This window comes from Homo sapiens, chromosome 5 (assembly GCF_000001405.40).
Source record: "Homo sapiens chromosome 5, GRCh38.p14 Primary Assembly".
NCBI classification, from domain to species: Eukaryota; Metazoa; Chordata; class Mammalia; order Primates; family Hominidae; genus Homo; species Homo sapiens.
In genome coordinates, this window is record NC_000005.10 from 32,998,027 (window position 1) to 33,070,115 (window position 72,089).

General features: G+C 37.8%; 1 long non-coding RNA gene across 1 annotated transcript, besides 1 other annotated feature; it reads right to left on the minus strand.

The window, feature by feature from the left end:
* Positions 1–10,230: 10,230 nt before the first annotated feature.
* LOC105374715 (uncharacterized) lies at positions 10,231–51,377 on the minus strand. The gene is made up of 3 exons (NR_188269.1): positions 51,209–51,377; positions 25,049–25,301; positions 10,231–13,534 (listed from the first exon to the last, which is right to left on the minus strand). It is a non-coding gene; the product is annotated as an uncharacterized LOC105374715 (long non-coding RNA).
* Positions 10,631–11,132: an enhancer, noted in NCBI's record as "NANOG hESC enhancer chr5:33008763-33009264 (GRCh37/hg19 assembly coordinates)". NCBI's record gives its function as "activates a minimal SCP1, AML or CMV promoter by ChIP-STARR-seq in naive H9 embryonic stem cells {active_cell/tissue: H9 hESC(naive)}" and the evidence as "EXISTENCE:reporter gene assay evidence [ECO:0000049][PMID:30033119]".
* Positions 51,378–72,089: the final 20,712 nt, after the last annotated feature.

Here is a 72,089-nt window from a genome sequence, read left to right on the forward strand (position 1 = left end):
AATGACATATGATGTTGAACATTTTTTCATATGCTTACCTGGCATCTGTATATCTTCTTTGATAAGGTGTCTGTTCATGCCTTTTGCCCATTTAAAAATCAGGTTCATTTTCTCATTGTTGAGCTTTAACAGTGCTATACTTTGGTTTATTTGACCCTTCCAAATCTCATGCTGAATTGATCCCCAATGTTGAAAGTGGGGCCTAATGAGAGATGTTTGGATCATGAGGACGGATCCCTCATGAATGTCTTGATGCTGTCCTCACAGGAATGAGTGAGTTCTTGCTCTACTAGTTGCCATGAGTGCTGGTTGTTAAAAAGACTCTAGCACCTCCCCTCTTCTCTCTTGCCTCCTCTTTCAGCATGTGATCTCTGCACATGCTGGCTCCCTTTGGTCTTCTGCCATGGGTGAAAGTAGCCTGAGATTCTCACCAGAAGCAGATGCTGGTGCTATGCTTCACAGTATGTACAGCCTGCAGAAATGCAAGCCAAACAAACTTTTTTTATAAAGTTCATAAATCACCCAGTCTTAAGCATTCCTTTATAGCAACACAAATGAACTAGGACAGTTACTTTGGTATATTTTGGATACCAGCTCTTTATCAGACATATCTTTCACAAATATTTTCTTCAGGTCAATGACTTGTTATTCTCTTGACAGTATCTCTTGCAGAGAAGAAGATTTTAATTTTAATAAAGTCTAGCTTTTCAATAATTTATTTGATCAATCATGGATTTGGTGTTATATCTAAAAAGTCATCACTATGCCTTAAGTCATCTAGGTTTTTTCCCACCAAAGCTAAACAGTTGTCCAAATGTATGATCTATTTCTAAACTCTATTCTCTTTCATTGGTCTAGATCAATTTATCTATTAATATCTTGATGCCAACACTACAAGTGTTTCAATTATTGCAGCTTTATTACATTTATTAATATATCCATTATTTATTAATGAAATATCAATTATTATTATTATTTTAATTATATCTTATTTTAGATTCAACAGTATTGTGCATGTGTGTTACATGGGTATATTGCATACTGGTGGGGATTGGGTTTCTAGAGTACCCATTACCCAAATAGTGAACATTGTACCCAATGGGTAATTTTTCAACTCTTGTCTCTCACAAAACCCCTCCCCCATTTTGAAGTTCCCAGTGTCTATTATTCCCATCTTTATGTCCATGTGTACCCATTGCTGAGCTCCCACTTATAAGTGAGAACATGGAGTATTAATTTTCTGTTTCTGAGTTAGTTCACTTACAATAATGGCCTTCAGCTCCATCCATGTTGCTGCAAAGAATATGATTTAATTTTCTTTAACCAATGATATTGGTAATTTGATAGAGATTGCATTGATTCTGTAGATTGCTTTGGGCAGTATGGATATTTTATATGGTACTATGTGGTATTCCATGGTATATATATACCACACATTTTATTTTTCCAGTCAACTGTCGATGGACACTTAGGTAGGTTCCATGATTTTGCTTTTGTGAATCATAATTATATATTTTTTGGATTTGGTCACACTAGTGCAGGTCTCTTTGTATAATGACTTTGTCTTCCTCTGGGTAGATACCTAGCAGGGGGGTTGCTGGGTCAAATGGTAGTTCTGTTTTTAGTTTTTGGAGAAATATTTTTGAGAAATATGCATATTGTTTTCCACAGAGGTTGAACTAATTTACAGCCCCACCAACAGTGTACAAGCATTCCCTTTTCTCCACATCCATGCCAATGTCTGTTGTTTTTTTGACTCTGTAATAATAGCTATTCCGACTGGTGTAAGATGATATCTTGTTTTTGAGTTCCTTGTCGATTCTGGATACTAGTCCTTTGTCAGAGTGATAATTTGCAAATATTTTCTCCCATTCTGTAGGTCATCTTTTACTCTGTTGATTATTTCTTTTGCTGTGCAGAAGCTTTTTAGTTTAAGTAAGTCCCATTTGTCTATTTTTGTTTTTGTTGCATTTGCTTTTGGGGGCTTCATCATAAATTCTTTGTCTAGGCCAATGTCCAGAAGAGTTTTCCTAGATTTTCTTCTCAATTTTTAATAGTTTCACGTCTTACATTTAAGTCTAATTCATGTTAAGTTAATTTTTTTTATGTCATAAGAGATAGGGATCTAGTTTCATTCTTCTGTGTATGGCTAGCCAATTTTCACAGCACCATTTATTGAATAGAGTGTTCTTTCCCCCATTGCTTATTTTTGTTGACTTGGTTGAGGTGCGTAGGTATGTAGCTTTATTTCTGGGGTTCTCTATTCTGATCCATGTCTATTTTTGTTCCAGTACCATGCTGTTTTAGTTACTACAGCCTTTTAGTATAATTTGAAGTCAGGCAATTTGATTTCTCCAGATTGTTCTTTTTGCTTAGAATTGCTTGGGCTATTTGGGCTCTTTTTTGGTTACATATGACATTTAGCATTTTTTCTAATTCTGTGAAAAATGATACTGGCAATTTGATAGAAATTGCATTGATTCTGTAGATTGCTTTGGGCAGTATGGATATTTTAACAATATTGATTCTTCCAGTCCATGAGCATGGGATGTTTTTCCATTTGTTTGTGTCATCTATGATTTCTTTCAGCAGTGTCTTGTAGTTCTCCTTGCAGAGATCTTTCACCTCCTTGGTTAAATGTATTCCTAGGCATTTTATTTTTTGGTGGCTATTATAAATGGCATTGCGTTATTGATTTCATTCTCAGCTCGAATGTTTTTGTTGTAGAGACATGCTACTGATTTTTGTACATGGATTTTGTATCCAGAAACTCGACTGAAGTCATTTATCAAGTTTAGGGTCTTATGGAAGAATCTTTAGGGTTTTCTAGGTATATGATCATGTTATCAGTGAACAGAGATAACTTGACTTTCTCTTTTCTAACTTGGATGTCTTTTATTTCTTTCTCTTGCCTGACTGTTCTGGCTAGGACTTCAGTACTATGTTGAATAGGAGTGGTGGGAATGGACATCCTTGTCTTGGTCCAGTTCTAAGGGGGAATGTTTTCAACTTTTCCCCATTCAGTATGATGTTAGTTACGGGCTTGTCATATATGGCTCTTATTATTTTGAGGTATGTTTCTTTGATGCCTAATTTGTTGAGGGCTTTCATTATGAAGGGATGTTGGATTTTACTGACTGCCTTTTCTGTATATATTGAGATGATCATATGGTTTTTGTTTTTAGTTCTGTTTATACAGTGAATCACATTTATTGATTTGTGTATGTTGAAACATTATTTCATCTCTGGAGCAAAACCTGCTTGATTGTGATATATTCTCTTTTTGATGTGCTGTTGGATTCAGTTTGCTAGTATTTTGTTGAGGATTTTTGCATCTTTATTCATCATGGATAATGGCTTGTAGTTTTCTGTTGTCATTGTTGTGTCCTTGCCTGATTTGGGAATTTAAATATTTATTATTGAAATCAGCTAGTATTGGAACTTCAACTGTTTTCAAAGTAGTTTTTGACTACTCTGGATCCTTCGCATTTCTGTATTAATTTTAGAATCAGTTTATCAATTTATACAAAAAGCCTGCTGGCCTTTTGATTGGGATTGCTTTGAACATATAGATTAATTTGAAAAAACTGATAACAATAACTTAACTGATATTGTAACAACTTTAGACTCATGAACAAAATATATTTAGGTTTTCTATTTAGGTTTTCAATTCTCATGACAATGTTTTATAGTTTCAGCATACAAATCTTGCCTAATATTGGTTAGATTTATACCTAAATATTTTGTATTATTATATTGTTATAAACAGCAACCTTTAAATTTAAACCTCAAATTGTTCATGAATAGTATATAGAAGTACAATTGATATTTATATATTGATTATGTATCCAGCAATCTTGTTAAATTAATTTACTAGTTCTAGTAGGTTTCTGTAGATTACATTGGACTGTCTATATAGATAATAATTTTCAGCAAATAAAGAATTTTACTCTACCTTTCAATGAGGATGATTTTTTTCTCTTATTGCACTCACAATAAATTGTTATCAACTTACAAGAAATTGTTAACAATGTGTGAATCTACATATATGAGGGATATAGCATAAGTTTCATATGTTAAAACATCATTTTCATTTTGTTATAATGAAGTTTCATTTTGTTATAATGTCTTATTTGGTTTTGATATTATGACAATGCTAGCTTCATAGAATGATTTAGGAAATATTCGCTTTTCTGAATGTTTTTAGAAGAGTTAGTGTGGAACTGCTATTATTTCTTCCATAAAAGATTGGTTGAATTCTCTAGTGAAGTCTTTGGGGCTTGGAGGTTTATTTTTTTTTATTTTTTATTTTTTATTTTTTTTTCTGGGAAGGTTTTTAACTACAAATTCAATTTCCTTAATAGATATGAGCTACTCGGGTTGTCTATTTTTTCTTACTTAAGCTTTGCTAGTTTGAGCTTTCAGATAATTTGTCTATTTCATCTATGTGTATAATTCATTGACATAAAGTTGTTCGTATTCCTTTACATTTTTAATGTCAGCCTCTCATTATCCAAGTTGGTAATTTGTGCCATCTTTCTTTTATCCTGGTCAGTCTGGCTAAAGTTTTTTATTTATTTTATTGGTCTTCTTATAGAACCAGCTTTTGGTTTCATTGATATTCTCTATTGTTTTTCTCTTAATTCATTTCTATTCTAATCTTTATTATTCCTTTCTTCTGTTTAGCTTTAGTAGGTTTGTTTTCTAGTTTTCTAAGGTGGAAACTGATATTATTGATTTGGGACCTTTCTTACATTCTACCATGGACATTTAGTTCTATAAATTCCCTCTCTAAATAGATGCTTTAGCTACATGCCATAGTTGTATTTTTTACTGCTATTGAGTTCAAAATACTATCTAATTTCTCTTTTGATTTCTTTTCTGATTGATGGGTCAAATAATGGTGTTACTAGGTTCTAAATATTAGAGGATTTTCTGGATTCCTTTCTTTTATTGATATCTAATTTATTTCACTTGTGGTCAGACAGCATACTTTGTATGACTTGAACCTTTGCCTTTTAATTAATTGTTTTTATTGAATTTTTTATAATTCAATTTTATCCCTCGTTGGGTCATTAGCTATAACTGATTCATCATATTAGTAGTTGCTTTAGGGTTTATAGCACACATCTTTAAACTACTACAATTTACCTTCAAGTGAGATTATAATATTTCGCATATAACATTCAATAGCACACATTCATTTCTCTCCTTCTGGCTTAAATGCTATTTTTTTTACACATCTTATTTGTTGTATGTATATATCCCACAATACAGTGTTATCATTGTGCTTAATAAGATATGAAAATTAAACAAATATTATATATTTACCATGTCATTTCTATTTCTGATTATCTTCATTCCTTTGTGTAATTCCAGATTTCTATCCAGTATCATTTTCTATTATCTGAAGTTCGGTTGTGATAAATATTTATTTTAAAAGATAGTTTTGCTGGGTATAAACTTGTAGCTTGATTTTTTTTTTATTTTTCCTTTCAGTACTTTAAAGATGCAGCTCTACCATCTTTTTACTTGTGCTTTTTTCCACTGAGAAACTTGTCGACATCCTTTTCTGTGTTTCTCCACATATAATGTGTTATTTTTTTTCTCTGATTGCATTTAGGAGTTTTTCTTTATCACAATTTTTCTCAATGGTTTTAAGCAATTTGGTTATTATTTGTCTTGGTATAGTTTTCTTCACGTATCTTGGGCTTGGGGTTTATGGAGTTTTTTGATCCATGGGTTTATAGTTTCATCGTTATTTCTTCAACTATCTTTTGCGCCTTATCCACCTTCCTTTGGGGACTCTAGTTATACATATAACAGGCTGCTTGAATTTGTCGTACATCTCACTGATGCTCTCTTTATTAAAATTTAAAAAAATTTATCTGTGTTTCATTTGGTTAGTTTCCATTATTTTGCCTTCAACTTCATTCATCTTTTTTTCTACTAAAATGTATCTCTCAACATTTGATTTGATTTTTAAAAAAACTTTCATCTCTGATTAATTTATTGAAAATATATAGTTATAACAATAACTATATTAATGCCCCATCTGCTAAGTCTAACATCTGTGTCACTGCTAGTTGGCATCAATTGGTTGATTTTTGTGCTGGTGTGAGATATATTTTCTTGCTTCTTTGTATGCCTTGTAATCTCTTTTTTTTTCCTTTGGAGACAGAGTCTCACTCTATTGCCCAGACTGGAGTGCAGTGGTATGATCTCGGCTCACCGCAACTTCTGCCTCCCGGGTTCAAGCCATTCTCATGTCTCAGCTTCCTGAGTAGCTGGGATTACAGGTGTGTGCCATCATGCCCAACTAATTTTTGTATTTTTAGTAGAGACGGGGTTTCTCCATGTTGGTCAGGCTGGGCTTGAACTCCTGACCTCAGGTGATCCACCCGCCTTGACCTCCCAAAGTGCTCGGATTACAGCCTTGAGCTACCACCTGTATGCCTTGTAATCTTTAATTGAATGCCAAACATTGTGGTTTTACCCTCTTTGTGCTCTGGATATTTTTGTATTTCAATGACTAAAACTATGTCTTGGGATGTAGTTAAGTCACTCATAAACTGTTTAACCCTTTTGGGTTCACTTTTTAAGAGTTGTTAGGTAGAATCAGTGGAGCATTTAGTCTAGGACTAATCTTCCCTTTACTGAAGAAACTTCCTTTTGAGTTATTTCCCATGTCCTATTAATGATCAGGTCTACCTGTCTGGCTAGTGCAAACAGGCATATTCTGACCTTTTTATTCTTTTCCTGGTCAGAAGTGGTTTCCTTGTATGTATGTACCAATCAGTATACAGTTAAGTACTTATCTTTAGAATGATTTTTTCTGTGCAGCTCTCTCAAGTAATCTGTCTGGTAAATTCAACCTTCCTTTGTCTTGTCAGTTAGCACTGTCTCTTCAATGCAGGAAGTGTGCTGGGCTTCACCTGGGATCCCCCACCTTGTACTGCAGACTGTAAACTCTCAAGAGATTAAGCTAGGGCGACAGAAGGGCTCATCTCATTTGTTCCCCACCTTTCAGAGATCACACTGCCCTTTGTTCCCTGAATTCTAGTGTATTGAAAATGGTAATTTAATGCGTTTTTCCTGTTTTTAAAAATTTCAGATGGTAGGGTAAGTCTCTTCTTGTTGTTAATCTACTACAACAGCAGAAGTCATTATATTTTTATTACGCTGTTTTTGCTTTATTATAGATCTATAGATTATCATTTAAAAAATTTTTTGGTGTGCTGTTTAAGCACTCTTTGGCTATTTCAGACCTCCAAAGGTATTTCCTTTATTTTTACTTTAAATGTTTTGGTTTACATTTTACATTTAGGTCTGCAATCAATCTAGATCGAATTTTGTATACGGTGTAAACAAAAAATAAAATTCAAAGGCCTCCCAATCATCTGAATGGACCCCTTCTCTTGGCAAAGGGCATTCCAAAATAACGTGAAAAACAAGTTAAGGCCATGACGGGAATGGAGTACTGAACATCCCTCACTATACTCTTTTCCCTTTTGGAATTACTGATAGAACAGACTCTTTAAGTCTGATAAGAAACATTTACAATCTATTATCTCTGAAGCCTGCTACATGGAGGCTTTATCTGCATGACAAAACCTTGGTCTCCATTCTCCCTTATTGTAACCTAGACATTATTTTCTATTAATAATATCTCTTTCAACAATTTGTCAATCAGAAAATCTTTGAATCTGCCTATGACTTTGAAGCCCCCACTTCCAGTTGTTCTGCTTTTCCAGACCAAACCAATGTACATCTTACATGTATCAATGGACACTTTATGTCTCCATAAAATCTATAAAACCAAGAGGTGGCCTGACCACCTTGGGCACATGTTCTCAGGATCTTCTGAGGGTTGTGTTATGGGCCACTGATCACTCATATTTGGCTCAGAATAAATCCCTTTAAATATTTTAGAGTTTGACTGTTTTGTCGACAATGGAGTGAAGTAGGGGGTCAAAAACATTTTTTCATATGGACATTTAATTGACCTACCATTACTTATTGAAAAGACCATTCTTGGCCAGGCGCGGTGGCTCATGCCTGTAATCCCAGCACTTTGGGAGGCCGAGGTGGGTGGATCACGAGGTCAGGAGATTGAGACCAATCTGGCTAACATGGTGAAACCCGTCTCTACTAAAATACAAAAAAAAAAAAATCGCCGGGCGTGGTGGCTGTAGTCCCAGCTACTCAGGAGGCTGAGGCAGGAGAATGGCGTGAACCCGGGAGGCGGAGTTTGCAGTGAGCCAAGATCACACCACTGCACTCCAGCCTGGGCGACAGAGTGAGAGACCGTCTCAAAAAAAAAAAAAAAAGAAAAGACCATTCTTTCTGCGCTTCACTGCAGTGTCACTTTGTCATAAATCAGGTAAATATACATCTGTTACTTTGTTTATGGACTTTCTATTCTGTCTCAATTCTGAAATTGACTATAATTTCATCATTACTATACATTTCTAATTAGTATGGTTTATAATGGATCTTAATATATGTTAGTAAAGCCTCTAGTTTTAAAATTAATTCTTTTAAAATATTTCCTTGTCTACTCATTGGCCTTTGCATTTCCATATGAATTTTAGAATTAACTTATTAATTTCTTCAAAATGGGATTTTGAGTAGGATTACACTGAATTGATACATTAATTTGGGGGAAATTAACATGTTTACATAGTGTCTTACCATCCATGAACATGGTATATCTTTCCATTTATTTAGCTCCTATTAACTCCTCCCAATAATGTTTGGTAGTTTTCAATGTAAGGTGTTGTACATTTTGGCCTGCTCAATATTTTAAAAGTTGCTTATATAAATAAGGACCATTAATTCATTTTCTCCTCCTAAGATCTCACAATGGTAAGAAAAACCAGACATGGTTTCTGTCTTCATGAAGCTTATAGTCTAGTGATATTGAAAATATTATCATATTCATAGTGCAAGTATTATAGTAATTTCGTATAATTAAAGCAACCATATAAGTCACATTAAATTAATACTGCTAATTTGAATTCTATAAATTTTATGACTTTATTTTTGCTTTATACATTTATTTAGGTTTTATTATATAAGATCAACAGGTTTAACAGCATGATAAAAATATTTTAACATTGGGAGATCAACAAGAACTTTTTCCTTTTTGCAAAACATCTTATATCACTCAAGTTTGAAAACCAGTTTAAGGAAATGGTTTTTGGCTAATTTATGTTATTTTCCAAATTAAATGTCAAACATAGATGCAATCATAGACACATTAACTCAAAAAACTGTTCAAAAGTAGCCTCTAAGTCTTTGGATAAAGATTTTAGTTTCTGATGGAATTTTCTCCTGAAGGTAGAAGAAAACCTTCTACCTAAAAACTCTTTTTTTCAGTGTAACATGTCAGAGGAAAAATGCTGATATATGAAAAGACAGAATGTTAGCTCCAAATCTATTATAGTCTATGAAAAGTTAACTTGTGGTTTTTAGTCATTTGTATTTGGGCCATTATTCATACCTGGTTAAAACACCAACGTTATCTTGGTAGTGTTCATCTGAGAAAGAAAAATTATATAAATATATGAGGTATTTGTTTTGCATTGAGCTCACAACCAGTGTGTTTTAAATAATTTTTTTGAGACAGAGATTTGCTCTGTCACCCAGACTTGAGTGCAGTGGTACAATCAAAGCTCACTGCAGCCTTGACCTCCTGGGCTCAAGCAATCCTCCTGCCTCAGCCTCTAAGTAGCTGAGACAATAGGCATCCACCACCATGCTGGCTATTTTTCTTTTATTTATTGAGACAGAGTCTCACTCTTTGACTCTGGCTAGAGTGTGGCAGCATGATCATGGCTCACTGCAGTCTCAAACTCCTGGGGTCAGGCAATCCTCCTGCCTTAGCCTCCCAAGTAGGTGGTGCTATAGGTGCATGCTACCATGCCCAGCTAATTTTTTTAAACTTATTTTTAGGGACAGGGTCTCACCATGTTGCCCAGGCTGCTCTCAAACTCCGAGGCTCGAGGGATTCTCCTGTCTTGGCCTCCCAGAAAAAAAAAAAAAAAAAAAAAAAGCTCACCTAGCCTTGGTGAGCTTTTTATTTTTTGTAGAGATGGGGGTCTCACTATATTGCCTAGGCTGGTCTTGAACTCATGGGCTCAATAGATATTCCCACCTTGGCCTCCCCAAGTGCTAGGATTAAAGGCATTAGCCACTGAGCCCCGCCTTAAATAATTTTTGTTCGGGTTTTTTGTTTGTTTGTTTGTTTTTGTTTTTATATTTGGTCTAACTCATAGAATCTTTGGAGAAGTATGGTTTGAGCAATTTGGTAGGGGGAATTAAATTGTAAAGTAAGGCAAGATGCAAGCTATATCTATATAAATGCCCAATATTTGGGTAAAAAGTAAAGAATTTAGAATTAATAAGATTTTTCCAAATAGATGTATTCAACATCATGTAATTTAAATATTCAGATCTATGACCACTTTCTCTTCTTTTCCTCCAGATATTTGGCATACATAACAATGGTGATGATTTCAAATACCAGGCACTGTATTTCATAAATATGTGTTTAATTGAAATAAATTTTGCTTATGAATGTGGAGAAAATTTTTTTGGTCCAAACAAAATTAATAGTGTTATTTTTGAGAAAAAAACAAATTAAAAATAATTTCCATAAAGGTAATAGTCATCTTACTGTATCTATAAACTCATTATGAAAATTCTGAAAATGTAATGGCTTTGAAATCAGGGGAAGGAGAGGCCCTGCTCATTTCAAGGTGTTATTCTCCAACGAGTGACTAACAGGGAAGGTATGTGACTCTTGGGGCATCCCTGCAGGTACAGTGAATGAGCAAATTCGTAGCAGCATTATGACATCACCAGGGAGCGTGACTTGGGTCAAGAGCTTGGCAGGAGGCTTTGGGAACAGTAGAATCAACAGCAATCAAGACTGGCAAGCCAACATACTGGCCACCATAAAACTGAAAAGAGAGCTTATTGTACCTCACGCACAGCAGCAGGTTTAACAGAAAAGTAGACATGTTTATAGTCCCAGATTTACAGCACACCTTATAAACACCTTATTACTTAGAATCCAGTCTGCTGTCCCAGAAACTAAGAATGTGACTTTGTTAAGCAGTAGGATTTGTTGACATAAATGTCTTGACTAAGTTTGCCATTGTGGTTAACCAAAACGCATTTACTCCTGGGAAAGTAAACACAAGCAAACAAAATGCCTCTTATACTACAATACGGTAAGTTTCAAATTGACCAAACTTAATGCTATGACATAAATATGCTTAATGTTTATGGAATTTTTTAGAAACCTTTTGCCATGTTAGGCTTACCATCCTGTATAAGTCTTACTGAATGGGAATGTGTTTTCAGAATTACATGTACTTAAAGACTTCATCAGAAATATTCAGACAACCTGCCATGAATACCAGGGCTGACCACGCAGCAGATAAAATGGGTCATGGTCTCCTCAGACATTAACGTGGATAAATCAGTTCTGCACCATGTAATAGCTACACATCGAAATGCTTACCAACAATTAAAATTAGAGAACTAATGGAAAATAATGTTGAATAAATATTATAAAACCACATGAAAATATGTTCAAGAACGGCAAAGTACCTGGATGAAACTCACAAAGTTGAGAAAATTTCTAGGGAATAATGAAAATTCAGACTGATTTTCTGATGCTTAAAACTTCATCCATTTAACAGTGGATACAATCCCTTGTTTTCGGGTAGATTTTTGAAATTACAGACTTACAGGACCATTGGTGTGTAACCAAATAAACTCAGCAGCTTTCCTATCCTTTCAGCCTTCTAGTTAGCCCTCACCAAATCTCAAAAATTCTATAGTAGGAAAGTTCTTTATGGTCAGATATAAATGGACAGCTATGATTACATATTCTGGATCTAAAATGATAAATTCTTTCCCAACAAAATATATATCAATAAAGATCTGTGGGAAATTATTAAGCAGATGGCATGTTTGCGATTGACAGAATAAAAAGTGAACAAATATACAGATATTGATTTGCCAAATCCAACAAACCAGATTCTAGAAATGACAAGAGACCTAGAAATCTTTCTAATAGAACCATGTGACTTTAAAAGCCATGGCAAAGGAAAATGACCACATGAAGTCATTAAAACAATTTTAAAAGTTTGTAATATGGGAGATTTGGTTCTGCAGTAGCATATTCAAGGATGATATTGGGGATTTAGTTGGCTAAGCTCCGACAAGTTTTCCCCAAATCAAATTCAATTATAGGCCAAATTAACAGGGGTAGAATGTTCAAAGTGAAAGAGTTGATGATTACAGTCAACATAGGGATTACTTTTTACAGTTCTAGGCACACAAATTAAAACTGACATTGACAAAGTGAAGCAAGTTCAAAGGAAAGAAATTAGAATAAAGAGATTAGGCCCACATATTCTCACACTGTGATAAAGTTGAAAAAATCAGGGGATATTTAGTTTGTAAAAAAACTATAAGTTTGTGGAGGAATATGATCATTGACCCCAATACTTAGATGGAATAGAGCACAGTCTAGTTCTGTTCTAGTAACAATAAATAGAGGTTACAAGGAGACCATTAAAATATAAGAATGATTTTCCAAATAGACAGTTAAAGCTGTCCCAAATTAAGATGGCCTTTCTTGGGAGGATAGGCACCACTGAAAATATTGAAAGACTGAACAATCCAGTGGTGATTACTATAGAAGGGACTGAAGCACTGGAAAGGGGGAGTATATAGGGTAGTTTTCAAATGGTTCAGTGGATCCTTAATATCTGCAAAAAAACCCAGGAGACTGTGTAATATGTTAGAGTTTCACCTCTCCAGCCATAGTAGTTTTTATTAATTTTATTTTATATACGGTGTTCCACTGATGATTTCATTTTACAAAGGCATGTGCTGTTTAAAAATCTTGCAAATCTTTAGAGAAGATGATTTCTGAAGTCAATTCTGGTGTTATTCTATGATTCAGATCTGGCAGAATTCCATCTTTATGGTGTGAGTAGCTCTGTTTAATAAAATTCTGGTGCTCAGAAGCCTCAGAGAACCACATGTGAAGGAACAGCAGTAAACATGATGGTTACTACCAAGCCTGTGACTTGGGCAGGGGAAAAATTGATATGCAGAAAGATAGGAAAGGCAACATTTAAACCAAAAGAAAAAAAAATCCCCACAGCCTCAAGATGTAAGACATTGGAGTGTTTTCCAGGAGTGAATGTTGTTCACAGCATTGTAAAAGAGAAAATACCCCCGGCCTCCAAAGGTCTTCTAAGTGCTGATACTACTCAAATCAGATTTTATTTTCAGTGGAGCATTAATTTTATGAGTTACTTGCCGAAAACCTGAGCCTCTTAGGACAGGGAAGAAGGCTGATTTCATTTCTGAGCATTTTAAGACCTCTGGCATAATTCCAGACAAGGAGTGCATCCTTCTTTGGTCATCCTCTTCCATAGAAAGGGAGTTGATAATTTAGAAGTATTTTCCCAGACATGATCTCATTTTGTCTCTCAACAATGACCTGAGGGACACAAGGACATATAATACATTTTTATCCTCATTTCCCACATGATAGAATTAAAAATCAGAAACATTAAGTGACCAGCCCAAATCATACTGCTACTAAGTAGAGGGGTCAGGATGAAATCTGCATCTTTTTCCCAAGTCTAAGACTCTTCTGCAGTATCCTCAGCACATGATTTCTTCAACTTAAGAGCTCCGATAAGGCTCAGGGTTTCCTTAAACATTGTGTTCCTTTTTATAATTTGTTTGTGTTTGACATACAACTAACTGCTATTTGACATAGCCTTGGGCTTGAATATATATGTGGACAAAAAAAACCCCACTTGGATTCAAATAGTAACATCTCTATTAAAAATCAACAGTCCTCTAGAAATAAATAGCTCTATTAAAAAAAAACCTTAATTCAGTGACTCAGCAAATTGTACTGTGATAGCTTTTAGTAATTATTTTTTATTTTTGTTTTTGTTTTTTTAAGCATCTATGGTAAGAGAAGTATGCAGGAAAACATCAGGCTTTGCATGCCCTTTAATTTTCATTACCTCTTCTACTTCTTGAGAATGTCTGGCCTCTGCCAGCCTGCTGAATGTCTGGCAGGTGAGCTAGTCTTGGCAAAGCACTTGGGGTTTTATCAGCTGAAAAACAAGTGTAAAGGGTCCAGTTGGAAGCTAGATTCCCCCCAAGTGGTGCCCTTAAAGTGGATCAATTTTTCTTCACTTTTTAGTCAAGAATTTTTTTTGGTTTAAATGTTGACTTTCCTATCTCTCTGCATATCAAACTCTGGTTTGAGTCTTCAAAGTTCAGACTGCCAGGTTCTTGGGTGCAAGAATTCCTTATAAAAAAACAAATTCCAGAATGGCAGTAAATAGGAGAATTTAATCCATTTATATTCAAGGTAATTACTGACAAATAAAGACTTAATACTGGCATTTTGTTAATTGTTTTCTGGCTGTTTTTCAGATCCTTTGCTCCTTCCTATCTTTCTGTCTTCCTTTGTGATATGATGATTTTCTGTCATGGTATCTTTTGAATCCTTTCTGGTTTTTTTTGTGTATCCACTATAGGTTTTTACTTTGTAATTACCGTGAGGCTTACATAAAACATCTTGGCTTATAATAGTCTATTTTAAGTTGATAATAGCTTAACTTCAATAATGTATAAAACTCTACACTTTTACTCTCCTTTATATTTTTGATGTCACAATTTATATCCTCTCATTTCTGTATCTACAAACGAATGATTGTAGCTGTACTTACTTTTAATATTCTTTGTTTTTTAACCTTTATACTAGAGTTATAAATAATTTAGAAATCATCATTACAGCACAAGTTGTGCATTCCGAATCTAAACATCTGAATTCCAAAATGCTCAAACTCCAAAACTTTTGAGCACCAATTTGACCCCAGAAGTGGAAAATTCCACACCTGACCTCATGTAATGTGTCATAATCAAACTGCAGCATAATCAAACTACAGGTGCACAACACAGTTTATTTAGGGTCCCCAAGGCAGTTAACCTTTTAATCAAAACAAGCATTGTAGTGGAGAAAAAAGGCTTCTGTTGTTTGTTATTGCTATGTTGAACAGCTGATGTAGATATTCTGGTGATTATATTCTGTAGATATTCTGTGCTGCTTAGCTACCCAGAACACACTATTATTTTTTTTACTATATTAATGGTATGTCATGTTTTTTACTGTTAGGTACTGATGTGTGAATAAACATAAGAAAATGATTGCTTATAGGTAGCATATAAATTCAGAGTCAGGAATGATGATGATGACAAACAACCACAGATTCTCTACATGGGTGGCTGAGGTAGTGACATCTTTACTTTCTGATTGGTTCAACGTATACAAGCTTTGTTTCATGCACAAAATTATTTAAAACGTTGCATAAAATTATCTATAGGCTACATGTAAAGATATATGTGAAACAAATGAATTTTGTGTTTAGACTTGGGTCCTATCCCTAAGATATCTCATTCTGTATATACAAGTATTCCAAAATCTGAAATCTTAAACACTTTGATCCCAAGCATTTTGGATAAGGGATACTCAACCTGTATTAGAATATTCTAAATTTGACTATATACTTACTTTTACCAGTGAGTTGTATACTCTCATATTTTAATTAGTATCCTTTTATTTCAGCTTGAAAATCTCCCTTTAGCATTTCTTGTTAGGTTTAGTGGTGATGAACTCTCTCAGCTTTGTCTAGGAAAGTCTTTTTCTTTCTTTCGTTTTTATAAAACAGATTTGCTGGTTAAAGTTTTCTTAGTTGACAGTTCATTTATTTATTTATTTTTTCTTTCAGCACTTAGGCTATATCATCTCACACCCTCCAGGCTTGCAAAGTTTCTACTGAGAAATCTGGTCATAGTCTTATGGTGGTTCTCTTATATGTGAGAAACCTCTTTTTTCTTGCTGCTTTCACAATTTTCTCTTTGTCTTTGATTTTGACTGTTTGATTATATTATGTCTTGGTGAAGTCTTTCTTGGGTTGAATCTGATTGTAGACTTTTGAACTTCATATACCTAAATGTCCATATTTCCCTCCAGATTTAGAAAGTTTTCAGCCATTGTTTCTTTAAATAAGCTTGTGCTCCTTTTTCTCTCTCCCTTCCTTCTGGTATATTATAATGCAAATATTAGCTCTCCTGATAACACCATCAATAAATCCCATAGATATTCTTCATTCCTTTTCATTCTTTTTTCTCCCCTGATTGGATATTTTCAAATGATCTTTCTTTAATTTCATAGATTTTCTTCTGCTTTATGAAGTCTGCTGTTGACATACTCTATTGCCTTCTTTAATTCATTCATTGTATTCTTAGCTTCAGAATTTTTTAAAAAAATAATTTTTCTTTATTGAACTTATAATTTTGTTCACGGTTTGTTTTTCAGATTTCATTGAGTTGCCTATCTGTGTTCTCCTGCTGTTTGTTGATCTTCCTCAAAATTGTTATTTTAAATTATTTGTCAGGCAATTCATAGTTGTTCATTTATTTGGGGTTGGTTACTAGCATAGTATTGTGCTCCCTTGTTGGTTTCATGTTTACTTGATTTTTTTAAGTGTGTTCCTTGAAGTTTTGCATTGTTGTCTTTGATTTGAAGAAACAGTCACCTCCTTCAGTCTTTACTGACTATCTTCAGGAGAGAAATTTTTTCACCGAAAAGCATGGCTAGTGATTCTGAGGCTCTCTCTGAACTTTTCTGTGGCTGCATCTGCTCCACATCTCTTGTTCCCTCTAATATGCACATTCTTGAGATATTTTTGCCTTCTTTCAATCCTGCAAAGCCAGGCTGGGTGCTAAGAGCCTCCTGCTTGTTTTCCCTATGGCAGTGCTCTGAAATGTTCAAGTTTGAGTGCCTTCTCCTAATCTGCAGAGTCCAGATGGCTGTCTGCACAAGATGCTTGAATTGCTATCTGTGAAGGTGTGCTGGGGAGCTAGCCTGGTGTGGATGGTGAGCCACGGGGTGTTTAGAGTGTCTGTGGACCAGTTGGGAGGTGTTTAAAAGTCAAAAATTCCCAAGTGGCTCATGGGAAGGCTTCCTGATAAAGTCTGCAGAGTGATTAGTAGAATCTGTGACCTCTTCTCCCTGCTCCTGGTGTCTTCCAACCACTCGGTTGTGCCAATCACCTCAGTGTTCTGGGTGGGATGATAGTGGGCCTCTTGGACAGCATCCTGTGTAGCTAGGGGAGCAGGACACTAACTCAGTATGCTCTTATTTTCCTGTTGGAGAAATTGTGTGCTGAGGATGGTGTCTTTCAGCACTGAACTCTGCTGCCTTGGGGGAGGAGTGACATGGGTAAAGTAAAACTCTTCTTCTTATACTCCTCAGTGTGACTATTCTCAGATTTTTTTCTCTAATGGTGTTCTGGAACTTCTTCACTGTATTCCCTGACTCCCACAAATGTACACTCATCTGTGGTAGTTGTCAAAATCAATGCTTCCATGGGGGATGATGGTAGAAAGCTCCTATGCTGCCATCTTTCTGATATCACTCCTCATTTCCAGCTCTTCATGTTCCTTCTTATATTTTTTCTCTGAGCTCTGCTTGTCAGTCTTGTTCCCTGCACTCCAATGTATCCTGAGGGTATATTTCTGTTCTTCACCTTTGTAGTTAGTTTCACAAAAGCAAGAACCCAGATGGATCCTAGAGTTAGTAGTAGAGTCAAAAGTCAAAGTGTGGTACTTGAAGATGAGTTTTATGAAATATTCTGGTATAAAAGGTTCCATTTTCAACCAAACACTAAATCCCTTTTGTTAAGAATCATAGCACATATGTGATATCCTATGATTAAGAAACGAATTGTTCTTTGTTTAACCCAGCAATTCTCAAAGTTAGCCATGTGCTTATCCCTTGCTTACCTTCTCACTTCTCCCCTCTGAATTGAAGAGAGGAGTGGAAGGGAGGAGGCATCCTGGCAAGCTGCATTTTTCAGGCTTCCATGTCAACTAGCTTTCTGACACTGATGTGAGGCTCTGGTGGGAGATTGAAGGATAGAAAGCAAGAAAAAGTCAGGGTATTCTTCCTGCCCTGATCCACCCAGTGCTTCAGAGGAGTCTTCTGCAAAAGCAGTGCTTCTTCCATAGGAAGAACAGACAGATAGATTCTCAGTGGTTCCAAGTTCTACTGGATAGCTCCAGATCCATTTTGTTCTTTTGTACTAAGAGCAGTAAGGGTTTCCTGTTACTGCTAATCTATGAGTGAGTTGTTTTGCAAGTGGTAGGCCAGATGGTTTTCTGAAAGGATCTAGCATTTTGCATGCCAGGACTCATGAAACATGCTCACTGTCTTTGTAGCACAGCACTATTTGCATAGATGTCAGTATAGTGGGATTATTGGTTATCAGCTTCATGAAATCTGCCTCTGTATCATGCTTCTAGATTTTCAGAGATCTATTAATCCAGATAAGTGCCTTGGCCAGTTTGTTGGTAAGCAGTATGTTCTATCCTAAGGCTTTTGAGCAACTGGGTCCTAGATCTGGATCTGTCCCTACTGCCTGGCGAAAAGCTTTCGTATCACCACTGACACCATCTCACATTTGTGAGGTTGCCGATAAATGACCATATTCTCTACAGCGATAGAAAAATGATGGGTAGTCCATACCAGATCCTGAGCTCTGCCCCACAAGAATATCCCATTTGGAGATGAAGACAGGGCCTCTCCAAACAAGTCTGAGACAATATATTAAGTCACTGATTCCTGGGTAGCATTGACTGCTACACCCTTTCCTGCAAAGATCAGTATCAAGTATGGTAGGTTAATATTGGCCCGCAAAGATATTTATGTTCTAATCTCCAGAACCTGTGAATATGCCACCTTACATATCAAAAGGACTCTGCATATATGATTAAATTTAGGGTTTTGAGATGTGAGATTACCTTGGATTATGAGGTGGACCTAACGTAATCACAAGCGTTGTTATAGAGGGATGCAGGAGCGTCAGAGTTAGAAGAGATGTGATGACAGAAGCAAAGTTGGAATGATGCAGGCCATGAGCCAAGGAATGCAGGCAGCCTTTAGAAGCTGGAAAAAGCCAGGAAACAGATATTCCCCTAGAGCTGTCAGAAAGAACACCGCGCTACCACCCCACCTTATATTTCTTATCTCTAGATCTATACATATATTTTCATTTTAAGCCATTAAGTTTGTCGTAATTCATTATAGCAGTAATAGGAAACAAATATACCAAGAGTCTGCAGGGAAAATACAACTTGGGTAACTGAAAATTTGGAGATTCCTTCAGCCTCTCATACAGTCTAAGTTTTTCTAAGAGGATTACATGGAGCCATTCTCCCCATCCACTTGCTTAGTTGAGGCTGGTTTGTCATTCTCAATTCAATCACACCTACTGTTCTTTGGAATAATAGTTTCTATAATAATAATACATGCTAGGTGATTTTTTCCTCCTTCCTTACACATCAGTATACAATTTGGTGGAAGGTTAAAATTTAACATAAATTCCAAATGATTCTCCACATTATCAAACTTACATACCTTCCAAATGCAGTGCCACAGAGACTTTGAAGAGGCGCTAACATTATTAGCAATCTTCTGAATGCAAGGAACCCAACTTGAACACCAGAGGGGAATTTTTTGGAAGGTTAGCAAGTATCTCACAGAAGAGGAGCAAAGGCTTAAAAGCCAAGCCTTGGAAGGCAGGACTAGGGCAGGAATCAGAGCCAAAAATATAGTCAGAACAATCACATTAATACAATCTCAATGTCTTCCTCCCTCCAGCCTTCCTTTCTCTTTTTCTCTCTCTGATTTAGTCTTTTTCTCTTCTCAGTTTTCTCTCTCTTTTTCTGTCTCTTGCTCTGTCTCTATTTTCTCTCTCTTAACATACTGCCTTCTTTCTGAACATCAGTTTTGTGCTCCCTTCAAAAGGCAGATCTTCTATACAATCAGACACAGCAGCTAGCAATAGCTCGGGCTCTTTCAGGGTCACAGAAGGAAGAAAGTTTTCCCCAGGGAAACACACTGATTGGTCAGGCTAGAGTCATGTGCCAAGGCTGTGAGATTGTGTAAGAAAATGGAGGATACTGTTTGGATTCCGTGTTACTTCAGTGAGAAAAGGAAAGGGGTGGTGGGGGGTGGTGGGGGCAATGTTCAAAAGAAGAATATGGAAGGCAGGCTGCAGATAAATGTCCATTTGAGGCTTTCGGTTTTTTTTTTTGTTGTTGCTGTTGTTTTTTGGTAAAGTCTTTCTTCATTGCCTGAGCTGGAGTACAGGGCATGATCATGGCTTACTGTGGCCTCAAACTCCAGGGCTCAAGCAATCCTTCCACTTCAGCCTCCTGAATAGCTGGGACTACAGGCATGCACCACCAGGCCTGGCTAATTTTTAAATATATTTTTATAGAGATGATGTCTTGCTATGTTGCCCAGGCTGGTCTCAAACTCCTGGCCTCATGTGATCCTCCCACCCTGGCCTCTCAAAGTGCTGGGATTACAGGCATGAGCCACCATACTTGGCCACTGGGTATTTTTAAAGACTAGAGTGAACCTGTGGCTGATGACACAGAACATTTCCCCTCATATAGAAAATGTTTAAGTTTGGGCTCTCAGAAAACATCCACAATAAGACCATAAAATTTTTAAATTAAATTGCACAGATGTTATAGAAATATTCTAGTGGTTTCTTTGTATCTGCTCAAATTTATAAACATATATGTTTGTGTATATGTATGTATGTACAGAGACATTTGAAATTTTCATTTATAATTCTCATTTGTAAAAGAGATTTATTCAGAAATACTTAAATTCAGCACTACCAAGAAAATTGCTTGTCTAATCTTCTAAGACTTTAATGAGTTTCCTAAACATGACATAGTCAGGTAGATAAACATATTGTAGAACTAAAATTATTAATTGTTGATTTATTCACCAATTTTATAAATGCTCCTAGATTTAAAACTTCAGCACTACCTGTTTTCTTTGACACATATTCCTGAGACAATTGGTCTTAAAATATTTTAAAATCTGTAATGGGAAGCAAATAGAGTCAGCCTATTAGGAAGTATCTCCCAGTAGAAATTTTCTGTGGACCTGGTTTAAGAAACAAATCTCATAACTATATATTATCATTTATATTGTTGGTAAGAGTTAAAATATTTAAAAATATGTGTTACCTTGAAATATTTAAATAAACTTCCTTTAACATTGTTTATATTGTTATTTACCTAGGAAGATTCCTTTTTAATAGACATTACAGGTTTGTCAGGTTTGTCTGAGAAGAACAAGCAATGGGGAAAGGATTCCCTATTTAATAAATGGTGCTGGGAAAACTGGCTAGTCATATGTAGAAAGCTGAAACTGGATCCCTTCCTTACACCTTATACAAAAATTAATTCAAGATGGATTAAAGACTTAAACGTTAGACCTAAAACCATAAAAACCCTAGAAGAAAACCTAGGCATTACCATTCAGGACATAGGCATGGGCAAGGACTTCATGTCTAAACTACCAAAAGCAATGGCAACAAAAGCCAAAATTGACAAATGGGATCTCATTAAACTAAAGAGCTTCTGCACAGCAAAAGAAACTACCATCAGAGTGAACAGGCAACCTACAAAATGGGAGAAAATTCTCGCAACCTACTCATCTGACAAAGGGCTAATATCCAGAATCTACAATGAACTCAAACAAATTTACAAGAAAAAAACAAACAACCCCATCAAAAAATGGGCAAAGGATATGAACAGACACTTCTCAAAAGAAGACATTTATGCAGCCAACAGACACATGAAAAAATGCTCATCATCACTGGCCATCAGAGAAATACAAATCCAAACCACAATGAGATATCACACCAGTTAGAATGGCAATCATTAAAAAGTCAGGAAACAACAGGTGCTGGAGAGGATGTGGAGAAATAGGAACACTTTTACACTGTTGCTGGGACTGTAAACAAGTTCAACCATTGTGGAAGTCAGTGTGGCGATTCCTCAGGGATCTAGAACTAGAAATACCATTTGACCCAGCCATCCCATTACTGGGTATATACCCAAAGGACTATAAATCATGCTGCTATAAAGACACATGCACACGTATGTTTATTGTGGCACTATTCACAATAGCAAAGACTTAGAACCAACCCAAATGTCCAACAATGATAGACTGGATTAGGAAAATGTGGCACATATACACCATGGAATACTATGCAGCCATAAAAAATGATGAGTTCATGTCCTTTGTAGGGACATGGATGAAACTGGAAACCATCATTCTCAGTAAACTATCACAAGGACAAAAAACCAAACACCGCATGTTCTCACTCATAGATGGGAATTGAACAATGAGAACACATGTACACAGGAAAGGGAACATCACACTCTGGGGACAGTTGTGGGGTGGGGGTAGGGGGGAGGGATAGCATTAGGAGATATACCTAATGCTAAATGACGAGTTAATGGGTGCAGCACACCAGCATGGCACATGTATACATATGTAACTAACCTGCACATTGTGCACATGTACCCTAAAACTTAAAGTATAATAAAAAAAAATAGACATTACAGAGGGATGTTTGTATCAAGTCTTTATCCAAATAATGTGATTCTATGAGGGCAGTCTTGGTCTGAATTAACAAGCTTCCCATAATTTGATATGTCTATGAAGGCAGCGATGAAGAAACTTGCATCAAGGAAGAGCTTAAAATCAACAGCAAGATTAATGAGTGCTACAAAGATCTAATCTTACTTTATACAGATAGGGTTATATATACAGTTCCATTCCTTGAAATTATTGAAGGCTCACTGAGCATCACAGAAATACTACTCTGGTTTGGCTGCAGAAATTCCCTCTGGCTTAGAATTGCTTGTATTTTAAGGGAATAGTCCTCTTCTTAAGCCTGGATCTAGGAAAGGGTGCTGCAGAAATGGTAGTTTTGACACACTGTGACACCTAAGGTGCTCAGTTTGAGCATGCCATGGTTTTGGCAATGATAAATGGCAAACACTTATATACAGTTACTACATGCCAAGCAGGCCTGCAAACAAATTAGACATCCCACAAGTAGTCAGCATAAGCCCAATCACTAAAATGTCTACAAAGTCAGTGATTACACGATTGGCCATTAGCTCAAAATTGTTTTTTTATATGTGAAACATAGGATAGTGAAATATCATAAGCTGTGCAGTCTGTTTGGTTCCATCATTTACTATCTGGATTCAGAAAAAATAAGCCTTTTAGAACCTCAGTTTCCTCATCTTGAAATGACAGAATATATGCCTACTCCCCTTCCCATGAATAGGGGCCAAGAAAAGTCTGAATGGGATGACCAGAACAATGGTGCTAGAGCTGAAGTTCAGGTCTTCAACAGAGACTTTGGCAGAGAGTATCAGCCTTTAGTTGGCCAGTACACTCAGAGGAGTGCAAGTCAGCATCCCTATCAAAGATAGTTACCAAGGTGAGATATACATCTGATGATACCCCAGGGCTCATCCAAACTCTGGGAAGCTGAAACCACCAATTTAGCATTTGGTGATTTTCCTGATCACTATACTTGGGTAAGAAAACTGTAGGAATTCTAAAATTTGATATAAACATTAGAGAAAGAGATTGAATTTCTTCATTAACTCAACATACTTTAGGTTACAAGGAAAAGGCCTAGTGGATTTGCTAGCATGCATATTCTCTAAAACATCTTAGCTATCTAAGACGAATTTACACTAGAATGGGAGAATTTATAAATTGGGGAAATATCCTAGAAGGCCTTTGAAAAGGAGTATTATGGTTTGGTTTGGGGTTCACATTCACTGAGTAACAACAAAAATGGCTTATTTGAATTTAGTTATTGTTTTGAAACTATTACAATACATTTAAATACAAAAATTGCTCTCCTCCATGGAAACCTGTGTGTTCCTACAATAGTTTTTAATGCATACCAATTCTGTTCTTGGCCATTTTGTTTTTATTTGCATTCCAATTTTAATAGTGAGGACAGAGACAACTGCGTAAATAAAATAAAATTAAAAACATTTTAAACTCATAATAGCGAGTACATTTTGATAAAAAATGAAGGAGGTTAGGTACCCTGAAAAAAACTTCCCACTAAAAACAGAGTGCTCAATGAAATATTGTACATGCCTTTTAAAATGTAAAACTCATTTATACTCACAAAGAAAGTAGAATGGAAAACTGCAGCTAATTATTTAGCTGCCTTCAGGGAATTTGACAATTTCTATGCCCAGAGTCTTGGGTATTAAAGGTGTAGGTATTAAAAGGGGTAACAAGATGTGGAATTGGACCAGATTAAAGCTGAGTTCCCTAAAGACCCTTAACCTCAGGAAAAGTTTGCTGTATTATTCTTTATATATTTTTCATATTTAAAATATTGTATAATAAGCTCCAAAAGGCATTAAAAGAGTGGAGAACTACACTTTCGTTCTTGAGGGTCATCTAAGCTAATTCTTATTCACTTAGCTAAATATTAAAGTGAATTTTTACTTTAAAAATTTACAAAGTTTTGTTCAAAACTTTTTTTTTGAGTTGGGATCTTGCTCTGTTGCCCAGGTTGAAGTGCATTGGTATGATCATAGCTCACTGCAGCCTCAAACTCCTGGGGTCAAGCAATCCAATCCTCCCACCTCAGACTCCTGAACAGCTGGGACTACAGGTATTTGCCACCACTCTGCCTGGCTACTTTTTTTAGAGATGGTGTCTTGCTATGTTGCCCAGGCTGGTCTCAAACTCCTGACCTCAACAAATGCTTCTGGCTCAGCCTCTCAAGTAGCTGGGATTACAAGTGCAAGCCACCATGCCCAGCTACAACCATTTTTAATTTAATAATGTTGACACCTAGTGGTATAATCAATACTTAGACAACTGGTTCTAAAGGATGAGAGGTATGACATGAATAAGCCCATATACTAGCTATCTAAAAGTAATTTCTATTTTTTGTTGGTTTTACAGTCTGCTTATTCAACCAAAATAAGTGGAGTACAGGGTCTTCTGAGTAATTGAATACATATAATACGTGGGTTGAAGCCATTGCCTACATACCCCAGCTTCTCCAGTTTGTACTGCTCTTCCTGGTGCTGATATTCAAGAAGATTCCTTTGGTTTTCCCTTCAATGAGATAAACCTCACACCAGTGCAGATGGCCCATCCAGGGAGCACACAATCTCCTAAATGACTAGATTCTAGTTGTAAATGATCTTCCTTGGGTCTATCATAGATGGAGACTGGCCTTGGTAGTGAAACCACTTGGCAAGACTGGATGCATCCTTTCAGATTCAGTGTCTTGGAGCATAATCTGAAACAAGTAAAAGTGAGAATCAAAATGTTAGCACTCCTGATGAGATGGAATATAGATTTTTTTCTTAATAAGAACAACAGCCTTCATTCTGTGCCAAAAATATTCTAAACACTTTCTTTATCTTGTTTAATCCTCAAAACATTCCAGAAGAAAGATAGAACAATTTCTATTTTATAGGCGAGGAAACTGAGGCTCAGAGATATTAAGTATGTTGCCAACATGTTAAGATGTTGGCAGAGTTAGTTGTGGAGCCAGGATTTAGACCAAGGCAGTTCGTCTCCCCAAATATAAGGTTCTAGGCCTTTTATGTTTTTCATCCATCAAGGAAGATGGCTTTGCCAGGCCAATGGGGGTATATTGGCTTTTTCATCTCAGTTAACCTTGGGATAAGTGCTAGGGAAATACCTAGCTTATATGAAAAGAATCTTTTTGTCCTGGTTTTGATCTAGTTCCCTGGCAGCCTGGTTAAGACTTGTCTTAACACATACATTTCTCTTGCCAAAGCACACGTGGTATGTTTGGACATATGGTCTCATTTTTATGATCTTTTCACCTTTACATATTTTAAATATTTCACGGTGGGATTAATTATTTGTGGTGACCAAGATTGGCAGCTGCTCTTATGGGGCCATGTTGGGAATCCCTAAGGAATGAGAGGGTTGATACTCTGTGGAACATGACTTTTAAAGGTAAATATATAAATATAAATATAAAGGAGAAATATCTGACATACTCATTAATGATCAGAGCCTAGTGATGTCTTATGGTAAATTGGTACATTTACTCTGAGTCCTATCACTATAAATGGTTTTGAAATTAGCCTTATTGTGCTTCTAGCCTTTAAAAAATGTACACATATTGGGTAATCTGAATTGCTTAGAAAATGACCATCTAACTCATCCTTGCTTTTTATGCTCTGAATGAATAGTTGAACTGGAAGCATTAAAATATTGAAAACAGTAAGATTGGCTAAAGGACTTCAACTTTATTGAGCCTTAAAACTATGCCTCAGGTAAACCTGATGGTGAGATTTCTAACCTCATAGTATTCAAATAACTTTAATGCAATTTTAACTACAGAATGGGATGGTAAACCAAATTCTTATCCATCTTATCCAAAGTAGCCCTTTGACAATGTAGACAAAATAAAATTAACAACATTTGTGAAGCACCGAGTAGAGCTCACAAGAGAAGAGGTGTGCTCTTCGAAGATCTTATATAAAACTCATATGGTATATGTACAGCATATGTTTACCATTGCTTCAACTGATTAACTTCAACAAACCATGTTGGTGGACTCATATGAGTTTGCATGTAGAAGTAGTAAAGAGCCTAGATTCTGTGGCACAGTTTCCTTAGGTTTTAATCCACTGAACAAGCTTGTGAGCCTAAATCCTGAATATCTGGAAAGGCTTCTTACCTACCCTATAAACATGGGTCAATTTTGCCCTCCAGAGAACATTTGGCAATGTCTGGAGACATTTTTGTTTGTTAAACTGGGGAAAAGGATGTCACTGTCATCTAGTGCATAGAGGCCAAGGATGCTGCTAAACATTCAACAATGCACAGGAGAGTGCCCCACAACAAAGAATTATTTGGCCCAAAATACAATAGTTGTTGAGGTTGAGAAACCCTGCTATAAACCAAGACCACCTAAGTTAGTTTTTGTAGATCCCACGCTATTTCCTGATTAGATCTCAGAAAAGTTTCTTGCACTGTACAGTTAAGTTAAAAATGGAACTGAATAAAGTACCTGGGGAGAATTTAGTCTCCAGGTTGATTAACAATTGTTTTGAAATGTGAGCTTTGAAACCTTTCTAGATTTGTTATTAACTGTTTTAGCAAGGTCCTCTTTGAATAAATCTAATGTATATTTATTCCATATTCAAAAAGATAACTTTTTGATAGCTTAATATAACCTTTACTGCCTGAAAATACTCACTTATTGAACAGCAATTCTGGGGTTTTCAGACCAAGTGTCTTAATCCATTTTGTGTTGTTATAACAGAATATGTGATACACAAAATAAATTATAATGAGCAGAAATTTATTTCTTACTGTTCTTGCAGGTTGCAAAGTCCAAGATCAAGGGACTGGAATCTTATGAGGGCCTTCTGCTATGAGAGTCACATGGCAGAAGGGCAAGAGAAGACAAGAGAGAATGCAAGAGGAGGAAAAACTCATCCTTTTATGATGGCACTAATTCCACTCATGAGGGTGTAGCCCTAATGGCCTCATCACCTCTTAAAGGACCTACTTCTTACTTCTGTTACACTGACAAATTGCAACATGAGTTTTGGAAAGGACAAACATTCAAACCATAGAATTATGCTCCTGCCCACCCCCACCTAAACTCATGTCCTCACACACAAAATACATTCGTTGCTTCCCAGTAGTCCCAAAAGTCTTAACTCATTCTAGCCCCAGCTCAGAAGTCTAAAGCCCAGAGTCTCATCTAAATCAAATATGGGTGAAGCCCAAGGCACAATTCATCTTGAGGGAAATTCTCCTCCAGCTGTGAGTCTGTGAAATCAAAACAAATTATGGGCTTCCAAGACACAATGGTAGGACAGACATAGACTAGACATTCCCATATCAAAAGGGGTAAATACGCAAGAAAAAAAGGGGTAACTGGTCCCAAGCAAGTCCAAACCCCAACAGGGAAAACAACATTAAATCTTAAAGCTGGAGACTAATCTTTCTTGACTCCATGTCCCTGGGCACAATGGGGTGGGGGTTGGGCCCCCAACACCTTAGGCAACCCTGCTTTACAGCTTTACTGGACTCAGTCCATGTAGGAGTTCTCACAGGTTGGAGTCTCATTCCTGCAGCTCTCCCACACTGTCATTGCTCACTGGTAGCTCTACAGTTTTGGGGTCTTGGGAGTAGCCCCATCCCCACAACTCTACTAGGCCTCATGGGGATTCTCAACAATGGTTTTTACCTCTTAAAACAGTTACAATGGCAATTAAATTTCAACATGAGTTTTGCAGTGGACAGACAGTCAAACCACAGCACCAATGTTTTACATGAGGAATGGGTGGATTGTAGATAAGGCTATTTCAGCAAATATTATTATTATTAGAGATTTCACTATTTCAAGAAGAATGAAACCAGAGACTGTATCATTCATGGCTTTATTACTTATTGTCAGAAATCCTTTATCAGCTCACTGGCACAAGCTAGACATAGAATCCTACTTAAAATTGACATTTAGACAGATTGCTGCATAAAAGAGTCAGGATTAGTAGAAGTGATCTTCCTATTAAATTTTGTACTAGGTTAAAATGGAAAGGCTCTACACTGCCCTCATTTCCATTTCTATCTCCACCCTTTCACTTGTTTCTCAGTTATCTGATAGTTCTCTTAAAGGGTTGGATGCGTTTATCCTTTCTCAGTGGATAGAAAACAAATTCTTTTTGTGATTTAAAAAAAGTTATTATTTGAAAGAAAAGTAGCTGAAATAAACAACTGGCCCTGTTAGCCAAGTACGTCAGATGGAATTTTTAATATTAATTACACTAAGTCAACTCTATTTTTGGCTGTATCCTCTAACCCTGCTTGTTTACTTTTAATTAATAAATAATTTATCCTGTCAAGTATACTAGGAAGTAGTATTACCGAAGCAAGGTGTGTGGGAGATTTACTGAATTTTTTTTTCCTTGGCTGCTGTTGTTGCTTAGGGGTTATAGGTGTTTTAAGCTTTTTTCAGCCTAAAATCATTACAGTCATGCTGTATGGAACAAAGAGAGGGTAGACAGGTATATAGCTTTGCTGAGCAGTGATGTTTAAGCTGAGATCTGAATGACAGCAGGGTTACAGTCATGGGATGATATGCAGGAAAGGTGTTTTAAGTACAGGGCCAGGTTCACCGGCAGAGTTGACCTCAGGAGGAGATTTCTGTGTCTGTGCAGAAGTTGCTCTTTATTTATGCACTCCTTCCCAATGGAGCTCAAATACAGCCTCAGAAACCTTCTCTATGTAGACTTCAGGCAGCAATTATCAATAAGTCAGACTTTTATTTTAGAAATAAAACCAACCCCTGCCCTAGTAATAACAGGATTTCAGGGGCAATGGAAAACACCTTTTGTTCCTACTTTGACTTTCTTCTGCCCTCCCCCAGTAAAGATTACACTATCCAATCTTGTCACTGTTATGTGATATTATTTTTGACTGACAACACTATCATCCCTTCAGCAATTAGAAAGTGGAAATTGATGCTTATACATCCTTTCGACCTTTCTTCCTATCTGTTCTCTCTTCATGTCCCCTCTATGTCATCCCCTTATGCTCTTACCTTACCTTACCTTACCTTAAAGAAACTTACCTTAAGATAACTCCCTCCTAACATATCTTAATGTAATAAAAGCCATCTGTGACAAACCCACAGCCAACATAATACTGAATGAGGAAAAGTTGAAAGTATTACCTCTGAGAAATGGAACAAGACAAGGATGCCCACTCTCACCACTTCTATTTGACACAGTACTGGAAGTTCTAGACAGAGCAATCAGACAAGAGAAAGAAATAAAAGGCATCCAAATTAGTAAAGAGGAAGTCAAACTGTTGCTGTTTGCTCATGATGTGATTGTATACCTAGAAAACTCTAAAGACTCCTTCAAAAAGCTCCTAGAACTGATAAATGAATTCAGTAAAGTTTCAGGATACAAAACTAATGTACACAAACCAGTAGCTCTGTTTTACACCAACAGAGACCAAGCTGAGAATCAAATCAAGAACTCAACCTGTTTTACAATAGCTGTAAAAAAAATCCTTAGGAATATACCTAACTAACCAAGGAGGTGAAAGACATCTACAAGGAAAACTACAAAACACTGCTGAAAGAAATCATAGACAACACAAACAAGTGGAAACCCAACCCATGGTCATGGATGGGTAGAACCAATATTGTGAAAATTACCATACTGCCAAAAGCTATCGACAAATTTAATGCAATTCCCATCAAACTATCACCGTGGTTCTTCACAGAACTAGAAAAAACAATTATAAAACTCATATGGACCAAAAAAGAGCTCACATAGCCAAAGCAAGACTAAGCAAAAAGAACAAATCTGGAGGCATCACATTACCTGACTTCAAACTATTCTATAAGGTCATAGTCGCCAAAACAGCATGGTACTGGTATAAAAATAGGCACACAGACCAATGGAACAGAATAGAGAACCCAGAAATAAAGCCAAATACTTAACAGCCAACTGATCCTTGACAAAGCAAACAAAAACATAAAGTGGGGATAGGAGACCCTATTCAACAAACGGTGCTGGGATAATTGTCAAGCCACACGTAGAAGAATGAAACTGTATCCTCATCTCTCACTTTATACAAAAATCAACTCAAGATGGATTAAGGACTTAAATCTAAAACCTGAAACCATAAACATTCTAGAAGATAATGTTGGAAAAACCCTTGTAGACATTGGCTTACCCAAAGACTTTATGACCAAGAATGCAAAAGCAAATGCAACAAATACAAAGATAAATAGATGGGACTTAATAAAACTACAAAGCTTCTGCACAGTAAAAGAAACAGCAGAGTAAATGGACAACCAACAGAGTGGGAGAAAATCTTTGTAATGTATATATCCGACAAAGGACTAATATCCAGAATCTACAAGGAAACCAAACAAATTAGCAAGAAAAAACCAAACAATCTCATAAAAAAGTGGGCTAAGGACATGAATAAACAATTCTCAAAAGAAGATGTACCAAATGGCCAAGAAACATATGAAAAAGTACTAAGCATCACTAGTGATCACGGAAATGCAAATCAAAACCACAGTGTGATACCGCCTTACTCCTGCAAGAATGGGCATAATCAAAAAATAATAATAATTAATGTTGGTGGGGATGTGGTAAAAAGGGAACACTTTTACACTGCTGGTGGAAATGTAAACTAGTACAACCACTATGGAAAACAGTGTGGAGATTCCTCAAAGAACTAAAAGTAGAACTACCATTTGATCTAGCAATCCCACTGCTGGGTATCTACCCAGAGGAAAAGAAGTCATTATACGAAAAAGATACTTGGATGCATATGTTTACAGCAGCACAATTCACAATTGCAAAAATAAGAAGCCAGCCCAAATGCCCATCAATCAAGGAGCGGATAAAGAAATTGTGGTATATATATATATATATATATATATATATATATATATATATATATATATATATATGCCATGGAATACTACTAAGCCATAAAAAAGGAACGAAATAATGGCATTCACAGCAACTTGGTTGAAATTGGAGACCATTATTCTAAGTGAAATAACTCGGGAATGGAAAACTAAACATCACATGTTCTCACTTATAAGTGGGAGCTATGCTATGAGGATGTAAAGGCATAAGAATGATACAGTGGACTCTGGGGACTCAGGGTAAAGGGTGGGAGGTGGTTGAGAGACAAAAGACTACAAATTGGGTACAGTCTATACTGCTTGGGTGATAGTTGCACTAAAATCTCAGAAGTCACCACTAAAGAACTTATTCATATAAGCAAACACCACCTGCTCCCCCAAAACCTATAGAAATAAAAAATAAAAATAAATTTAAAAACAAACAAACAAAAAAACTCCTCCTAAAACTGTTACTTGTAAAATCTGCCCTTTTATCTTCCCGACCTTTTAAGGTGCGGTCTAGGCCTTCTGCATACACATATTACGCATGCACATACTGACCACCTATTTGAATCTTAATCCTTAGCAGAGTGGCTTTCATCCCATTTACATTCTATTGATATTGCTGCTATTTTCCCTTAATCGAGGACTAGCAGTTGTACAGAATTTGTGGCAAAATACATAATACACATGTACACATACCTCTTTAGGTGATTAAATGGATACATATATTCATCCAATTTCTCTGCCAGAAACTACGGATAAAGAGATTAACTAATTTATAGAAGAACACAGAGATAATAAGTGGAAGAGCAAAGAATCAGTCCTGATCTAATCTTAAAGCCCCTTTACTGCCTTGAAAGACTTCCTTCATGCTGACTTTTCTTCTAGCCCTTATATTCCTCAATCCAACACTGCCTGAAAGAACTTTCTGGCATGAAAAATTTGTTCTATAACTGCACTATTTTTTTTCTGGAAGCCATTTGCCGTATAAGAGCAAGAGCACAGGTCCTGGGGGCAGGGCACAGTTGTGAGTTCAAGAGGCTGGAGGAATACTGCAATGGCTACAGCACAGAGAGTGGTGGGAGATCACATCAAATGATGAGCAAGGCCCTCATTGTAAGGCTGTGTGGGTGAAATTTGGATTTCATTCTGAGTGCCACAGTGAAGCAGTAACAAAACCCTTTCCTGAGGAGCCTCTTGACTTTCACTCCTATTGAAACCATCATGCCCTTTATAGGTTCTTCAGCTTGTGAGAAAGGATATTGCCTGAATTAAAAGAACTGGCAATAAGTGAAAATTATTTAGAGAACAGACAGATAAAACAAAATTCTCAGAATCAGTTCAGTACTTCATGAACAGGGCAGCCAGTTACGTATTCAACTGTGAAAGACTGTCCATTCCCAAGGTTTTGACTTCAGATTATTTCAGGCCTGGTAGAACTTGGTTATACCAGTGGGATCTTTTATAGAGGTTGTAAAAACTTATCTCTGTTTTGGGGCTAGAATCTTTATCTAGGTGTTGCACAGAGTGTTGACGCTGGAGCAAGCTGCTCAGGTTCAAATCTCAGCTTTTCATTTACTAGCTAAATATACTGAACAGTTGTTTTATGCTTCAGTTTCCTCATTGGTAAAGTAGGGATAATAGTATTTAACTTACAGGTTGATGGGGGATTAACAGTACATATATGTCATTTATGACAGGTTGCTAGAGCAGTGCTAGTAATGTCAGCTTTGGTTATTATTATCATTATTAATATTTATCTCTCCTATTCTCTCTTTTTAATAGGGTTTTGAACTTTTGGGTTCACTGTTTTTCACATAAACATTTATTTAGGAACTAAATATCAAACTTGCCTCTTTCCCTTAGCATGCTAAGATAAATGGATATTCCTGAGTCTGAGGGAAGTTAAGGACAGAGTTTGAACCTAAGTTTTATTCTTATAATAGCAATTTTTTGGGAAGGACCCAGGGAGCAGTGTTTTCTTTCCAATGAGATGTCAAACTCTCGGATGATATGGAGCTTGTGTTGTAGAGAGATGATTAGTATTTTTGGAACCTCACCCTTTTGTCTAACACTTTGTATAGAGTGACAATAATGAAAGGAAGACTAAACATAGAGTCAGGATTACAGGGTTCAAATCTAAATTCTGTTCCCAACTAGCTGTGTGACCTTGGACAATGGAGCACCATTATAAAATTGGAGGAGGGTTTAATTACATAATCTCTGAAGCACTTTCTGGTATTAACATTATACAGTTCAGAGTATATTTCCTACAAACCCTTGCTTTAGGCAAAGTCTCTACATAAGGAGAAGTCTCGGAGAAAGGGTAATAGAAAAAAAGAGCAATATAAGGGAAAACAAAAACAAAGGAGAACTAGATTATTAGGAAAGAAGTATAATAAGAAAAGGAAACTAAAGAAAAGCAGGTTTAGTCAGATAACTTGCTAACCTTTTAAATTGAACACTCACCTTATGCCATGCCCTGGGGATGTGACAGTGAACAGGCCTTTGTAGAATTTACAGAGTGTTGGGGAATATGTAAACAGGTGGCTATAAAGACAACATAAAATGCTAACGTCACTTGTAGGATAGAGTGAGGCTTCCCTGAAAAGAATGGTGGAGTCTGAGGGCAAAACATTCTAGGTACAGAAGGTATCTACGAAGGTCCTGGGATAGGAGAGAGCTGGTATTTTCAAAAACACAGGGATTTTATGCATGGAGGCGATCAGGAAAAAAAAATGAAGCAAGAATAAATGAGCATATTCTCCAAGGACCAACTAACAGGGTTGAGATAAATATTATCCATTTTATCCCCTCCTGCATCTGCTGTAATGTAGGATGGCCTGAAATGAAACACCCATGTGGTTTGACCCTCCCCAGTTGCTATTGCTCATCCTATAATAAGCAGTAACACAAATCCTAGCCTAGTGATTCCCCAGTGAATCCTTTCCTGGCCATCTTAAGGCAAAAAAAGAGCCTTGTGTTTTGACGGGGAAATTCTTTAGTACAGAAAAAAAGTGAGGAGAGAAAGTTCAATATGCTTCCCTCTGTTTCCCTCCTACTCTCATATCTGCATCCCATGCAAAGCATTCCCCTTTTTCTTAGATTCTATCTTCCTCCCTCAAGAACAGCTTTTACCTCCCCGTTTTTTTTTTTCTTTTTCTACTTTTGGCCCAAATCATAGTACTGAAAATGTAAAACCTGCAGTTTTGGGTATGTTACCAAAGGAAACAGTTTTACTTAAAATCTTGTTTTTGCCAAAATATTTTCAAAGTAGCTGGAGAGCTGTCAAACCACAGTGGCTCTCAGCTGCGTTTCCTTCTAGCATTTCCCCAGGTTCTCCCAGCACAGCACTCAGTAATTGGATATTATTTGAGGAGAAGGGAAAAAAATGCTGCACGAGAGAGTTTGTAGATTTAAGAATTATTCTCCGGGTGCTGAAGGCCAGAGATCCAGAGGTGCTCAGCTGCCAAACTCCAGGGCTGCGTGACTGTGTATCATTCCTAGATGTAGCTTTCAGCGGGGAGACCCGGAGGAAACATGCTGGTAACTGTCAATATTTGGATTGCCATTCCAAAGTCTTTAGATTGTTTTCTGCCCTTCCTCATGTGGCTTTGACCAAAAGAATTTATTCTGAGAAAAAAAAGTACTGAAAACTGTTTAAAATGACATGCTTTTTGACATTGCAGGTACTGACAGCCTTCCCCTTCTCCTAACCATCTCTTCTAACCCTGGCTAGCATTAGTGGGTTTTAGGCACCAGGATTATATCTTTAGACAAATTTAAAAGTAGGCAGTTAACTTTTATGCTCCTCTAACAACTTTCTTCAAGGACCTTAGAGGAGGTACCAGCTTAATATTTAAGAACTTATTATTTATTAAGAGGCAGTAGTTACCATGCTCACTTAACTCATCCAGAAACTTAAGTTCAGGAAGTGATATGACTTTCCCAAGATCATACAACAATCCTAAACTGCTTCTTCCTTACATCATGCTTCTAATACATGTTGTTGTAAGATAGAACAAAATTAATTAAATTAAATTATAATAAAAATAATAATTTCAATAACCATATAGGAATCATGATAATTATCAATTATCAAAATGGTTATCACAAATCGACAATAGATGTGGCATCAGGACTCAAGTGCCACTGCTTTCCAAATATTTTTACCAGATCTGCTATGTCATTAGGGTCCTGGTAGGAAACAGATGTTATACTCTGAAGCAGTAACTGAAGAGAGTTAAACGGAGTGGACAGGGTCAAGGGAGCCAATGAGAGGATACAGCAGCCAGGGCTGGTAACAGTGAGAAGCAACTGACACTCCATCAGCCCCAGGCCTGGAGGGGCTGGGAAGGAGCAGTGACGAGAACCCAGTGAAACCTCTCACTACAGCAGAGGGGCTGCCTAACATGAGCTGATGGGGAAAAAACCCAGACCTTGCTTTTCTCTTCTTTCTTCTCTCCTGAAAGGGCCACCCATTGACGAAATCCAACAACAAGCCAGAGGACAAAGAAGACTGAGTGACGATGTCTGGAGGGCTTAGATTTCTTCTCTTAAATACCATTTATGTGCTGATGACAGCCAGTTTTTTTAAATCTCTAGTCTTGAATTTCAGTCTTGAATTTCAATTTTCTTCTAGGTATCTCCTAACTGAACTCCTGACTGTTCATCAAAGTTCATTCCTCCAACAATCCTCTCTATCTCAATTGCTACCATCTCCTACCAAATGCAGGCCAAAAATCTTGGAGACATCCCTAAGTGCTCTTTTCCCCTCCTGACCACCATCCTATCCTTTAGCAAATCTTGTTGACTCTGCTTCCACATACATCCAGAATCCCACTCCTTCTCCCTGCTTTCGACACTACCACCACAATTCTAATAACCAATTGCCTGGAATGTTACACTAGATATGCTGTTTCCACCCCTGCCCTCTTATGGTTTAATCTCAAGACAGAAACTAAAGTGATACTTTGAACAACCTAAGTTAGACCATGTCAGACTTCTATTCAGAATGTCTAATAGCCTTCTACTTCACTCAAACTAGAGTAAGTCAAATCCTTACAACTGGTCTATAAGACCCCACGAGATCTCCCATCCATTCTCTTACCTCTGTGACTTCATTCCCCATTACTCCCCCACTTCTCTTATCCTTTCTGCTAATGCTAAACTCCTTTCTGTGCTTAAAATAAACCAGGTACACTCTTATTTGAAAAAGTATTTGCACTTGTTCAATGTGCCTGGTACACTCTTCCCCCAAGTATCTGAGTGGCTCAGTCCTAAATCTCCTTTGAATTTTTGTCAACTGTCACCTCAAAGAGGCCTTCCCTAACTACCTTAGATTAAAATGCAACTATCCCCCAACCCTAGCATTCCCAACCCATTTCCTCATTTCATTTTTCCCATAATACTTAAGACCATCTGACACATTGTATATTTTACTTTTTGTTTGTTTATGACCTGCCTTTCCCTGCTTGCACTCTTATCTCCACTGTGATAAAAGATCCGTAACCCTGACATGCTCATGGGACCATAAGGAGACATGAGCAATTATCTAAGTTTTGTTGCATGAAATAAATCTATTTCCTCATAGCACTTGATAGTACTTGCACAGGATTGCATAAATGCTTCCTAGCTTGAACCAGAAGTTTTAAACATACTTAGACTAGGGTTCAAGTATGATTTGGGCAATGTTTGAGTCCTTTATTTCTTGATAATATGAGAAAAGGCTCCAAAGTAGTTGAGCTATGTAAGGATTCTAGATATTCTGTCTAGTCGTGGCAAATGTTCAGTCAAAGAAAGCCCCGGGGCTTAAACATTAGTCCCAGCCTAATGTTTTTTTTTTTTTTTGAGACAGAGTCTCGCTCTGTCGCCCAGGCTGGAGTGCAGTGGCGGGATCTCAGCTCACTGCAAGCTCCGCCTCCCGGGTTCACGCCATTCTCCTGCCTCAGCCTCCCAAGTAGCTGGGACTACAGGCGCCCGCCACTACGCCCGGCTAATTTTTTGTATTTTTAGTAGAGACGGGGTTTCACCGTTTTAGCCGCCGGGATGGTCTCGATCTCCTGACCTCGTGATCCGCCCGCCTCGGCCTCCCAAAGTGCTGGGATTACAGGCGTGAGCCACCGCGCCCGGCCCCCAGCCTAATGTTTAAGATTTTAGTGTATAAGACCTTAAAAAGTAGTAAGGTATTGTAAGGCCTCACACAATCTGAAGGTCAAAACTGGTAAAATAACAAATTATTGAAAAATATTTCTAACCTTTTTCCCTTTGCTGTATTAAACAGATATCAATAAGTTGATATTTGCTGAATGAGTACACAAAACTTTGCTAACTTTCAGCAGAGTGGAGAACTCGAAAAGAAGTTAATAACCACTGAGAGGTTTCCTTATGCAGAGAATAGAATAGGCACTAGCCATATAATGTGATTTCAGGGACCCAAGAGGCCCCAAAGTGAAAAGAAATCCTTCCTTATAAGCTTGCTGATACATAAAATTCCACATTCCACAGTCTAACTTTTACTTAATCATTAAATCCTGATTAAATGCAAATATCCCCTGTGTGGGGTCCTCCATCAGTTATTTATTCCTCAGAGTAAAAAAAATTGAGAACAGGTTTTGCCAAGGGGCATATGAATAGTTATGAGCAGCTTGAGGAAGCTGTGATCCAGGAAACAAAAGATTAAGTGGCTCAGATGGCAAACTTCACCAACTTAATAGTTTTGCCTGTATTTAATCTCACTATATTGGTTTTAAAGATTCTTTATCTCCAAGATTGATATGGTTTGGCTGGGTCCCCACCCAAATCTCATGTTAAACTATAATCCCCATGTGCTGAAGGAGGGCCTGGTGGGAGGTAATTGAGTCATGGGGGTGGACTTTGCTCTTGCTGTTCCTGTGATAGTGAATGAGTTCTCATGAGATCTAGTTGTTTAAAAGTGTGTAGCGCTTCCCACTTTGCACTCTCTCTCTCTTTCCTGCTCCACCATGGTAAGACATGCTTGCTTCCCCTTCACCTTCCGCCATGATCGTAAGTTTCCTGAGGCCTCCCAGCCATGCTTCCTGTTAAAAGTGCAGAACTGTGAGTCAATTAAACCTCTTTTCTTCATAAATTATCAAGTCTCAGGTAGTTCTTTATAGGAGTGTGAGAACGGACTAATACAAAATGTAATGTCTTTTGGGGTAAGTTGTCATTTCTGAGACACAGGTCAGCTTTCATATATCTGGACATGGGGCTGGCGGGTGTAGAGGAGTGGTAACTATCAGACATGTGAATTATACAATCCTTCTTTTATTTCCTATCTGACCCTTGTACTTCTCATTCTGTCTTTATAATGAATTTAGCAGAATCAATGAGACTAGTAGCAAATTTAGTCAAAGAAGTTGATAGTAATGACTAAAATCCTTTCAGTACCCTTAATGCATGGATGGATTTCAATTACTCAGCCTCTTTTTCCCATTATCTAAGTTCTCACACTAGAAGATAAATCACATTGTGATATGTACTCATTAGGCTAATCTTCATAACAATTCTCCTCTAAGAAACACTGGGTCACTTGATCACCACCAAATATTGAATTATATTAAAGGACTTATAAAGAAATATGGTAGAGTAAATATATAATTACAGAAATTCCCTTGTTGATGGCCCAGGAAAGATGACTGAAGGGGAGGTGAATGAAAAGCCAGAAAAACTAAGGAGAGTCACAATTTTGTTTTTTCCTGGCTTAAAGGAATGTGAGAGAAATACCTCAGGAATAATTATCTGGAACTGACTGTCTATAATAGATAAAAGTTTGGCAGGAGAAAACATTGGAATAAGAGGAAACTGCCACTCCCCAAACCACTGGATACTTTTTCATAGTAGCTAAAAAGCATCACATTGTATAGAAAACCACTAAATTTTGAGTTTATCTCCAACATTCCCTCAAATGAGAGGAGAAATGGCTGGAAAATGGTGAGTTAAGCAATTGTTGTTTTCATATATCCAAAGACTCAGTGCAGCGAAACTGGTGGACTCACCCTAAGATGGGGAAATGATCCAAAGTTCCCCCACAAATAGACAGTATAAGATCTAGTACAAAAGGTTTAACAAACTTCCAAAGAAAGAGATTAAAGATAAAATCCTTGAATAGAACTGATGCATAGCTCTAGTCCCTCTCTCCTCCATGCTACCACTCCCCTTCTCCAGGTAACTAAAAATTCTAACATAAAATCCAGCCAATAAGATCAAGGGGGATTTACAAGAAGGACCAGAGATAAAGTGGAAAGGTAGGCAAGGAGAATCTACCCATATATTTGGGAAATGAGTGGAGGGAGTAGAAAACGTGAAGCAGCTACAACAAAACAATACAGCAAAAGAAAATAAAATTTTGACAATAAAAAACAAATAACATGTAAGCATATATTCTGCAACCTACAAAAATTATCCAGTCTGGATGAAAGACATTGGTAATAAAAAAATCTTTATTAATTAAATAAAATTAAGGAAAAGATAAAATGTTTGAAAGAAGAAATTCAAGATGAAATGATGGTGACACAATGAGGTAAAAATGTGACTGGAGAATGAACTGGGGACAAAATAAAACTAAGAACCAATTAATTATTTTTAAGTAACAACAAATAAGTGATTGTAGCAAAAGACCAAGTTGGTGACAATCTCAAGAAAATACTAACAGAATGCCTAACATAGATAAATGGTAAAAGGAAGTAAAGAGAAGCTATGGTGGGCCGGGCACGGTGGCTCACACCTGTAATCCCAGCACTTTGGGAGGCTGAGGCGGGCGGATCACGAGGTCAGGAGATCGAGACCATCCTGGCTAACACGGTAAACCCCATCTCTACTAAAAATACAAAAAATTAGCTGGGCGTGGTGGTGGGCGCCTGTAATTCCGGCTACTCAGGAGGCTGAGGCAGGAGAATGGCGTGAATCCAGGAGGTGGAGCGGGCAGAGAGCTGAGACCAAGCCACTGCCCTCCAGCCTGGGTGATGGAGCAAGACTCTGTCTCAAAAAAAAAAAAAAAATGAAGCTATGGTGAACTAATAAAGGAGATGAGGTGACATGTGAATAAATTGTTTCCCTAAGTACGTAGAAATGATGGGAAAAATGCAAAGATAAAAAGAAAAAAAACTAAATTTTCCAATTGCAAATGCACTGTATTGTTTGAGGATGATTTGAAGAAAATGATCACTACTGAGACATAGTCTATTGAAAATACTGGTTTTAAAGGACTTTTTTTTTTAAAAAAAGACTTCAACTTCCAGTTTCAACTCCAATACATAATGAGCTTGGAAGTTGACACTCTTGTCCTTACAAGAAGAAAAACATTGAACAAAATGCAGGTCATTGACTCTTCTTGGATCTGTCAATGAGGTTTCAAGGCAAACTGTCATCCTACAATCTGAAGAGACAGACAAACACAGAGAATTACAGCTGAGATTAGTTTACCTGAAGTAGAAGCCACTGAACCCTTAAACTGGTAGGAAAAACTAAATAGTGATTGGGCAAATTGGTGGAGGCTGAGTGTGGAAGAGAGAAACTCTTGGGGGTTATAGTGTTAAGGGGCTCCTGCTCTTTCATGGCTTTTACCTCCAGAAACACTACCAGGTTCCCACAGTGCGGAGCCCAGAAGGAAGGTAAAAATAACCACCTGAAACACACTCAGAACATTCTTCACCACAAAGTACTCATAGAAAAATACTTTACCAGAGCTCAGTCCCACCTAGGGGAAGGGCAATTACCCAACTTCAGTCCTCTCTAGACTTTCTGTCTCATCTAAGTGAGACAAAAGCTAAGAAATACCTGTGAAGTTTCCAGCCCAAGGACACAGGCCTACAAAAAGACAGATTTGATAATAATATTATAGAACTCTTCTCCAGTCCCTCCAACACCCTACCTCATGAAAAAGTTTCAAAAGAAATTAAGGCTGGAAAGTGCCTACTTTACTGCTCTCTAATCACACACACACACATACACTCATCTTGGTGGTTCTGTTTCTCTGACTGAAACCTGAATGATACAGAATTTAGAACTGTCACAAAAAAGGTAAGTATATGAAGTAATGCATGTGTTAATTAGCTCAATTTAGCCCTTCCACCATGTATACATATTCCAAAATGACATGTGCACAATAAATACATATATTTTTCATTTCTCAATTAAAAAATAAAAGTTTGAAATTAAAAATAGTATTGAAAGCAGTTTCTAAGAAACACGGTCTTAAATATTAGTTGCTAAAGTGACTCTGGGTTTTCTCAGTGCTCTGGTCTGTCTGCTTTAAAGGCATTAATGACTGTTTCCAGTGGTATAGACAGCATTAATAGTCTATTAAATGCAGTGGCAAAACAGTTACTCAAATTATCACCTGGACATACCTGTAATAATATGTCTACAGAAAGAGAAAGCAGGGGTTGTGGGTGACAAAATATTTTCTGCTCTAGAGCATTTAAATAAAAAGTGTGCTGGAGCAATTAGGGAAACAAAATTATGAATGAAGGGCTTTAAGTTCCCAGTTCACAGTACTACTTCAATGACTACTCCCAAGGATACTTATCTCCTGGGGCTGCAAGGCTGAGATTTCTGAAAACCAAATGCAAAGTCTAATACCATGTGTACCTCAATTACAGAATAAATGTCTTTGGCAGTAGAAGTAGCCCTCCACTCCTGTGTGAAGAGCTGTCCCCCTTGCATGAAGAACTGGAGGAGGCTCTGATTCTCCTCAGAACATTTCCCTACCACCTGTCATTGCTTCTGCTACTGTAACTAGATACAAGTCTCAGTGTCACACAATCCTTTGGGGGGTCACTTCACCAACCTCTGTTGCCAGCAGTGCCTCTGCTTGAGTTTTGCTTGTTGTGCCTGCTGGGCTTGTCCCGCCCACTCAACCTGTCAGGATGCACTTGGCTTGTGCTACAGGCCTGGATCCCACACCTACTGAGGGCAAGCCAGGAGTGAAGAGGTGAGGGGTATGTGAGGAAGCAAGTGCAGGGTCTGGCCACTGCACACAGCCAGGTACACTGGCTGCCGCGGTGGGGTAGGTAGCTCCAGGCACTGGTTCTGTGTGAGGCTGTGGCTAAACCAGGCGTACCTCAAGCAGCTTCTACTGTGGACACTGGCATCTGGATGAGGAGAATGCAGTGGTGCCTGAAAACTCGAAGACATCAGCAACACTGGAACCCCAAGGGGTGGGGGTGGGCATGTTACAGGTCTCTTGTTCCCACCACCCACAGCATGTTGAATGACGAAGTGGGTGTGTTTTAGCTAGTTTGTGTTACAGCTTGTTCAGTCCCACTGACTCACTCTGGCCCATGGTTCCTGGGCTGGCCCGGTTCTGCTGCTGCTTCCCATTACATGGGGCAGCTTCCTGACACCAGTTAAAGATGGGAGGGCTATAGTGTTACAGTACTGGCTCAGGAAGTCCCAAGGTCTGGACCCCCAGAAGGGTCACACTTCACTCCCACAGTCCCACAAATGGGAGCATGTTACTGCCCGCAGCTCAGCAAGCCAGCCAGGAAAGTGTTACAGACATTTTCATGCCTGCCATTTAGCAGGTCCCGAGTTATTGTCCCATGTTCAGGAAGAATGAGGTTACACAGACAACTGGAGGGTAAGCAAGGCAGAGAAGTGCTTTATTGAGTGACAGAACAGCTCTCAGCAGAGGGGAGACCTGAAGGGAGTAGCTCCTATGCACAGGCAGGTAGTCCTGACATGTGGCTGAGTCTGGGGTTTTTATGCGCTCAGAATCGAGGAAGTGCATGCTGATTGGTCCATGGGTGGGCCCAGGAAGAGCACTATCTGACTAGCTGAAAGGCATCAAGGAAGTTATCACACTGGGCCATGAAATCCACCCAGAATTGGCAGCCCAGCCCCCAGGGTTCAGGCCATCTCTGGCTTAAGGTTTGGGCCTCACTGGGGACCCACTCCTTCCCGCCTAGGAGCCTGTCTGCCTCCTGCCACCATTGTCAGCAAGTCTAAGGATGAGATAAAGAGGATGATCTGAGAGGAGCCACAATACACAGCAAAAAGTATCGCATGATTTTGCCAATTTCTATCAATAGAAACCCAGAGAATGTGTGTAGGAATGGATCTTATGGTTATCCTAGTCACTTTGTGTTGCTGTAACAGAATACCACAGAAATGATAATACATGAAGAAGTTTAGAGTCTGGCAGAGAGTATGGTGAGAAGTCAAGCAGGGAAGCTCCCTCACAGGCAGGTAAGCTGGGGACCTGGGACAGGCACAGCCTCTGCCTTGCAGACACCTGGAGCTCTCACTGTGGCACCCACCGGCCAGGCCTAGGCCTTGAAGCAGCTGTGAACCTCTCTCCACCCCACTTTGGTGACTTGATGGCACCAGTGGCCTCTCCGGGCCTGGCCCCACCAGCGGCCAGTGTCTCCTTGTCCAGCCCTGCTGCACTTGGATGTAGCACCTTTGGGTGGCAGCAAGTGTGGCAGGGTGGGAAGGTGCCCCACATGCATTGAGGGCCACCATGGTGTGGGGCAGAAGGAGGCAGGTGTTTGCACCAAGCTAGGCCACCTCCTCAGGCCTAGAGCCATGTAGCTCTGGGTCCTGGCATGACCGCTTTGTCCTAAGAGCGAGTCCAACCTAGTCCTGACAATGAGGAACAAAGGGCTGAACACCTGAAAGGTAAATGAAGCCCCACATGAAAATGGGTGGAACAGTTAGCAGCTGGCAGTCATCCAGTGGTTGTGGTTGGTCTTCATTCCACCAGACCTTAATGTGGGAAGTGAGAAATGGTAGAATGACATGCCACAGTTGGTCCACTGGAAAGGCCCACCACCGTTTGGGAAGATTGGCCATTTATAGACAGGCTGTGTATATAATATGAAAAAGATGCTCTCAACAATCCTTCCAACCTTTTAAAAGAAAAATTTGCTACATCTAGCCTTTCTAGATGAAAAGAGGTTGCTGACATATGATAGAGTTAGAAAACTACACATCCTGTAAAAGCCCACTTGTTTAAAAATATCATAGAAATTAAGGGTATTCTGAAAGTGACTTTTTGAAATAGAGTTGTTAGACCGCCTCTGGAAGTGACACAAGGAACCACACATGTCCATGTTGGTTCAGTGGGTTAGAGGATGGAGGACGTGGAGCAGAAGACTTAAGAAGGAAAGAAGAAGGTTCATGCCAGACTAGTCATATTTAGAAGACATTTTCATATTATAACCATTGTTTTGTATGTGCATTTTATTCCTCACTACTGTATGTATAATTGACAATGATAAGAACTTTTTGAAATATCTTCATGGATGTTCAGGAGTGCCTGATATATGTTGAAAGTAGAGGAGGTAAAAGAACACATTTTGTAAATATCTTTAAAAAATTCATATAAAATGCTTTTTTCAGTGGGGGCAAGGATGGCCAAACCTTTTGAGTAATATACATTGTGTTTGTGCACTGGTTCAAGGGAGAAGGGAGGACAAATGCAATGAGCTGTATGCCAGTGCACCTGTAGTGAGGCACAATTAACCATTGTCTCTTATGTCTATGCATTTTGTTTTACTTATCTGTGTATGTAGTGTATATAAAGGACAAACAAGTCCTAATTTACAATATTTAGTCTTTCTAGATGTTAAAGAGGTTGCTAGTGTATAAAAAGAGTTAGTAAACTAATATATCAAATATATTTTGTCTTAAAATTTACAGGAAAGACTGCTGTTAAAAACACTTAGGAAATGAAATGTTAAAATCCCTCCTAAACATTACAGATGCTTATGACTGGCCACTAGGTTGAGAGAGGTGGAAGGGGAAAGGGCTGTTGGCCAAATGTTCCTATTTAGAAGATACTTTCAAATTATAGTCTTTGTTATGTATGTGCATCACTTATTTAATGCTGGCTTGAGTGGAAAACTGAAGTCCTATTTGAAATACGCAGTGTTTCTAGATGTTTAAAAGTGTGTTAAAAGTAAAGGGCTAAAGTCACATCCTTTACTTATTTTTTTTTGTTATTTCATAAGAGTGGTTGCATTTGGGGAGTGGCTGCATTTAGATATGAGATTGTTAAAGTTGATGTTTTGGAGAGTATGCTGACTGTTCACTGGGTGGTGGCAGGTGGAGGGAGGAGAAAGGATGAGGAGAGAAGGATTATGTGCCCATGAGTTAGGTTAGTCCAGAGGGTTGAACCATTGTACTCTATGTGCATTTTAGTTAATATTGCTGTGTTTAAAGGATAAACAAGTCCTAATGCTCAAAGTATGTTATAAGTAGAGGTAGTAAAATCACTCCTTTATAAATGAATCTTTGTTAGTTTTTAGGAAGCACTGTCTTCTGGGAGTGACTTTTCTTAATCCACCTCTTGGAGGTAGGCATAGTTCTTTACTTAGTCACTGGAATGCTGGAAGATGGAGAAGAGGAAGGGTGAATGGAAGGGCTCTTTGCTAGTATCTCCATATCTACAAGGTGGTTTTAGATTATAACCATAGGTCTATATGTGCATATTTAGTAAAGTGCCTGTGTTTACTGGGATCAAAATTCATTATTATTTTACAACATCTAGACTTTATAGATGTCTGGAGGTGACAGTACATGATAAAAAGTAGAGTTAGAGAATTAGCCAGTTTGTAAACATCTTTTTGTTATAATTGATAGAAAAGATGCATCTTGGACAAGGGATTGTTAAATAATTTCTGAGCAGTATATGTGAGAACTTGTGGATTAGGTTGGCAGTAGAGGGGCAAAAGGAAGCACAAAGGGAGAGAAGTATGAGATGTGTTCTTATTTACATTCTGACAAAAGCTATTGATGTATGTGCATGTCTTTGGCTGGACTATAGGAATACATTAAGTAATCAATGAAATAATACCTTCTTGCTAATATTTTAATGGTAAGGTCTCATAATAAATTTTCTTAAAACATTATACTTAGTATATCCTGTTGCTTTGTGTTTCATTTTAAATTGAGCTTTAAGGGAATGCGGTATTTTAATCAGAATTCTGCCAATGCTTTTATCTAGAACACTGTTGCCATTTTGTCTTCTATCAAGTCTTTGTTCCAAGAAACACAGGATTACATTTTTTTTCTAACAGATTGAGTTAGTGTAATATATTCTTGGTTATCAAAATACTCATATAGCTTTGGGATTTTGAATTGGTAAGTATGTATGATGTGTGAAAAAACATGATACATTTTGTGTGATGTTAATGCCATAAAATTGGATGTTTTGTCTAAACACATACAGGACCTAGAAGGACATTTGAAAACTGTAAACAGCTTCTGATTGTGGATGAGTTTTTTCTTTGCTTCTTGTGTTTTTCAGTTTCCTATAGTGCACACGTTAACTTTAAAAAATAAATATTATATTTTAAAAACCAAAAAAAGAAGTTTACACAGTTCTAGAGGCTGGGAGGTCCAAGAGCATGGCACTGGTATCTGACAAGGACCTTCATGCTGCATTATCCCTTCTTTTTTCTTCTTCATTCTTCTCTTGTAGAAGGGCAAGGGTAAAAGTAAGAGATAATGAGGGCTGGGCTCACTTTTATAACAACACACTTTTGTGAAAACAAACCCCCTCCTGTGATAAAAACATTAAGCCACTATTGTGGGTGGAACCTTCATGGCCTTATCACCTCTTAATAGTCCCACTTATTAATACAACCACAATGGTGATTAGATTTCAACTTGAGTTTGGAGAGGACATTCAAATCATGGAATCAAGGTGGAAGAAATGTAGAATTGCATAAAGATAGTTCTACTGATATGGTTTCATTGGGAGAGATTCCAATTTCAAGGCGTTAGTTCAAAGGGCTGCAAATGGCTTTAAGAGTTTGCTTGGTTGCTTGAATAAAACGTGGCCACAAAGTAACCTAGAATAATGAAGTTGGAATGCCAAAACAAGTAGTGCAAATAGAGAGAGGAGACTGATAAACAGTAGAGAAAAGAGATTGGAGTGCTAGAGTGGATTATTGCAAGTCCTGCCCACCTACCCCTTCCTGTGTCCTCGAGGAGGGTTAACAGAATATGCCCTTTATCAAAGATGTGGAAATAAATTCATGAAGGAAGCACTCAGCATCCTTGAAGCGTTCCATGGTGGTTCTTTACTGGTCAAGAGTTAGGGTGAAAACTGCTATCATCAAACTGGAATTCCTCAAGTCAGTGCAGATGGTGGCACTCTGGGATGGTAGTGGTGGCGCTTGTTTGCCACAGACAGGGTGAATTTGGTTACTGTAATAAACAATAAAGCCAAAGCAGTAATCAGAACAGTCTGACTTGCAGAGATCTTTAGCGTTGGCTAGTTGATAATGGCATTCCTAAAACTGAATAGATAGTTATACTACTAAACTCTTACTTACTCTGTATAGGCAGAAAAGCTCTATGTCTAGTGAAGAGAGGTCTGATTTGAGTCATTTAAACAGAAAGTTAGGTCTCAATCAATTTCAAGGCATGAACTTTTTCACAGACTCAGAGCCCCTTTAATGTTGGTGAGCCCAAGTTCCCTTGAAGAACGTGCAAGGTTCTTTTGAAGGACTCTTCTATACTGCCAAAAATCTATATGGTTAATCTTCCTCCCAGCCTTCCATGCAGCTGTGCACTGAGGAAGTTAAAATAATCAGAATTACTGGAGGATCACTGGACACTGGCTCTGAACTGATACTAATTCCCAGAGACCCAAGCATCACTGTCGCCCACCAGTCAGAGCAGGGGCTTATGGAGAATCAGGGGACCAGTGAAATTTTGGCTCAGGTCTATTGCAGTGTGCCCAGTGGATCCCTGAATTGATCTTGTGGTTATTTCCGAAGTTCTGGAATGAATAATAGGAAAACATTACTCCACAGTTGGTAGAGTCCTTATATTACTTCCCTGACTCATGAAGTGAGGGCCATTATTATAGAAAAGGTCAAGTGCAGGCCACCAGGACTGCCTGTATCTCCAGAAATAGTAAGCCAAAGAGAAATACTGCTTTCCTGAAAGATTGTAGAGATTAGTACCCACCAAATCTCTATTGAACTTAACTAGCTGACATGTCCAGAATACAGATGGATCTTAATAATGACAGAGAATATATAATTACCCTAAAATTAATCAGACAATGACTCCAATTGTAGCAAAGAAAATTGCCATTAGGTAACCCAGAATTATCAAAATTTAGATATCACCTGGTTGACCACTGGCTCTAGCTCCCTCTCAAGACTCCATTCTCAAATGACTAAAAGTTCTTATCTTCTCAGGTCGAGGGACATGGAGTGGAGGGACAAACATGTATATGGCAGAAAGCCCTATCTAAAGATACAGAGAAAACAAAGTGAGTTGCTATGTCCTAATAATTCTCCTGGGCCAATATTCCCAGATCTGGCTAACAAAACAGGTACCAAATAAGAGATTTGGAATCACAGCTGCTGTGCTGTAAGTTCCAGCCAGCCACCAGGTCCAAAATTGTCCCCATTGATATGTAAATGAGAATAGCAATTGCCATGAAGACTTGGGATACATTTGGATTTTACAAGTGGACATTAGAACTCCCATATATAGACTTGGGCCAGATAGCTCATTAACCTTACAATAATATAATCCCACATTTTATGGAGTTAAAATTTTTGAAACCATCTATTGTGTTGTGGCAGAGTTTAACGATAATACTATAATTCAGGAAAATTTGTCATTTATAAAATTAATCCAAAATTAATAGTTCTATTTTTAACACTAATAGAAAAATAATGAGAATATACCCTTCACAATTGCAACTACAAGAGAGAAAATATCCAGTAATAAATTTCTTCTATCAGAAGAAAACTTTATAACACTTTTGTTTACTTCCTCAATGAATAAAAGTGTTTCCACCACGAAATGCTTCAAGGATGCTGAGCGCTTCCTTCATGAATTTATTTCTCACATCTTTGATAAAGGGCACATTCTGTTGACTCTCCTGGAAGACACAGGAAGGGGGTAGGTGGGGAGGACTTGCAATATCCTTCACAATATTTCTTCACAATATTAAGAAAGAAAAGTCTTAATATTGTGAATATGTCAATTCATATAAAATAATCTATCGGTTGACTATATCTAGTTAAATACTACTAAATAACTTTAGATTTCTATTTTGTACATGGTAGGGGGTGGAATTTGACAAAATGATTTGAAACCCAGATATCAGTTAGAGCTTTCTAAACCTTTTAGCTATGTTTAGAATTGCCTCAATCTAATTTTATAATCTAAGAAAACACTAAACCTTTCCAAGATTTCTGTAAATTCCTTGGGTCTATATTCCCATGATATTATTGTTTTTGGGCCTTATATGTTCAATTAATGTATTTTTTTTCTACAGCACATTGATCTCACTTTGATATTCAGCTCCCCTTTAGTTTCTACAGCTAAAATCAGTCACATGAAGAATTTGTATGGAGATTCTTTAAAAAACTAAAAATAGAACTATTATAAGATACAGCAATCTCACTGCTGGGTATATATCTAAAAGAAAGAAAATCAGTATATCCAAGAGATATCTGCACTCCAATGTATTTACAGCATTACTCACAATAGCCAAGATATGGAGCATATCTAAGTGTCCATCCACATAAAGAAAATATGGTGTATGTGTGTGCATATACATATATATACACACAATGGAATATTATTTAGACATTAAAAAATGAGATCCTGTCATTTGCAGTAGCATGGATGGAACTGGACGACATTATGCTTAGTGAAATAAGCTAGGCACAGAAAGACAAAGATTGTACATTCTCACTCATATGTGGGAACTAAAAAAGTGGATCTCGCAGAGGTAGAGAGTAGGACTGTGATAACCAGAGGCTGGGAAGGGAGAGCAGGGGATGAAGAGAAGTTGGTTAATGCAGTGGTCCCCAACCTTTTTGGCACTAGGGACCAGTTTCATGGAAGAAAATTTTTCCATGGATGGTGAAGGGGAGGGGGATGGTTTCAGGATGAAACTGTTCCACCTCAGATTATCAGGCATTAGTTACATTCTCATAAAGAGTGCTCAACCTAGATCCCTCACATGTGCAGTTCACAATAGGGTTCATGATCCTATGACAATCTAATGCCACCACTGATCTGACAGGAGGCGGAGCTCAGGCAGTAATCCTCGCTCACCAGCTGCTCACCTCCTGCTGTGCAGCCCAGTTCCTAACAGGCCACGGACCAGTACCAGACTGCAGCCTGGAGGTTGGGGCCCCCTGAGTTAATGGGTACAAAAATTCAGTCAGATAAAAGGAATAAGTTCTAGTATTTGATAGTACAGCAGGAAAATTATAATTAACAGTAATTTATTGTATATTTCAAAATAGTCAAGAAGAAAATAATTGTAATGTTCCCAACACAAAAAAGATAAAAGTTCGAGGTGACAGATATCCCAAATACCCTGATTTGATTTTTACTCATTGTGTACATGTATCAGAATGACACATGTACTTCAAAAATATGTACAACTATGATGTCTCAATTAAAAAGACAACAATAACAACAATTTGTATATTCAGCTGGCTTTAAAAATCAGAATAGCACGCAGAAGGACTTTTATCACATCAATGTACTGCTTCTTATTCAATCCCTTCAGATTGCTTCCCCATTCCAAAGTCCCAAATTGGAGATGTAAAGTCAACAAGATGGCTGTTTAGACCCTCCTAGTGTCCCTTCCTTACCACAAAAAGCCCAAAACAATGAATTTACAACCATATTTTGACAAAAAAAATAAAATAAAGGAGAGCACTGGAGAACAAGAAAGAAACAGCTAAAATCGGGCAAAGCACAGAAACTCAGGATGATCACATAGAGAAAGGAAGGAGACACCTCACCTCTGCCACACCCTTGCCGCTCACAATCAAACCCCCTAGGAGCTAGGAGGGACTTCTTCCTGTGAAGAAAAGCAAGCAAGAGGACCCAGAAGCCCCTATCACAGCTGTGGACACCTTCAGTCTTCACTGCTGGACACCGCTGCCATCCTCGCAGGTTCTGAGCCCAACTGAGGGAGCTCCCTGGAGTCTAAATCCTGGGCTACGCCCAGAGAAAAAGCAGACACTGTGCCCCACCCCTCTGTGGCCTGTGCTGCTACTACTCTGTGCCCTCTCAGAATCTGAGCCACTGCTAGGGTGTGGCCTGCTCTGGGAGTGAGTAGCCACTGAATCTCTCCATCCTGGAGGTTTAGCCAGCACTATACCACGCTCAGTAGCGAGCCATCATGGGGCAAAGCTGATGCTATAACCTGACCACTAGGGCCAAGCTACCACAGAATGACTTTGTCCCCTATCCTAGTCGCTGGTTTACCCTCTCCTTAGGGCTGAGCAGAAGCGATGTCCCACCTCTGGTGACTTGAAGCCTAGAAATTCCAGAGCAGTCATACCCCTGGTGCCACAGCTGAGGCAGCATCCCACCCCCAGGACTACCCAGCCTCCTTCACATCAGAGCAGTCACATCCCCTTGGTGCCACAGCTGAGGCAGCACTTTGCTCCTAGGCACCCCAGGTCTGCTGCACACCACAGCAGTTGCGCCCCTTAGCACCACAGCTAAGGCAGTGACCCACTCCCTGTGATCCAGGGACTCCACTGACTCATGTAGCCAGGCTTTCCGGGGCCAAGCAGACATGGTGACTCACATCCTAGGGAATCAGAGCCTTGGCTGAACTGTGGCACTCCACAGTCCAGGACAAACAGTCATAGTCTCCTGCCTACCTGGAGCTGGACTAGGGTCCCATAGCCTGAACTGCTGAGCACCCTGCCTCTATGGGAAGTGGAGTCATTGCTGCACTGCTCCCCATCACCCCACTTCCCCCTTGGGCACAGCCACAGTGACATATTGACATTCCTGGGTTCTTACTGCTGTTGCACTTGACCTCACAGAGCCTGGACTACTGTCATGTCCCATCATCCTAGGGCCCAGAGTCACCACAGCATGGTACTTTATCACCCAGAGTCCGAGCTGTCACTATGCTCTCTTGGATCCTCAGTACTGAACTGCAGCTGTGCCTTGCTCCTGGGGACCAAACCCTGCTACAGTGTGTCTTGCTCTGGGAGTGAGTAGCCACTGCACCTCTCTGTCCTGGAAGTTTAGCCAGTACTATACCACAATAGCAAGCCATCCTGGGGCCCTCCAGAGCACTCATTCTTTCCCAGAGCTATGCCAGTGTTGTGCCCCTCCCCACCAGGCTCAGAACCACAGCTATATCACAGCCCCTTGGGCCCAAGCTCCTGGGGTGTGCCTCAGAGCAGCAGACCCCAGGTTAGTGGGAGAACAGCATTCACTCATGCTTTGGAGAGTAAACTGGCACCTCAAGTCCCTGGCGCTACATTAGTTTTATAAGACCTCAAGCCCAGGAAACCAGCTTTGCAGCTGCTCTGAATATCTATGCCCTGGATTCTAGTGCCATTGTCACTTATATGGCTACAATAGCTGCCTGTGACCCATGTCAGTCCCAATACTAAGAGAGATCCTCTTATGGCTATGATTCCCCACTGTGAGAAAGATAAGAATATGAGGATCCCTAAAGCCCTTGCCCTAATAACCTAAGCAGTCACTGTCACTGCCATAATCCCTGCAGCCTAGACCACTGAGACACTTACAGTCATCACTAACATTGATGACAAATGAAGAAGCTGCATGGTAATTATACCACTGCACCTATATGGAATCAGAGCCATTGCACTCTGTTGAACTGGCACCCTCAGGCCCATATGCCAGTGAAAGTCTTTTATAAAAGCCACTCTTTAAAGTTTGGAAGAGATGACTATACCACCAGATGCAGAACATCAATGCTGGTACATAAGAAACAAACAAACAAAGGAAATGTGACACCACCTGGGGAACACAATAATTCTCCAGTAACTGACCCTAAAGAAACAAAAATTTACATCAAGCAGAAGAAAGAATTTATAAACTTGAAGATAGTTCTTTTGAAATGACTGTTAGAGAAAAAAATGAAAACAGAAAGAAAAGAGTGAAGACAGCCTATGAGACTTATGGGACATCATTAAGTGAACAAATTTTCACATTATGGGAGTTCCAGAAAGAGAAAAGAGAGAGAAAGGGAAAAAAGGCATATTTAATTACATAATTGCTGAAAAATCTTCAAGTCTTAGGATAAATATGGACATTCAGATCCAGAAAACTCAAAAGTTTCCAAATAGATTCAATCCAAAGAGGTCCTCTCTGAGGCACAATATAATCAAACTGTCGAGAGTCAAAGACAAAGAAAGCAGCAAGAGAAAAGCATCCAGTCACATATAAGGAAATCTCCATTAGACTACCAGTGGATTTCTCAGCAGAAATCTTGCAGGCCAGGAGAGAATGAGATAATACATTCAAAGTGCCAAAAGAAAAAAATTTCAAGCCTGGAACATTATACCCAAGGAAGTTGTCCTCCAGAAATGAAGGAGGAATAAAGTCCTTCACAGAGAAGCAAAAGCTGAGAGAATTCATTACTTCTAGACCTGTCTTAAAAGAAATGCTCAACAGAGTTCTTTAAATGTAAATGAAAGGATGATAATTGCTATAGTGAATAGATATAAAAGTGTAAAACTCACTGGTGAAGGCAAATACATAGTCAAATCCAGAATACTCTAACACTGTAATGTAGTGTGCAAATTATTTTAAGTCAAAATAATAAAAAATAACTGAAGCTACAATAAGTTGTTAAGTGATATTCAATATAAAAAGATGTAAATTGTGACATCAAAAACATTAATTTCAGGGGAGGGTAAAAGTTGAGAGTTTTTCTTTGCAACAGACATTAAGTTGTTATCAGCTGAAAATAGTAGATTATAACTGTAAGATGTTTTATATAAGTCTCATGGTAACCACAAAATGAAAAACTACAGCAGTTATACAAATGATGAAGAGAAAGGAATCAAAGCTTTACACTACAGCAAATTATCAAATCACAAAGTTAGACAACAAGAGAGGAAGAAATGAACAAAGGAGCTATAAGAAAACAAGTAAAATGGCAGTAGTAAGTCCTTAGCTATCAAGAATAATCATGAATGCAAATAGATTAAATTCTAAAATAAAAAATACATGCTGTGGCTGAATGGCTAAAAAAAACCCCAATATCCAACTATATCTTACCCACAGGAGACCCATTTAAACTTTAAGATACACATAGGCTGAAAGTGAAGGAATTAAAGAAGATAGTCCACACAAATTGTAACCAAAAAAGAACAGAGGTGGCAATACTCACAACCTGTCACAAGAACAAAGGAAGGTCTCTATTTAATGATAAAGGGGTCAATTCATTAAGAAGACATAACTGTTATAACCATATATGCACCCAATATTGGAACACTTAAATATATAAACAAATATTAATATATCTGAAGGAAGAGATACATTCCAATACAATAATAGTAGGAGATATCAACACCCCACTTTCAACATTGGATATATCACCCAGACAGAAAATTAATAAGGAAATACTGGATTTGATTGCAGTTTTGAACAAAATGACCTAACAGATATATACAGAACTCTCCATCCAACAGCAGAAGAACACACATTTTTCTCCTGCATGCATGGAACACACTCCAGGATAGACCGTATACTAGGCCACAAAACAAGTCTTAACAAATTTAAGAAGCTCGAAATCCTATCTAGCATAATTTTTGGACCACGATGGTATAAAACCAGAAATCAATAACAAGAGGAATCTTAGAAAATTTACAAATATGTGAAAATTAAACAATATGCTCCTGAACAACCAGTGAATCAAAGAAGAAAACAAAAGGGAAATTAAAAATATATTGAGACAAATGACAATGAAAATACAGCATAGCAAAACTTCAGAAAAGCAGTTATAACAGGGAAATTTCTAGCAATAAATGCCTATGCTAAAAAAGAAAAAAAAAGTCTCAAATAAACAGTCTAACAATATGCCTAAAGGATCTAAAAAAGAAGAACAAATTTGACCCAATATTAACAGAATGAAGGAAATAACAAAAATTGGAGCAGAATTAAATCAAATAGAAAACAAAAAGCCACAAAAAGAATCAATAAAACTAACGGTTGTTTTAAAAAGGTAAACAAAATTGGTAAACCTTTAGCTAGTCTAACTAAGGAAAAAGAGAGAAGACACAAATAAATACAATCAAAAATTAACGTGAAGAAATGACAACAGATGTCTCAGAAATAAAAAGGATCATAAGGGACTATCATGTACAATTATATGCCAACAAATTGGACAACCTAAAGGAAAGGGATAAATTCCTAGAAGAATACAACTTACCAAGATAAGTAAGGACTACAAAGCTTAAAGAGAAAAATAACAAATAAAGATATTGAAGAAACAATAAAAAACTTCCCAACAAAGAATAGCCCAGGACCAGATGGCTTCACAGCTGAATTCTACCAAATGTTCAAAGAAGAATAACAATACTTTTTTAACTCTTACAAAAATAGAATTGGAGGGAATATTTCCAAACACATTTTATGAGGCCAGCATCACCTTGATACCTAACCCAGACACAGAGATCACAAGAAAAAAAAACTACAAGCCAATCTCTAATGAACATTAATGCAAAAATCCTCAATAAAACATTAGCAGACTGAATCCGACAACACATAAAAAAGATTACACATCATGACCAAGTAAGATTTATCCCTAGCATGCAAGACTGGTGTAACGTATGCAAATTAATCAATATGATACATCACATTAACAGAATGAAGGACAAAAGCTACATGATCATCTCAATTGACAAGAGAAAAGCATTCAACAAAGCCCAATATCCTTTCTTGATAAAAATCCTCAACAGTTTAGGCACAGAAGAAAAGTTTCTCAATGTAATAAAGACTGTGTATGAAAAATGCACAGCTAACATAATCAACTGGAAAAAACTGAAAGCTTTTCCAGTAAGATTGAGGCAAAGATTTCCACTCTCAGCACTTCTGTTAAACATAGTACTGGAAGTACCAACAAAAGCAATCAGATAAGAAAAAAAAATAAAAGGCATACAAATCAGAAAGGAAAAAATAAAATTATCTTGATTTTAAGGTGACATGATTCTGTATGTAAAAAATACCAAAGGTTCCACAAAAATCTGTTAAAACTAATAAATGAATTCAGTAAAGTTGTAGGATATGAAATCAACACACAAAACTCAATATCATCATTAAACACAAAACAACAGCCTATCTGAAAAAGAAGTCAAGAAAACAATCTCACTTATGATAGCATAAAAATAACTAGGAATAAATTTAACCACAGAAGTGAAAGATCTGTATATTGAAAACTACAAAAACATTGATGAAAGAATTTGATGAAGATTCAAATAAATGAAAAGGTATCCCATGCTCAAGGATTGTAAAAATTAATTTTGCTAAAATGTCTGTACTACTCAAAGCAATATACAGATTCAATGCAACCCCTATCAAAATCCCCAATTAGCCAAAACAATTATATAAAAGAAAAACAAAGCTGGGGGCTTTACAAATCTTGATTTTTAAATTATATTACAAAGCTATAGTAATCAAAACAGTATGTTACTGGCATAAAAACAGACAGACCAGTGGAAAAGAATAGAATCTAGAAATAAATCCAAACATATATGGTCCCCTATTTTTTGACAAGGGCATGAAGAGGACACAATGAGGAAAGTGTAATCTCTTCAATAAATGGTGTTAGGAAAACTGGATTTCCACATACAAAATAATAAAATTGGTTCCATTCTGTGAAAAAGTTCTTCCCTATGTCAACTCTCAGGCACTTCTGGCTTTCTGTGCTTGTGGCTTAGGAGCAAAGTGGCTCTACTTGAGGGCAGTCCTTCAAGAAAGAATCATAGGAACGGACTCTGCCAAGCAAACGCACATCAACGCTAAGGAGGGGCAGTATGGTAATTTTAAAACATCTCTATAAATTCTTTAACGCTTTTCCCACAAAAGGTGATCTAATTCTCTGTCCCTTAAATATGGGCATGTCTTAGTGATCACTTCTAATGAATACAATGCAGCAGAAGAGACACTGCATGAATTCCAAGGCTAGGCTCAAAAAGGTGTCCTACTCCCTGATTCTGACTCTCTCTCAGGCAGTTCTTGCCCTTAGAACTCAGGTACCATGTAATGAGGAAGCCTTATCCACATGGAGATGTGTGGCTGGCAACTCCAACTAAGGTCTCTAAGCCCATAGCCAGTATCAACCACAGACATGTGAACGAGTTAGTCTTCCAATGATTCCATCTCTCAGCCTCCTGGATGATACCCCAGAAATCATAGGCTAGGGCCATTCTGCCCATGCTGTTCCCGGTCCAAACTCGACCTACAAAATCCATAAGCATAATGAATGTTTGTTTCATGCCACTGAGTTGTGAGATACTTTGTTACAAGCCATAGAGTCTAGAACACTAGACACTGAAATTGTAAGAATTTCTGTGGGAAGTTTCCGAAGGAATATGGGGGGAGCACTGGCATTTGTGACAGTCCCTGATGGTATTTGTTGACCAAGGGATTGTGAATAGCATTTCTGCCTCACAGATGATTGGACAGACTCATGGGATAGAATAATTTATTGGAAAGAACATTGGCCATGGAGTCATGACCTGGGTTCAAATTCTAGCTTGGCTATAAATCCTTTAATCTCTTGTAATCAGAATTTTCCTGGACATCCAAAGATAACTACACCTATCTGATAGGGTTGTTTTTGAGGACTGAATAAAATAATGTATGCAAAAGTACCTGAGACTGTGAGGAGTTTCAATGAGGAGTCTTTCTCCATTAAGTGTGTTTCCACTTCACATAGACCAATGTTATTTTGTACAATTGTTGGTCAAGTAAACACTTCTCTTTGCTAATAGGGGAGAGATGCAGACTTTTTCTTTCAAATTAGAGCATTTTCTCTGTTAGAAAACCTTTTTCTACCCTGTTAATCTTAGAGGACACTTGCATGAAGTTATTTTTCCAATACTGAATAGATGGTCTGGTGCAGTTAAAGTCTTAAAGAGCACTTACAGTTCTTTGTTAGGGTGCCATTATTATTAAATAATGTGGGTTTCTCCATTATAGAAACCATCTTGACTATTGGAAATACTGTCAAAACCATATTTGGTAAACCAGGAATGAAATGCATCCTTATTAAGTTATTCAACAATTTTGAAGTTTGCATTTGGAACCATTCACAAAGTTCTTTTTAAGTTATTAATTTCACATGAGGGAAGGAAGAGATGTCTAGACAAATATGCCTTAGAAGAAGTATTTTAAAATAAAACCTTTTCTGAAATGAATATACAGTATTGTACCCTAACATCTTACTTTGAACTCACTGTGATAGTTGTTTCTTGAAAACAAGAAAATGTTCTGTGAGTTAACCAGACTTGAGAGTTGTGATTTTTATATAGAATATATTTTTAGGAATGTGAAAAAACTTAGTTTTGTTCATAGAAAGGCTTTAAATTTTTTTTTTACAAAACATTTTAATGAAGACCTTTTTTCAGTGGGATTTATGAGCCTATAGACATAAAAATAACAAAGAGACCATATTCTGGTCTTAAGAAGAGTCTAATATGAATATATTGAAAAGCTCAAATAAGAACCCCTGTGATTTGTAGTGCCATATCATTTGATTATTGGCAAAATGACCTATCAAAACCATGGAATTTTAAAATCTTATTTGGCTCTTCCACCTACTGACTTTGTCAATGAGCTCTGTTTGGCCATGTCAATATGATTTAACAAATTGTTGATGACAATTAACAATTAAATAATTCAGTTGAATTCAAGATTATTGCGAATCTTATGTATGACTACTTTTTCTCACCTGAGAAGGGTTTTCTAGGCAAAAGCACTGGGGTCAGATTCAGGTCTATATTCTGCCTGATTCTTCCATCTTTCCCAGCACTATCTCCAGAGAAGAAACTGGGAGAACTGCCTTTTTCTTTCTTTCTTTTTATTATTATTATTATTATTATACTTTAAGTTTTAGGGTACATGTGCACAATGTGCAGGTTAGTTACATATGTATACATGTGCCGTGCTGGTGCGCTGCACCCATCACTGGCCATCAGAGAAATGCAAATCAAAACCACAATGAGATATCATCTCACACCAGTTAGAATGGCAATCATTAAAAAGTCAGGAAACAACAGGTGCTGGAGAGGATGTGGAGAAATAGGAACCCTTTTACACTGTTGCTGGGACTGTAAACTAGTTCAACCATTGTGGAAGTCAGTGTGGCGATTCCTCAGGGATCTAGAACTAGAAATACTATTTGACCCAGCCATCCCATTACTGGGTATATATGCAAAGGACTATAAATCATGCTGCTATAAAGACACATGCACACGTATGTTTATTGCGGCACTATTCACAATAGCAAAGACTTGGAACCAACCCAAATGTCCAACAATGATAGACTGGATTAAGAAAATGTGGCACATATACACCATGGAATACTAGGCAGCCATAAAAAATGATGAGTTCATGTCCTTTGTAGGGACATGGATGAAATTGGAAATCATCATTCTCAGTAAACTATCGCAAGAACAAAAAACCAAACACTGCATATTCTCACTCATAGGTGGGAATTGAACAATGAGAACACATGGACACAGGAAGGGGAACATCACACTCTGGGGACTGTTGTGGGGTGGGGGGAGGGGGGAGGGATAGCATTGGGAGATATACCTAATGCTAGAGAACTGCCTTAATAAATCTCTGCCACACAAATTCTCATATCATAATCTGAAAGATGACTTGAGAAGATGCCTCACTGCTGTTATCCCACAGGTGAGATGAAGGATAGTAACATTTAGGAATTTTGGAGAAATGAAGAGTTTTTCACTTCCTTATAACTCTTCTGACACTCATTCATTTATTCAACAAATGTTTACTGAGGGCCTACTATGTGCCAGGCACAATTCTAAGCACTGAGAATATAGTAGTGAACAATGCAGATAAAGATCGCTGTGTGTGTTTATGGAACACATATTCAAGAATGGAGAGGCAGATGATAAGGAAAATAAAATCCATAATATATGCAATTGTGTTAAGTAGCATAAAGAAACGTGAAGTAAGAAAATGAGCATGGAGGTAGAAATTACTATTTTACATGAGGCGATCTGGGAAATCCTCACCTGTAAGTCAATGCTTGAACAAGGACTTGATGGAGAGAAGAAAACAAGCCATTCAAATACTTCGGGAAGAACAGTCCGAGCACAGAGGGCATCCAGTGGAAATATTCTGAGGTGAGAGTAGACTTGGCAAATATAAGGAATGGCAAAAGGACCACTGTGGCTAAATCAGAAGGAGCAAGGGAGCAGACAGTGGGAATGGGGGTCACAGAGGTAGCAGACTAAATCTTAGAGTTAACTTCATACAATGAATGCAAGAATAAGAGTTCTTTGAAGAGAAAGAAAACGAGATGACAAGAACAGAATCTATGGAAATGCCTGCATTTAGGTAGTGGAAAAACATAAAGAGAAAAGAATGTTAAAGGAAGATGACAAGGAGACCCCAGGAGAGGAGAGTCTCCGTAAGAAAATGTAATAAAAGAGGGGCTGTTCAACAGTCTTGACTACTGCCTAGTGTCAACTGTTTTACAGTTTGCATGAAAACAAGGACTGGGTAAAAGCCATTCAATCTGGTAATTAGAGTTACACGAGATCTTTCAGAGGAGTTTGCCTTCAGTAGTAGGGGTGGATGTCAAGTAAGAGGAGTATGTAGCACATGTAGACTGCCCTGGTTTTTTGTTTGTTTGTGTTTTGGATCAATTTGGCCAAAAAAGAAAAAGAGCAGGTAAAGAGGAGACTCTGAATGTGTAGGAATTATTTGTGAGAACAGCTATTGGCTTTTCCTCTTTGCGAATACATGACCAGTGAATCACTGCAGAACTCAAAATCAACTGGATGCTCACGTAGGTTTCAGCTAGGGAATGTAGAGTAACCTGCAATTACTCATGCCAAAAGACTTATTGGGATGAGACATAATCTTTCCTTCAGTTAGCTCTTAAGATAAAATTTGGTTTTGCTGACTTGGAACCAACCCAAATGCCCATCAATGATAGACTGGATAAAGAAAATGTGGCACATATACACTATGGAATACTACGCAGCCATAAAAAAGAATGACTTCATGTCCTTTGCAGAGACATGGATGAAACTAGAAGCCATCATTCTCAGCAAACTAATACAGGAAGAGAAAACCAAACACCACCTGTTCTCACTCATAAGTGGGAGTTGAACAATGAGAACACACGGACACAGGCAGGGAAACATCACACACTGGGGCCTGTCGGGGGTGGGGGATAAGGGGAGGGAGAGCATTAGGACAAATACCTAATGTATGCAGGGCTTAAAATCTAGATGACGGGTTGAAAGGTGCAGCAAACCACCATGGGACATGTATAACTATGTAACAAACCTGCATGTTCTGCACATGTATCCAAGAACTTAAAATAAAAAAAAAATTTGGTTTTGCTAAGGTTATTTATCCAGCTCCCCCCAAATTCCCCATTGCTAATTTGACAGGAAGATTGAGTTATTCCAGTACACGTTGACATACTTGTGAAGATAGTGGAAGTAGTATTTTTAAAAAGGTATGAGTAAAACAGATCAATGATAATGGATTTTGGTGAAAGGGATCAACCAAAGTTTTTAGCTAGGTTTTATTCTGCAGTGGTTGTAAAGGCACATTCTGTTTTTTTTTAATAACAGCTTAAAAATTTGGCTGATGTGTGCTAAGCTAACTGGCAGGCACTGTAATTTTGTGCTTTGTTCAATTCCTTGGGCTGTGCTGACATTCAATAAATGTTATATATTGATATTAATATTTTCCATGTTGCCTTCATTAAGTTTTTAATACCTTAATTAAATGATTATACTGGAAGCAAACCAGGTGATCTATGATTGTAAAATATCTCAACCCCCAAAGTCAAAGACCAACATGTTAAAATCCAATGCACACTCTTCATAATTGACCAAAGAAAGCACATTTATGGCATCACATATAAGGTATGATTTGCTTTTCTCTCTTTGAACTAGGGAACAAAATGAACATCCAATGATGTTTTTGGCTGGCTGGGCTTCCCAGGATGTGCTATTAGAATATCTTTGGGTCAGACACATTTTGCCCTCACACAAACAGTAAGAGGCTAAGCATGAAACCCCCAATAGAAAAAGAAATTTTACAGCGGAAAGTAGGATTTGGCTCACTGGCGCTACAGTTCTCTCAGGCACTGCCCCATCATAACCTAGATCACAGAACAGAAAAAGGGAAGATTAATGCCAAATGAATCAATCATGTTAGTAAAGTTCTTGGCAGGGGATGCTGAGAACCATATAGTATCTCTTACTGATTAAGGTGGGAGTCCAGTGAAACTTCTGTACTAGAAAGATCTGTTTAGAGATATGGGAGGATTTCCATTTCAAGTCATCAAATCCAATGCCAAGTGTGAGGGAAGGTGTGGGTGAGTAGTGGAAGGAGTTTACAAAATATACACTATAAAAACTAGAGAAAGACCAAAGGCCAATCTTAAACACCAGCCATTAAAAATATTCTCCCAAGTTTCCAACTCTTTTAGAGAAAATGATGCCTTTACTAGCTTGCATTTTGCTTTGTGACTCACCAGTCACAGCATTAATTGTATTTTGTCAAAAACTATGGTTTTCAAAATATTGCTTGTATTAAAATCAAGCTGGGTGTTCTTAACTTAAACCTACTTAGAATAGCCCTCTAAGATTCAGGTGTCTTCCCATTTCACAGGGATAAAACAGGATATTTTTGATCCAACAAAGTTTCATTACAAAATGTATAACATTTTTAATGTAAATGGATTAATGTCCCAGGACTTGATTGACTACAGAAAATTGGAAGTAGCCAAGAATAGAGAAGATGTATGTATTCAAAACTCTAAAGTTAAGGTGAGAGAAAAGAATAGGAGAAATTTGTTCTGAGAATATAAATATGTTTGCACGTTAGGAATGTCTGACTGATCACAATTGTGAAGAAGAAGAAATGGGTCTTTGCAGAGGTACTGATGTCAGGGGTAGGAAATAGTACAGTGTTCATTGATTTTCCTTCTTTCTTTAATAGGCTCTTCTGTCCTCAGGTGAGATCATACACCAGAAACTGTTGATTGAAGAATAATTCTGGATTTCAAATACATCCAAGTTCAAAGTATTGATTGGTATCTGTGATGTGGAAGCTTCAATTTTCTTTATTCCTTTTTCAATATCCCCTACTCTATAAAATACCTCAAAATTAATTATATTTGTGGATAATCAGTATTACTTTCAGACCTAAAGGATTTATGTTCTTTAAATTAGCTTTAAGATTCAGAATTAAATGTACTTTTCTCCCATTTAAAAATCAACAGTTTAACCTAGTTATATGGGGAGATACTCATATATACTCAGGGTTGATACTGATTAGGACTCAGATCTCTCTGGCTTTGAAAAAGCATCTTCAGCACTGCTTCCATACCCAGTCACATTGCTCTGTTAAGCATAATTTTAATAAAATTAATAATATACACAGGAAGAAAGCTAGTCATTCCCTCTATGGGAAACCATCATGTGGAAAAGGAGAAAGCTGCCATCTACAACCTACTACTTTTCTGCTTCCACCTACTATTTTACATAGCTTTGTTTTCATGGGTTTTGTGGAAGTTGTGGGGATTAATTAAGATATTATATTTGTTAAGATAATTGACTCTTAATAAAATGATGTAAGCCCATCTATAGTCCCTGTATTAGTTCATTTTCACACTGCTATAAAGACATACCTGAGACTGGGTAATTTACAAAGAAAGACATTTAATTGACTATCAGTTCTGCATGGCTAGGGAGGCCTCAGGAAACTTACAATCATGGCATAAGGGGAAGAGGCACGTCTTATATGGCGTCAGGCAAGAGAGAGTGCGTGTGCAAGTGCAGGAAAAACTACCATTTATAAAACCACCGGATCTCATGAGAATTCACTCACCATCAGGAGAACAGCATGGGGGAAATCACCCTCATAATCTAATCACTTCCCACCAGGTCTCTCTCTAAACACCTGGAGATTACAATTCAAGATGAGATTTGGGTGGGGACACAACACCTAACCATATCAATCCCTGATCTCAACTAGCCATCGCTATAGGTTCTACATGACAACAAATTTAGTAGAGCAAGGCAAAGCTACAAATATTCTTCTATTTCATTACTTCTTTAGAAAACACATTATCTGCTTTCAAAGACCATTTGCAGAAACCCTTTTTACCCTTAGCTCAGGTTTTCCCCTATTAGCTTAGGGTGCATGAGGGATTCAGCTCTGTGGAGGCTTCAGCTACAAGTGAAATCTAGGGCAGTTTGGTTAGTATAGTCAATTGATAGTTAAAAGGACTATACCCTTTTAATTAACTAGTTTCCACCTCAAATTATTGATAAAAATAGGGGCTAAAGCGAAAAGCAATCAGGTCAGAAGCTTCAGTGGGCAAGAATGGTTGCCATGAGGTTAAAACCCCTCCTTCTCTAAGTTGTCTTCTGTAAGCACACTGTGGATAGCAAATGTTCTTCTGATGTTCACCTCTCAAAGAAAAGTCCACATATTTAGGTTCCCAATTCCAGACATTCTTTCTTCAATATCTTCAGAAGTTGATTCTGGTACCAAACCAAAAAGATTGTGGGTTCAAACTACTAGGAAGTAATTAGGCGTTGATGGACTGTACCGTCTGCTGGCTTTATGGAGGTTGAGGGCCTTGGAGCTGAGATCTTAGATCCAAAATTCAGTATGGCAGACCACCCACAATATCAGTCTTCTGACAACCCTCAGGAAAATGCCGAGTACAAGAGACCATGAGCCAAGGAGCATAGTTTTCTTTAACAGAAAATCTTTTTTTCTCTCTCTCCAAACACATCCACACACACAGACAAATACACACATCCCACATGGATATATAATTTATAATCCCTATCTTTAATAACTTCCCAAATATAACCAAACAAATACAGCACAATTTGTTTATAACATTGGTTTCAGGAAAAATAAGCTGCATCATGGAGAAAAAGGCACCAATCTAAGAGAAATATACCAGAGTGAGTAAGAAAGATCTTCCGGTCTCAAGAAGCTTACTGTGCATTGATGAATGTAATACTTTTCATGCAGTGATAAAGATAATATGTACACAATCCAAGATGGAATTAAAATAATCACTCTAAAGGAAGTACAAAGTGTTAAAAAGACTCAAAGGCTTTAAAGTGTTAAAAAGACTCAAAGGATGAAATATGTCTATTTGGCTTTGTCATCTGAAAAAATACAACATATATAATTTAACCCTCAAGCACATCAAGGCACTTAAAATGCAATTTTATTAAGTTAATAATATTTATTTTCTATATCTATATAATGTCATTCATAAATACTTTTATTAATATACAATATTATTATACTTTCTATGTATTGCATGTCCTGGTGTATGTGGCATGTTAGGCATTTTATTTTTTATTAGGTGTTAAACTATATTTGACTAAATGAATGAAGTGCTGAAAATAGAATGGACAACCAAAGAACTGGCTGATTCCACAGCCCTTGCTCTTTTTACCAGAACATTCTACCTTTCTAAATTAGTAGTTTCAACCCTGGCTGCACACTGGAATTATCAAGGGTGCTAGAAAAGGTACTAATCCCTGGGTACCATGTTCTAAAATTCTTGATTTAAGTGGTCTGGTGTATGGCCTGGGCATTAGAATTTTAAAAAATTTCTCAAGTGATTTTAATGTGCAGTTAAAGTTGAAAATCATTGCTCTAAATATCTTCTCTCTCCTTTTTTTTTTTTTTTTTTTTTTTTTTTGAGACAGGGTCTCACTCTGTTGCTCAGGCTGGAGTGCAGTGGTGTGATCACAGCTCACTGCAGTCTCGTCCTCCCTGGGTTCAGACAATCCTCCCACCTCAGCCTCCTTCTACTGGTCCCTCAGTAGAAGGGACCAGAAGTGAGCTCCACCACACCCAGCTAATTTTGTAATTTTTTCTAGAGACGGGCTTTTACCATGTTGTCCAGAATGGTCTCAAATTCCTGACCTTAAGTGATCTGTCCACCTCAGTCTCTCAAAGTGCTGGGACTACAGGTGTGAGCCAGCATGCCTGGTCTAAATATACTCTTTCGAGATAAAAATACAGAAGCTCTTGTTTTCTAGACATGAGCTTTAACAACTGGTTGGGCACAGTGGCTCATGTCTATAATCCTAGCACTTTGGGAGGCCGAGATAGGCAAATCACTTGAGGTCAGGGGTTTAAAACCAGCCTGGCCAACATGGTAAAACCCGTCTCTACTAAAAATACAAAAACTAGCCAGGTGTGGTGGCACGTGCCTGTAATCCCAGCTACTTGGGAGGCTGAGGCAGGAGAATCGCTTGAACCCAGGAGGAAGAGGTTGCAGTGAGCCGAGATCGTACCACTGCACTGCAGCCTGGGTGACAGAGTGAGACTCTGTCTCAAAAGAAAAAAAAATGAGCTTTAACAATTGAAACAAGAAACACACATTTTTAGCAGTGTTTTATGATGATATACCACCCATATATAATTAAACACTTTTAAGCATCAGGGCTTTGTAAAACAAGGGGTAAGTGGTGCAGCTAGAATGTTAAGATGGTAATACTTCACTCAAGGTAGAGATATATTCTGGCGAATAGAATCTGCATTAGTTAATTATAATTATATGGCTTCCTGTATGAAAGTGCATGTAGTAGTTAGGCACAAGGAGGGCTTTCTATTATTGTTTTAAGAATCTTCCAAATATTTTAACACTGCATTTGTTAGATTTGAAAAAGTCTCATCTATATTTGAGGGTCCTCTGTGCGTGCCTGAGTCTGATCTACAAGTTTCTGTTAGACCTATTCATAGTTACTCTCTTTTATCCACTGCAGCACGTTCGAATAAAATGTGTAGTGGAAGATTTATTGTCCAGCCTACAAAATAGCCACATGAAAGCAGAGAAAATCTGAGATCTGTAATGTGGTCACTGCCAACTCAGCCAAAACTAACTCTTTGATATCTTTATGTTCTTAACATCTGCATTTTGCTCAGTCTCTAGTGTAGTAGGAGAGGTAATAGAGGAGACAGATGAGGAAAAATGGAGGAAAAACAGCCCTCCAAAAACACTATTATAAATTATTATAATGTATCTTCATTAATCATGTTCAGCTATGGTTTCAATTATTTATTTTTCAGTGGAGGTTTCAGTGTGAGTGAGTGAGGCTTTCTTTCAAGCTGCTTTATGATTCTTTAAAAATCTGGGGTGGAAAAAAATTCTTAGACCTTAGTGCTGAGATCCTAATTGAAGCCTGATTCCTGCTGAAGCCAACAAAAGGAGGAAGCATGGAGGGAATCTCATCTTGGAACCTACAAATTCCGTTTAACTGATAAATAGGAACAGATCATTGGATTCCCTCAACAAACTAACTCAGCTCTATTTTTTTCCTCACATTTTAGAAATGACAATTATTCTATGATATACAAATGGCTTAAAACAAAATCTTCAATAGAATTCTACTTCAGTGGTAGAAATATTATCTTCCTAGACTGTCTAAACCAGAGTTCCTGTACAGTAAAGCTGCTTATTCTAGCATCAGTGCAAATGATCTCTTCAGTTTTCATGATTTTGCACCAGACTTCAACTTCTAGTCACAACATGACTTAAATAGTTTGAAAATGAGCCCTCTCTCCTATGCCAACTGAGGGTGGCCTTTTCTGGAAGCCCACAAAAGATGGAATGTCTGAGATCCTGAAGGTTTCTCTCTGGAGTTTTAAGACAGTCCACACTCCTCAAAGATGGTGCCAAATTCACCAAACTTTTCATAAGTCTGACCCAAATTATAGACTCTGCACAGGGCCAATCACCAAGCCAAACTCATCTGGTTCAAAAGTATAATTTCATTTGCAAAGCTGGCTGCATCTGGCAAAGGAAACAGTGGAACTGGGCACAGATGCTCAGCATGTGAGAACAGAAGCTGGGGACAGGCACAGGATTTGCAGGAAAGGAGCTTTAACTGGGCCTGGAGGTCTAGAAAGGCTAACAGGAGGGAGGCCAAGGAACAGGCGGTGAAGGTGACAGAAGTTTTTAATAAAATTGTTTGTTTTCTTTAAGTTTCAGAAAGCTGAACAAATAATAACTAATGCTATGAGCACCCAAACACCTCACCATCATTGTAAAATGAAGTTCTGTTTTAAGCAGTGAGCCTAAAAAAGGAAAAAGACATGGCCATGACTCTAGAGACATGGCCTTGGAAATGAGGCGGGTGTGTGTGTGTGTGTGTGTGTGTGTGTGGGGCGGGGGGGTGGGGGGAATGGTCTCTGTTCAGTCTCTGGGTGGTGGTAGCATTCAAAAGAGGCCTAGTGGGTTTGGGACAGTGGGGTCCTGACATTCTATCACATCTGGTGACCACATGTTCCTTTCATATCTTGGGATATGAATGAGAGCAACAGTTTTTTCTATCTCTACTTACTGAATATGTTGTATTTCTAAAATTCACATTTCTCATAACATTGTCCACATATATACACACACAGAAACACACACACACACACACACACACACACACAAACACACACCAAATCCTTGTACCTTGAGGCATGCTACCATCTAGATTAACGCCTCATTTTCTTTTTTCTTCTCGTCATCATAATCTTAGCCGTTGGCTTAGTGCAGAGGAAGGTGATGGAATTGGGAAGTTAAAAAGCAAGGGCTACATTTTTTTTAAACGCCATCAGTCATGAAAGCAGAAAATCAGGAATCAATGGAAAATAATATAAGAAATGGTCAGAATAAGCAAAAATACCCATAAAACTTGGACAAGACTAAAATCATGTATGTTAAATAAGGATATCATTAAATTGTCATACTAAATGTGAGAAAAAATGAGAATCACAATAGTACTGATCAATGATATAAGGGGTAATAAAAGCATTTATTCAACAAATACTTTTGAGACTGCAGTCCCTATTCTTGAGGCATTTGAATTAGTCATATAATGAGATTTGCATAAGTTAAAATTTCACCTATAATAGAGATAATCAGCCATAAACAAAAAAAGAATGCTGAACACAATGATCAACCAAGTGTTGTGATAGTTGGGTGAAAGTGATTTATATTGAGAGAATGCTCAGTGGAAATTTTATGGAGGTTTAGAGTTAGATTTAACCACGAAGGATTAGTCAGATTGCACAAGATAGAAAGGAGAAAGATCATTTGACCCTGGGATAATTTGAACGTTAAAAAGGAAGTGAAAATTCACATGGAGCATTTGAAGAATATAAAATAGACCACCCTGGTTGAAAAGTAAAAGATGTCCATGGAGAAATCAAGAGTGATGTTGGAAAGATATATGGGGAAACAGGTTGTAAGGAACTCAAGCACCATGTCAAGGAGTTTGAACATTACCCTACACTTGAGGACAGTCCCTTGAAAAGTTGAGAATGGAGAATAACTACATAATTACAGCATTATTTTAGGAAAGCTAATTTGATGGTATAAAATAGAATGAAGAAAGAATAAGAGGGACCAGACATAGGAACATTATTCAGTGAATATGTTTTTGGATGCCTTCTCAGTGCAAATAATTGTGAAAGATATTATGGATATGTAGATGAATAAAACATGATCATTTCCCAGGAAAGCCTTGTAGTGTCATGGAGGAAATACACAAATAAGTTTTTAAAATGTACACTTATAAAAAATCTATGGGGCACTTTGGGAGGCCAAGGCAAGTGGATTACCTGAGGTCAGGAGTTTGAGATCAGCCTGGCCAACATGGCAAAACCCCGTCTCTACTAAAAATACAAAAATTAGCCAGTGGTGGCACATGCCTGGAGTCCCAGCTACTAGGGAGGCTGAGGCAGAAGAATCGCTTGAACCTGGGAGGTGGAGGTTGCATTGAGCTGAGATTGTGCCACTGCACTTCAGCCTGGGTGACAGAGTGAGACTCCGTCTCAAAAAAAAAAAAAAAAAAAAAAAAGAAACCATGGTGGGGAAATCACTTGATTGGAGTTTGAAAGATCAACAGATATTCTCTAGGATGAAAAAGATCAGTGCAAATGCAATAGCATGAACAATCATTCACAGATAGAAAGAAAAGGAATATTGAGGCAATTAGACTTTAAAGACTGTAGCATATAATCTATGTTGAAGGGTCAGAGGTAATAAGGCTAGAGAAACAAATAAAATGTAAGATGTAGTAAGAAGTTCAAACTGTATTGAAGGCAATGAAGATCCAGCAAATAAAGTATGGGAGTAATATAAGATAAACAATTTAGAAACTCTCTTAAGCAGTGTGAAATGGTTTAATTACAAACATGGTAATTTGATAGAGGCCAGTTAGCAGATTACTGAAATAGTTCAGACATTATAAGGAATAAAACTAAGGCAGTCACATGGGAATGGAAATACAGGAATGGACTCAATCGGTACTTAGGAGATAGAAACAACAGAAATTAGTGACTGATTAGGTGTGGTTGGAAGAGGGAAAGCAAAAGGAGATGACTTAAAGAGTCCTGGCCTAGGCAACTGGGTGGATGATGGAGAGGAAGGACAGCCTTGGGAAATGGGGTGGGGAGCTGAAAAGGGAGTTCAATTTGGGACATGTTATGTTTCAGGTATCTGTGAGTCAACCAAGAAGAAGAAGGCAGTTATAAATATTGTCTGGAGCCCAGGAGAGAGGGTTGGACAGGCTCTGTGAGTCATCAGCATATAGGTGATCACTGAAGCCAGGGAGTAAATGAGATCATCTATGGAAAGAATAAAGTATGAGAAGAAAAACTTAATAACAACTTAATCTAGGGGACATTGGACATAAAGACCTAAAGTTAGAAAGAAACCAGAAGAATAATTTTTTTAAAAAAAGAAAAGAAAAGTAAGAGGAAAACCAAAAGAGAAAGTATTAGAAAAAACAACAGAAATTCCTCTAGAGGTAGGTAGGGTTGGTTAGGGGTGAATTAACAGTAACAGATATTGAAGAAAATTCAAGTATGGTGATGCCTAGGACTGCTCAAAAGCATTGGAAATTTGACCTTCTCTGGGGACGTTGGCAAGAGCAGCTTCAGTGATGTTGTAGAGAGAGTACCTGTTCTTCAGTGAATGGACAACGGACAAACAGATTGGAAATGAAACAGTAGAAATATCTATTCTTTGACCTTCTCTCTTAAGAACACTGAGAAGAAATGGGAAGCAATCACTGGAGGAGAATAAAGGGTAGAGGGAGAGGAAAAAAAAACAAAACAAAAAACAAACTTTGGGAGGCCAAGCTGATCGCCTGAGGCCAGGAGTTCGAGACAAGCCTGGCCAATATGGTGAAACCCCGTCTCTACTAAAAATACAAAAAAATTAGCTGGGCGTGGTGGCGGGTGCCTGTAATTCCAGCTACTCTGGAGGCTGAGACAGGAGAATCACTTGAACCCAGCAGGCGGAGGTTGCAGTGAGCCAAGATCACACCACTGCATTCCAGCCTGGGCAACAAGAGTGAAACTCCGTCTCAAAACAAACAAACAAAAAGAATGTATTTACTGGCTGGGGTAATAAATCAGTAGAGAAACAGCAGGAATAAGCAGTATATGGTAGGGTTACAAATGAATAGTAAAAGGGGGCTCCTGATTCGAGATCATCTGAGAATTTTATGTAGAAACTTTGAAGGTAAAAATAAGCTAAAAATTAAGGGAATCATTACGTAATGAGATCTTTCTCTAAGAGGTAGGAAACCAAGTCACTTCCTGAGAGTGAGAGCGGTGAGAGGAGGA